The sequence below is a fragment of the Zingiber officinale genome, chromosome 8A, assembly GCF_018446385.1.
Source record: "Zingiber officinale cultivar Zhangliang chromosome 8A, Zo_v1.1, whole genome shotgun sequence".
Lineage (NCBI taxonomy): Eukaryota > Viridiplantae > Streptophyta > Magnoliopsida > Zingiberales > Zingiberaceae > Zingiber > Zingiber officinale.
Genome location: NC_056000.1, coordinates 135,974,064 through 136,046,152, shown reverse-complemented (window position 1 = coordinate 136,046,152; position 72,089 = coordinate 135,974,064). Strand labels below are relative to the sequence as shown.

At 38.7% G+C, this 72,089-nt stretch overlaps 1 protein-coding gene across 1 annotated transcript; it reads left to right on the top strand.

The window, feature by feature from the left end:
* Positions 1-18,206: 18,206 nt before the first annotated feature.
* On the top strand, positions 18,207-48,212 carry LOC122010372 (probable zinc metalloprotease EGY2, chloroplastic). Its single transcript, XM_042566880.1, has 12 exons — positions 18,207-18,556; positions 18,637-18,709; positions 23,508-23,600; positions 23,668-23,721; positions 23,805-23,912; positions 26,467-26,541; positions 26,631-26,736; positions 26,954-27,047; positions 27,286-27,439; positions 28,865-29,072; positions 29,659-29,819; positions 47,871-48,212. The coding sequence occupies exons 1-12, from the start codon at positions 18,408-18,410 to the stop codon at positions 48,120-48,122; spliced, it is 1,527 nt and encodes a 508-aa protein (XP_042422814.1). The 5' UTR covers positions 18,207-18,407; the 3' UTR covers positions 48,123-48,212.
* Positions 48,213-72,089: the final 23,877 nt, after the last annotated feature.

Genomic DNA, 72,089 nt, shown 5'->3' with positions numbered 1-72,089 from the left:
TTCAGAGGCTGCCGGACGGATCCATTACAAGTTTCAAGGAGTTCCGCACGACCTTCCTCCACCATTTTGCGAGCAGTCGACGCTACCAGAAGACTAGTGTCAGCTTATTTGCCATCAAGCAAGAGCCCAGGGAGTCGCTCAGAGCATACATCCAACGATTAAACCGAGTGGCCATGGATATTCCAACGGTCACCTCAGAAACGATGATGAATGCGTTCACGCAAGGCCTTGTGGATGGTGATTTCTTCCGGTCACTCATTCGGAAGCCGCCCCGAGACTACGATCATATGTTACACCGGGCCAACGAGTACATTAATGTGGAGGAAGCCCAGGCGACCCGGAGAAAAGAAGTTCCAACTGAGCGGTTGGCACCTGCCGAGCGGAAGCCTGTCAATCGCCAGGATCCGCCCAGAGGACCGAGGGTCGAAGCAGTCCGCCCTCACCACGCGAGGTCCCAAGCAGTCCAAGAGGTAGCTGCCGAGCGGCCCAAACCTAAGAAGAAGGTATGGACCCCTATTTTTTGCTCGTTCCACCGGACTGACACACATAACACAAGAGATTGTCGGAGCCTTCCCCTGATCGCCCACCCCGCTCCTCGGAGTAGCCGTCGTCGCTCACCATCATCCGACAGGCGACAGCAACACCATAAAGCCGATCGGCGTATATCCGACAGGCGACAGCGACAGTCTCCCGAGCGGCATCATCCTCAGAGGCACGAGGATTATTCCCGAGTGTCTAGGGACCGGCATAGGTCATCCGCTCGGGAAGAAGAAAATAGAAGCAACATGTCCCGCGGTGAAATCAACATCATCGCTGGCGGGCCGACCGGAGGTGACTCCAACAGAGCACGGAAGGCAAGTGTCAGCACCCAGATCCATGCGGCTGCTGCACCAAGAACGGTGAGCGGGCCGAATCCGCCGCCCAAGGACTTAGAGGAGTCGAAGTGCCACATGACGACGCTCCTCATTAAAGCGGTAATAGCTAACTATACTATTCACCGCTTTTCATCGATATGAAGCTTCGTCAATATTATATTCAAAAGGTTTTCACCAACCGCAAATTGATCGAGCCGAGTCACGCCCATGACAACCCCCACGGGTTTACGGCACGAGTTCGCCGTTGACAGTCCGATCGCTATTTCACGGAGAGGAGCCGCCGTATGACGCTGGATCGCCAACTTCATCGTGGTCGACTCTCCCTCTGCATACAATGTCATCTTGGGGCGACCGGCGCTCAGCGAGTTCCAAGCGGTCGTCTCCACCTTCCACCAGAAAATTAAGTTCCCGGTGGAGGATAAAGTGGGAGAAGTACGAGGAGACCAGCTGGCGGCTCGACGATGCTATGTCAAGATGATCCGAGCTGAAGCTAATTCCACTCGGAAGATGCCGCATATCGAGGTGAACGCCATTACTGAAAAGCCACCCTCTTTGGTTTATGAAGAAAAAGAGGAAGTGCAGATTCACCCGACCCAATCGGAGGCCACCACGTTTATTGCGGCCAATCTGGAGGCAAGCCAGAAAGAGGAGGTAATCAAATGTCTCCAGAAAAACTGCGATGTCTTCGTTTGGTCGACGCATGAGCTGCCAGGAATTTCGCCAAGCATAGCACAGCATGAACTTCACGTCCGACCGGATGCTCGGCCGGTGAAGCAAAGGAAGAGGGACTTCAGCGCCGAACAGAGCGCCATCATCCGAGCGGAGGTCGAGAAGCTTCTGTAGGCGGGCCACATACGTGAAGTGTAGTTTCCGAGCTGGTTGGCAAACGTGGTGCTAGTCTCCAAGCCGGGCAATAAGTGGAGGGTTTGCATTGATTTCCGGGATCTCAACAAAGCATGCCCAAAAGATTTCTACCCTCTGCCTCGGATTGATCAACTGGTGGACTCCACAGCCGGGTGCGAGTTAATATGCATGCTGGATGCTTATTAGGGCTACCATCAGGTGCCGCTCGCCAGAGAGGATCAAGAGAAGGTTAGCTTCGTCACGGCCGATGACACTTACTGCTACAATGTAATGTCGTTCGGATTGAAGAACGCAGGAGCAACTTACCGGCGCTTGATGAACAAAGTATTCAAGAAGCAGATCGGACACAATTTAGAAGTGTGCGTGGATGATATTCTCATCAAGTCCGTTCGAGCGGCCGATCTTTTTACTGATATGGAGGAAACCTTCCGAACGCTGAGGAAGTATGGAGTCAAGTTCAACCCTCAGAAATGTCTGTTCGGAGCAAAAGGCGGGTGTTTTTTGGGCTATATAGTGACCGAGCGGGGCATAGAAGCAAATCTCAGCAAGGTTAAAACACTGCACGATATGCCGCCCCCAAGAAATCTAAGGGAAGTATAGCGTCTGACCGGTTGGATAACTGCGTTGTCCAGATTCATCTCCAAGACTGTCGACCGGAGCCTCCCTTTTTTCAAGATCCTGCGCAAAGCTACTAAGTTACATTGGGATGAGGAATGCGATCGGGCGTTTGAAGAACTGAAGACATATCTGAACTCTTTGCCCGTGCTAGCCAAGCCAACTGTAGGTGAGCCGCTCTGTATTTATTTATCTTCAACCGAGCAGGCAGTAGGCTCGACATTAGTGAGGACGAGCGGAGAAGAACAACCAGTGTACTTCTTGAGCCATATTTTAAAAGACGCTGAATCTCGCTACACTGGGCTCGAGAAGCTGGCTTTTGCTTTGGTCCTCGCTGCTCGGCGACTTCGTCCTTATTTCTTGGCACATACAATCATCGTCCGGACAAATAGCCCATTGGGAAGAGTGCTGTTGAACCCAGAAGCGTCCGGACGGCTCATCAAATGGACAACGGAGTTGAGCGAATTTGACATTCAGTATCAACCTCGTTCGGCGATAAAGGCGCAGTGCTTGGCAGATTTTGTCACCGAAGTGCAAAGGCCAGAGCCCGAAGCTATGTGGAAAATATTTGTGGACGGATCGTCCACTCGGCTCGGGAGAGGGATTGGTGTGCTATTACTCTCTCCCCAAGAAGAAAGGATGCACCTATCCGTCCGGCTGGACTACAAAGCCACCAATAATGAAGCGGAGTATGAGGCGCTCATAGCCGACTTGCAAGCCGCCCGGCATGTTGGGGCCGGTCGGGTGATGCTCCATTCCGACTCTCAGCTGGCTGCCCAACAGCTCTCGGGCACTTTTGAGATTAACAACGCTCGGCTCAAACTCTACGCTGAAGCCTTTGAAAAGCTCAAGGCCAACTTCAGAGAAGTCATTATCCAGAAGATACCCCGAGCGGAAAACCAGGCGGCAGATGAGTTAGCCAAACTCGCAAGTTCAATATCACTGGTCGTCATCCAGCATTCAATCGAACAAGTATACTTGGTGGCGCACATCGACTGGATGGAGGGCCTCGCATTCCCGAGCGATTGGAGGTCAGCCATCATGGAGTTTCTGAGATCAGGGGCAACACCGTCCGATCGGGAAGAAGCCCAACTATTAAGGAGGAGAGTCGGTCAGTTCACACTCATTAGAGACCAACTCTACAAGAAGACTTTCTCCCGCCCACTGTTGAAATGTGTGAGCTCGGAAGATGCGGCGTACATCCTCCAGGAAGTGCACCAAGGATCGTGCGGGGGACATTCGGGCGGGCGATCGCTGGCTAGGAAGATCCTGCTGGTCGGGTACTTCTGGCCAACACTGCAAAAAGACGCCGCTCGGACCGTCGTGACGTGCCTCTCCTGCCAGAAGTACCACAACTTCTCCCACCGACCGGCGGAGGAGATGAAAGCGTCTACGGTATCCTGTCCATTCGATCAGTGGGGAATGGATATCGTGGGTCCATTCCCTATGGCGACCGGTCAGCGGAAGTTTCTACTGGTGGCGGTCGACTACTTTTCCAAATGGGTGGAGGTCGAGCCACTGGCCAAGATCACCGAGTAGATGGTCAAAAAGTTTATCTGGCAGCATATAATCTGTCGGTTCGGCGTTCCTCGCCGACTCATATATGATAACTGGCGACAATTCGTCGGGAAGCAGCTCGAAGAATGGTGCAAAAGTTATGGCATTGAACAGCACTTTACTTCCGTGGCGTATCCCCAAAGCAACGGCCAAGCAGAAGTAACCAACAGAGAAATACTCAGAATTCTTCGGGCTCGACTTGACCACATAGGAGGAAGTTGGGTGGACGAGCTGCCAGGCGTCTTATGGGCTATCCGCACGACTCCAAAGGAAGGAATGGGCGCCACGCCGTTCCATTTACTATACGACGGCGAAGCAGTTATCCCTGTTGAAGTTGGCGTAGAGTGCGTCCGGATCCAGAACTATGATGATGACAATGCCGAGCGGAGGAGCATGGAGCTGGACTTAATCGACGAAGAACGAGCCAAGGCGTCCGTCCGGCTGTTGGCGTACCGGCAGAGGATGAAGCAGAATTACAACCGACGCGTGATCCCTAGAGCGTTCCAGGTCGGCGACCTAGTGTGGAAGAAAGTAAAGCCGGTCGGGGACATTGGCAAGCTGAAGGCTCCTTGGGCGGGTCCCTTCAAAGTCATCGAAAAGCTCCGCTCGGGTGCTTATTATTTGGAAGATGAAGACGGACGACGGCTGGATCGGCCATGGAGCGCAAATCATATCCAGCCGTACCGAGCTGGGGGTGAGAGGTGCGCTGATGTAATTCATTTTGTGTATCTCTTGGTCGCCTGTGTTCTTTTAATGCAGGAAGCAAAATGATAAGAAACACATTTGGCAATCTTCGCCGAACGGCAGTGTAGAAATTAGCCTTAAAGGCCATCGAGCTTCGACGTTAAATATCGAGAGTCGGACCGGCGACTATAAACCCCCCGGACGGAAGATTGTCGAGCTCCGACGTTAAATATCGAGAGTTGGACCGGCGACTATAAACCCTCCGGCCAGAAGACCGTCGAGCTTCGATGTTAAATATCGAGAGTCGGACCGGCGACTATAAACCCTCCGACCGGAAGACCGTCGAGCTCCGATGTTAAATATCGAAAGTCGGACCGGCGACTATAAACCCCCCGGATGGAAGACCGTCGAGCTCCGACGTTAAATATCGAAAGTCGGACCGGCAACTATAAACCCTCCGGCCGGAAGACCGTCGAGCTCCGACGTTAAATGTCGAGAGTCGGATCGGCGACTATAAACCCCCCGGACGGAAGACCGTCGAGCTGCGACGTTAAATATCGAAAGTCGGACTGGCGACTATAAACCCTCCGGCCGGAAGACCGTCGAGCTCCGACGTTAAATATCGAAAGTCGGACCGGCGACTATAAACCCCCCCGACGGAAGACCGTCGAGCTCCGACGTTAAATATCGAGAGTCGGACCAGTGACTATAAACCCTCCGGCCGGAAGACCGTCGAGTTTCGACGTTAAATATCGAGAGTCGGACCGGCGACTATAAAACCTCCGGCCGGAAAACTGTCGAGCTCCGACGTTAAATATCGAGAGTCGGACCGGCGACTATAAACTCCCTGGATGGAAGACCGTCGAGCTCCAACGTTAAATATCGAAAGTCAGACTGACGACTATAAACTCTCCGGCCGGAAGACCGTCGAGCTCCGACGTTAAATATCGAGAGTCGGACTGGTGACTATAAACCCTCTGGACGGAAGACCGTTGAGCTCCAACGTTAAAAATCGAGAGTCGCGCCGGCGACTATAAACCCCCCAGACGGAAGACCGTCGAGCTCCGACGTTAAATATCGAGAGTCGGACCGGCGACTATAAACCCTCCGACCGGAAGACCGTTGAGCTCCGACGTTAAATATCGAGAGTCGGACCGGCGACTATAAACCCTCCGGCCGGAAGACCGTCGAGCTCCGACGTTAAATATCGAGAGTCGGACCGGCGACTATATACCCCCCGAACGGAAGACCGTTGAACTCCGACGTTAAAAATCGAGAGTTACGCCGGCGACTATAAACCCCCCGGACGGAAGACCGTCGAGCTCCGACATTAAATATCGAGAGTCGGACCGGCGACTATAAACCCCCCAGACGGAAGACCGTCGAGCTCCGACGTTAAATATCGAAAGTCAGACTGGCGACTATAAACCCTCCGGCCAGAAGACCGTCGAGCTCCGACGTTAAATATCGAAAGTCGGACCGGCGACTATAAACCCTCCGGCCGGAAGATCGTCGAGCGGTGACGTTAAACGCTAGAGTCGCGCCGACGACTATAAAAGCCGGAAGACCGTCGAGCTCCGACGTTAAAGATCGAGAGTCGTGCCAGCGACTATAAACCCTCCGGTCGGAAGAAGACAACAAAGAGGTCGACTCTTAAGTCGTTTGGCCGGTCGGCCAACTAACCAAAAGTACTTCGTGAACAGCTGGAGAAAATCCTATTTGCGAAACATGATATATTCCGCCGAGCGGACTAGCTACGCAAAATACATCGTAAAAAATCCCTTTCGAACACAAGAAAGGTGGGATGAGAGACGGGTAACGAGGAGAAGCAAAGGAACATGAACAACGGTAGTTGGCGAGCCGAGTGGACAACACTAAATTTGACTAGCAAAAGAAAAAGAAACAGCAAATAAAAGGATAGCATTAAAGAAATTAAGGCCGAGCGGCCGAATTACAAAAATGATAAGTGTTTGGCCGAGCGGCCGAGTTACATAAAAACTTCCTATTCAAGGAAATCATAAATGTCCTGGGGGATGGTGTTGAGAAGCGCCGCTTGGTCTTGGGCCGGGATGATGACGGAGTCGGCCAGATAACCCTTGGACTTCAAATAATTTGTGGTGGCAGTCATAGCAAGCTCGAAGGCAGTGTACATCCGTTCGCAGACTTTCTCCGAGAACACTTCCGAAAGGATGTAATTCAGCCTCAGGGCTGCGACTCGGCCAGACTCAACTTCTTGATACTCCTTGAAGGCCGCTTGGGAGGCTGCGAGAGACTCCTGCAGAATTTTCAGCTCCTCCTTATGCTTATTTGCCTCCGCCGAGCGGGCCACCTTCTTGCCGGCCAGCTGGTCCATCAGCTCTTTAACTTTTTGCTCCAGGCCTCGAGCCTCGATATTCTTCTTCTCCAGATCGGAGATAGCTGTCTTCTTCCGCTCGATCGTTAGGCTTATTTTGCGATCCAGTGATTTGTTCTGGCGATCAAGTTCGGCCAGAGTGTGAGCCTGGTCGGCCGTCTTCTTCCGTTCGACCTCTAACAGATTTTTGGGTCTTTTTGAGCTCCTTCTGCAGCTCGGCATATGATGGGCCTTGGGAAGGAGCGCCGCCCGAGCTCCGTAGCCTCTTGAGCTCCTCGTCCACCATCGCCAAACGGTTGGAGACGGCGATCTCCTCCACCCATCTCTGTCAATCAATAAGATCATTGACAGCCGATCGGAAGAAGCTTATAAAAGACTTGAAGAAAATAAACTTACCCCCGTGGCCTGCTGCATGTGGCTGTTGGCCAGATTGCTGAGGGGGATCATTGCGACGCGCGCCCGAGCGTCGGCCCACATCTCGGCTAAGGGCCCCTTCATTGTGATCATGTGCTCGAGCGTAGTTGGCCGATCGGCCTCGGGCATTAATTCATCGGTGGGGAGATGCAAAGAGACCCGGATGGTACAGTGTCGACCGAGGGTCGTCTGGGCAGAAGCCGGGGAAGGATCGGAGGCCGGCGCAGACATATGGGATAAAATTGCTGAACGTTGAACTCGGCGGGCAGCGGGCGGAAGGACGTTGACTGGAACGGCCTCGAGGGGGTCCGCGGACGCGTCCAATTGGGACGGGGTCCGATCGGACGAGATGGCCTCCACCGTTGGGGCTTTGCCGCGGGAATCAGTGGTGGTCCGTTCGACCAGCTGGACCGCGGAAGTAGCCGAGCGAAGAGGTGTCTCCACTCGGCGTCTCTTTTGCCTGAGCGGGCGCTCTTCCTCTTGAGCAGTGCCTTCCTCCCGGGCGGAGTGCTCTCGACTAGCAGTTGTGCCAGCCGCTGGCTCCGGGAGAGAAGCCTAAGCAGCCAACTCCCCAGCATTTGTCTCTCTCTCTCCTTCGTTAGAGTCGATCGGCTGAATGCCAAGCGTCTCCATCTCTTTGGCCGCTGCGGCCTCGAGCGCCGCTGCCTTCCTCTTCAAAATTCCAGCCATCACCGACTCCATGACAATGTTTGCTGCAAAGGAAAAAAGAGAAAATCAGTTAGCAATCAAGGCAAATGTGCAAGTAAGATTCTTACCGAAGCCGCTCGGGAGGGGGGTTCTGATCGGACTCAGGCCGAATATGTACATCACCCCTTCAGGCAGGAACTTGGTGATGTCAAACTTCAGACTGGCTAACATGTTGGCGGCATGTAGATAGTCCGGTCGGGTCTTGAACCTTTTGAGCTCAGGGGAGGTTGGTGGTCCGATCTGCCACTGCGTTCGGAAGGGGGCTGGCTCGGGCATACGAAGGTAGAAGTAGAACTCTTTCCAATGTTTATTGGAAGAGGGCAATTTATTGAAGAAAACTAAACCAGGCCGAGCTTGGAATATATATGTGCCCAGCTCGGACTGTTTAGGGTAATAAAAAAAGTAGAAAACCTCCGGTCGGAGGGGGATATTGTGGATTTTAAACAGGACGACAATGCCGCATAAAAGGCGGAAAGTGTTGGGGACTAGGCTTCCGAGAGGAATGCCGAAAAAGTTGTAAACTTCTACGATGAACGGATGGATGGGAAATCGCAGACCAGCTGTGAACTGGTCGTGGAAAACATAAAAAGCTCCGCGCGGCGATTTGTGTGGCCGAGCGGAGGGAGAAGGTAAGATAATTTCGAAGTCAGATGGAATGTCAAAAGTATCCATCAGAATATCGGCGTCGCGCCGATCGAAGTGCGACTCCATGGTAGTATACCATGGGCCGAAAGCTTGGTCTTGAGGCTGAGAGGAACTAGCCATTGTCCGAGCGGACGAAAACAACAAAGGACAAAGAAAGGTAAATGATAGAAAGAAGAGGACGACAAACGAAATAGCGACTAGAGGACGAAAGCACAACAAAAAACACAAGGCTAACACAGAAAGAAAGAAGAAGAACCTTACAGAGAAGAATGAGGATCAGGGAAGAACACTGAATCGCCGGAAAAAGAGAACCGAGGCTGCCGGAGCACTGAAACGCCGAAGGAAGCTTCTGGGCACGCGAGAGCAGAAATGCGGCGAAGGCGGAGGAGGCGGAGACTTTATAGGGTTGAGCCCGAGCGGCCTCCACTGTTGGATTCAGGTCGTGAGAACCGGAGCACGCATCGTACCGTCCATTTCAAACCGCCTCGATCCCGTCAGAACACCACGCCGCCGCCGTACAATGACGGCAGCATCGCCACGTGACATTCAGCCACTAGAACGCATTTAATGAGCGCATGCTCGACCTTAATGATGGAGATTGGCGAAAACTTCGAAAAGATACCGAGGAATGTTGGCATTGACTGGCGTTTTAGTTGCCCCCGTGGGGGCCGAGCGGAGGATAGTGGCGTATGGACGCCACTCGGCGCAACTGATGGTCCAGTCAGTCGGACTAATCGCCTCCTTCGACTAGACTTGAAAGGGAGGCAAGTGATCCGGCAGTAAAGACGGGGGACCCCCTTTGAGGGAAGTCAACGCCACGTGGAGGTCAAAAGCCTAAGGGTAAGATGAGGTTCGGCCGATCGGGTAAGGGTCGGATCAACCGACCAGATGGGTCAGAACAGAATCAAAGACAACCCGGCGGGGAGCCGGGTTTCCGACGCTCATGGTGAACAGGGTCGCTGGGCCAAGCGAGTAGCCGCGCGACCGAGGCATAAAGCAGTAATGCTGAGAACAGTTTCATCCGAGCACACGACCTGGAATCTCCCAACCGGATCAGTACCTACGTCCGGTCGGACGTGATAGGACTGCCGAGCGGCTGGACGCTCGGCGTGGGAACAGAAGGGACAAAAGAACATCGGGAAACATCTTCTGACAACAGGCATGTCCCACGACCAAGTTATACGCTGAACCTTATGACAGAAGGTTCTGCCGTCCCATCAGAGAGGTGCTAGGACTGTAGCGGTATGGTGTCAGACAAGCTCCTGTGACAAGCCCATACTTAGGTATGATAAGGGGACACGTATTCACCTCGGTATATGTGCACAAGCCTCTTCACAGCTCTATATAAGGGTCCTCACACTTCGCCGGAGGTACGCAATCATGCATTCTCGCATCTTCGGAGCCACTTCGTAATTTCCTCTTGCCTGACTTGAACATTGGAGGGTCGTCGCCGGGAACCGCTTCCCGGCCCGACTTCCTTGCAGGTTTGCCGGAGATCCCTACGACCGGCCGAAGATCCATGTCATCAGTTCGGAGAGCGCCACGTGCCCAACGTTCGTTGATTTAGCGTTCGGACAGGATCACTTAGATATATAAAAGGCACCCTCAATATAGGACTTTGGTACCCTAGAACTAACACCTTTGACTTGTTTGGCTATTCTGACTCAGACTATGCCGGGTGCAAATTAGACAGAAAAAGTACAAGTGGTAGCTGCCAAATCCTAGGTCAGTGCCTAGTAAGTTGGTCAAGCAGAAAGCAACATTGTGTTGCTCTATCCACCACTGAAGCTGAATACATAGCCCTAGGAGAGTGTGCCTCTCAACTTTTGTGGATGATGCATACTTTAAAAGACTATCAATTAGAATACAAAAATACAAAAATATTAATTGATAATATAAGCTCAATTAATCTAACAAAAAAATTCAATTCACCACTCTAGGACTAAACACATAGAGGTAAAGCACCACTTTGTAAGGGATCACGTAGCTAAAGGTGAACTTGCACTCAACTATGTTGAGTCCAAATCAAACCTAGCTGACATTTTCACAAAACCCTTACCTAAACTTGAGTTCAGTGCACTTAGAAGACAAATAGGAATATGCTGGGTAGAATAGATGTTAATTTTCAAAACTCATTCTCTCATTCTTTTCAAAATCTAGGAAAAATAATGATTTCAAAATCCCATTTTCTTAGAATTTTCAACTATTGGACTTAGCCTAGGCTTTTACCCTAGAAATCCTGTTCCCCTATATTTAAGTCAGAGCATCTCACAAACACCTAGGTATACCTTGCTTGTGTTTGAAAAACATAGAATGGTGTGAGATGCATAGGGTACAGCCTGGACTCAAGAATACTTATTTCTGTGCATCAATATGAGTCTGGGCGTTAAATACTTTATTAACAGCAATCAAGTCAAGTCTTCCAGCCTCAGTCAAATCTAACTGGACTAAATGACTTAACTTGACTAACCAAGTGAAAGTTGCTGCCCTCTAGGCAATCAGCAAGTAGTTAAAGGTTAGACAGTTGGTGAAGGAAATAGAAATATTAAGATTAAGCATGCTTGTAATTTAGGGTTCTGATACCTGATCAAGACAAGTTATTTAACTTGACTCATGCTTAGACTTAAGGACCAACCAATTTGATTAAATAAACTAAATTAAATATTTAGTTTCTCCCTCTTCGTCCTAAAAATTAACAAGTTCTTACTCCTATGTTTTCAACAATAAGTATTGTTCTATTCAAATTAAGCTAAGTGTCTTCTTAACTTAAGCTATATTTTTAAAATTCAATGTTTGCAAAAGACTAAACTAAGTGGTTCATATAGAAACCTTCAAACTTTTTCGAACTTAACCAATCTTCAAATCTAACTTTTTATAAATTCTTGCTAAGATATTTTTACTTACCTTAAAGTATTAAAAATCATAGTTTTGCAAAATTTTACTCATTGCTTTAAGATTTCCAATTTTCTTTAAGATTTTCAAAATTTAGCTAAGTATATTTCAAAAAACAACTAAGTTTCAGAAGTGGCTAAAATCGTCCTTCACAGTCTACTATATATTAGTCTTTTAAACTTAGGCGAAATTTTTTTCCGAATTCAATTTAGCATTTATCCCGTCTTTCAAAGCCTAATCTGTTTTTCAATAAGAAAACTTATAACTTACTTTCAAATAACTTATTTTTGATAAATGGCAAAGGGGGAGAGTAGGGAAATTCAAAATTAAATCTGATTCAAAAAAGAAAGCCCTGTATTAAGGGGGAGCTTCACAAAGTTTAAGTGTTAGCTTAAGTTATGCTTGTATTTGATTTTATATACTTAAGCTTGCTCACTTACACTTTTTAAGTATCTTATGCATTTGTTTTACTTAACTTTGAATTTCGATTGTCATAATCAAAAAGGAGGAGATTGTTGGTGCGGGAAGCATCCGACGATCGAACCTGAGTTTTGATAATGACAAAAGATTCAAAGTTAAGATGTGTCATGATCTAACGGTCTGAATGAGATTGCAGGAAAGTCCTAAGTGTACTTAGGAAAAAGCCCTAACTGTGGTTAGGCAAGGAAAAAACCCTAGGGGGTGGTAACCCTAGGTCATAGGGGGTGGTAACCCTATGCGAAAAGTCTTGGTGGGTCGAGTGCTTCATGCAAAAGTTCTAGGGGGGTAACCCTAGGTGGAAAGTCCTGGTGTCGCGAACCAGGTGAAAGACTGGACCAGCCGGGAAGCGGAAGTCCAGCAAAAAGTCTGAAAGCATCGAGCACCGAACAAAAGTCCAGTCGATCTGGAGGATCGCACTGGCAACAGGTAAATCTCCTGAGTGGAGTAGGTGAGGACGCGTTCCCCGTAGAGGGAACAGTAGGCGTTGGGTCGACCTAGGGTTTTCGGTTGGAAATCCGAAGTCAGACCCGGACAGTCCGATGACTGTCAAACTTCATATTTATAATATTATATGTGCTAACTTTTGTTTTGCAGGATATGTTTGTGTTTTGGATCTAACATGTCTTGCAGGTATGAAAGAACAAGGTTAAGCCTCGGATAAACAGTGTCTGAGGTGCCTCCATGGAGCTTGGAGGCGCCTCGGGTGCTAAAGTGATGTGGCTGCGCAGACCCACTGGAGGCGCCTTCGTGGTGCGCGAAGGTGCCTTGGATGCCCCATTGGAGGCGCCTTGGAGATGGATGAAGACGCCCCCAAGGCGATAAGCGATGACTGTTCAACGCTGATCTACACGAGCGATTCGGAAGGGATAGAGGCGCCTTCGGAGGACTTAGAGGCGCCTTGGATACCCTTTTTAAGGGGAGTTCGAGCAGCAGTTCCTAATAACTTATTCCAAGTGATCCTCTTGCTGCGTGCTGCTAAATCAATGACCCAGAAGTGCTGCAACTTGACACCGACGACCCGAAGCTTCGCTTTTTCATCCATTGTTGTCGGTATAAGATTTCTGGTTTAAATTAAGCTGTAAATTGTTATACTTGTAAACCTTATCGAGCTTATAGTTGTTGCCCACGGAAAGCGATCAAGGATCGCGGGCCTTTGAGTAGGAGTCGATCTAGGCTCCAAACGAAGTAAATCCTCGTGTTCTTTCTGTTTGTTTTTCTTTATTCCGTTGCGTATTTTAACTTCGATAGTTTTACGAATCGAACGAAATAGCCGCGAGCGCTATTCACCCTCCCTCTAGCGCGTCTCGATCCAACAAAACATGGTCCTCCAAACATATTTGGACTTTGTCTGCTCAGTGTCTGATCGCCTGATCCACTAAGATCTTTCCTGCAATACTATATTAGCCAATAGTAATAATAGTAATATAGAATATAATGGTAAACCTAAACCTAGATTTACCGAGATCCGTTGGTCCGACAACCTTGCTTGGAGTTCACTCCTCCAAGACTTCTTATTACCTAAGGTTATCTCCCCCTAGGGTTTCTCCACCTGGCTTCACTCACCAAGACTCAGTATTCGGCTACTCAGGGATAAGACCTTCCAAACCTATCTACTTGGCTTCCACGATATACCGAGATTTCCCCCTTGCCTCAGTATTTGGCTACACAGGGATCAAGTCCTCCAGACCTATCGACCTGACTTCCATGATATACCGAGATTTTCCTTGCCTAGCCTACAACTAGGACTTTCTAAGACTCAGTTGACTTCTCACCCTTGCCTAGCCATGACTAGGACTTCCCATGATCAAGCTCCATTAAACATACTTAAACATATTTGTCGGACATTAAAACCTTGGAGGTCGATTGCACCAACAATATGATTTCAGGTATGAATATTTATTATGATATCACTGTAGTATCTGCTATTTTTTCTATGAGACTATATACCTTTGTATCTCTAGTTTTTATTATGTTCATGCACTATATCCCAGCACTCACCACTCCATAAACTAGTTTTCCTTTGCCAGGAAGTAGGTAAAGGATTTGATCCTATTCGCCAGTCTCATGTCACATCGATTGACTTTTTTGTTATTGCTACCGTTCGCATTATTGGCTTTAGACTTGTTTGTGTATATATATCTTTTGTATGGAGTTTAGCTTTGTGGTTTCTTTTATTTGGTTTGATGTTGTGGCGTCAAGCCGAGTTGGCTCACAGTTAGTTGTATTGTGGTTTTACGTTCGTTATTTTGTGACTTCCACTATGTTTTGTTCCAGCCGTGTGTGTTGTGTATATAACTGCGTGGTTGTGTATGTTCTAGTTGTGTGGGTTGTTGTTGATAACTTGTGAGTAGCCTTGTGGCAACATATACTGGTTTCATTTGTCACTACAATAGGGAAGGTGCTATCCGATTTTTGTCGGATAACCTTACTCTCGGGGCGTGACACCATTGCTCCTTGTCCGACAGTCCCTCGAATGCACCATCCTTCACCGATCTCAAGGACTCGAGTCATAAGATGAGATTTTTCTCATGTGTTTCACCAAATCCTGCATGACTCAAACACATATTAAAATATTATGAAAACCTAACTTAAACTCTTTGACACACACATCAAAAACATGATCGTACTTGATCAAACCTAGGTCGATTGTACTCATAATCTCTCCTTTTTTGATATGTAGCAATATGTTTAAGTTGGGCATAAATAATAACTTTAAAAATTACAAACATAGTACAAACATAAAGTATAAAATCCAAGCTCCCCTTTAGCATATGCTCTATCAATTTAATTTTCAAGTTTCTTACACAAATATGGAGAAATAAAAGTTTCTAACTTAAACTTTCCCATTCCCCCCCTTTGATACCATAAAAAAGATTGCTCTCAATAATCACACATACTATGGTATCAATTTAGATCAAAATTTGACAAAAAACTAATAGCATTCCTAATATGTATCTCTAAAATTGAAAGGAGTTCAAATATACTTTCTATTGTTATTTTTGGTAATCCTAATAGCATATCAAAGACTTTGAAAAAACTAAATCTCTCTCTTTCTTTTTTTTCCTTTTCCTTTTTTTATTGCCGAGCTTGATATGAAGAGATATCAGGCCCACGTTGGGCCTGATATAAAAAGATATCAAGCCCACGTTAGGCATGATATGGGGAGATATCAGACACAACAATAGAAAAAAAAAGAAAAAAGAAAGAAAGGGAGATTTAGGTTTTTCAAAACCTTTGGTCCACCACTAGGAATGTCGAAAATAATAATAGAGAGCATATTTTAACTCCTTGCAACATCAGAAATTCACAAGAACTGAAATGAGTGCAATTGGAGCTCTCTAGATCCATTAGTGGATTTTGACCGAAATCCACTGATCGACCTAGAGACCTCAAATTGCAGGCATTTCAGGTCCTGTGGTTTTCTAAAATTACAAAGAGTTTAAATATACTCTCCATTGTTATTTTCGACATTTTTAGTGGTGTACTAGAGGTTTTGAAAACCTAAATATCTATTTCTTTCTTTTTTTCCTTTTTTTTTATTGGGCCTGATATGGGAAAATATCAGGTCTAACAATAGAAAAAAGAAAAAAAAAAAGGAAAGAGAGAGATATTTAAGTTTTTCAAAACCTCTGGTCCACCACTAGGAATGTCAAAAATAACAATGGAGAGCATATTTAGACTTCTTACAATTTTAGAAATCCATAGAACCTGAAATGGCTAGAATCTAAGGTCTCTAGGTCGATCAGTGGATTTCGGTCAAAATCTACTGATGGACCTAAAGAGCTCTGATTGTACCTATTTTAGTTTCTGTGGATTTCTGATGTTGTAAGGAGTTTAAATATGCTATTTATTATTTATTTATACTTCTAAAAGATGTTAAAATATAATAAGAAAGAATCGGCAAAACAATCCTCATACGTTTTAGGTTTTTCAAAATCTCTGGTCCACCACTAAGAATGCCGAAAATAATAATGGAGAGCATATTTGAACTTCTTGTAACATCAGAAATCCATAGGAACTGAAATGAGTACAATCAGAACTCTCTAGGTCTATCAGTGGATTTCGATCGAAACCCACTGATCGACCTAAAGACCTCAGATTATATCCATTTCAGGTCCTTTGGATTTTTAAAATTACAAAGAGTCCAAATATGTTCTCTATTGTTATTTTCGACATTTCTAGTGGTAGACTAGAAGTTTTGAAAATCCCAAATCTTTTTTTTTCTTTTTCTTTTTGTTATTGGGTCATATATGAAGAGATATCAGACCTACCAACAGAAAAAAAGAAAAAAAAAAAAGAAAGAAAGAGATATTTAAGTTTTTCAAACCCTCTGGTCCACCACTAGGAATGTAAAAAAATAACAATGGAGAGCATATTTAGACTTCTTGCAATTTTAGAAATCCACAGGACCTAAAATGACTGCAATCTGAGGTCTCTAGGTTGATGAGTGGGTTTCGGTCAAAATCCACTTATGGACCTAGAGAGCTCCGATTGCACCTATTTCAGTTCCTGTGGATTTCTTATATTGCGAGGAGTTCAAATATGCTATCTATTATTTATTTTAACTTCTAAAAGATATTAAAATATAATAAAAAAGAATCATCAAAATAAATATGAATCATATTAGGTCTATGTTGTGCCTGATATGATTCCATATCAGGCCTAACGTGGGCCTGATATGATTCATATTAGACCCACGCATGAGGATTTTTGCCAATTCATCATTATTATAATTTTACACCTTCGTAAAAGCTGAAATAAATAATGGATCAGTCTCTGTTGATTTATAGGGTTGCAAAGAATTCAAATATATTATCTATTGATTATTTCGACTCCTCTAAATGTATTCAAATGTTATAAAAAAATCAACTAATCTCTTAATATTGTGGTCCTGATATGATTTATATATCAGGCCTATGTTATGCATGCACGCATGGGAAAAAAGAGAAGAAAGAGAAGAGCGAAGAGGAAAAATTAGATTGGTTGCATGCATAGGAGAAAGTAAATAGAAGAGAGAGTGAGAAACAACAGTGAAAAGAAAAAAAAATCATATTTGTCAAAAGGATAAAATAGGAAATGCACTTTAAAAAGTGCGTTCTTTGGTAAATATCAAAGTAACATACGCCTTTTGATAAATTTAAATTTCTATATGTGCCATTTGGTAAATTATTGGAAACAATTTGATTTATATAGTCGTTACTCCAAAAATCATTTTTTATACTAAACACACTATTAAAATTAACTGGAAAACAATTAGTTATTGCATTTCTTAAACCATTTAAGTCAATCAAATTCTAAAAAAGTAAAAAAAAATATTTCTCTCTTAATCGAGTCAATATTTATCTCCTATATATCCTGCTATTGGGTCTAAGATCAAACATTGGAGGTGAGTATATCCCCTAGCTAATTTAACAATTGACTATAAATTAATTTTGTAATTGATCACTCTTCATATAATTGGAGATGGATTGTGAGAGACATCTAGAGTGAGTAGAATCATCTTTACTATAATAAGATCAAATATCAAGAACCTCTCCATTGCTTCTTTTATCCATCCCTCTTGCGACCAAGTCTTAATGTACTAGATCCCATCAAAACTCAAAAGTGAAGCATGTTTGAATAAGAATAGTACTGAAATGAATGACCTCCCGGAGAATTTTGATGTTACACCTTCCGGAGAAACTCATTGAAATGATGGATACAATGACACTATTGTTCCAACGATGAATAATATTGAGTTTTGAAATTTTATTGAAATGATATATTTCAACTATTTAGTCAGATACAATATGAATTTCAAATCATAAATCAAAATACCAGAAACATTACCGAGGGTCTTAACCCTAAGAATGGGATGGGTGAGATCCGATGCAATAATATTAAAACAGGAATTTAATAGAATGCAAATTAATTACAATTTAACTCACATTCGATTTTCAAAAACTTATCCAAAATCCAATCCATACCCGTTAATAATGTGAATGAAATGTGGATGCGGGTCGGAAAACTCGGATCCATTAACTATCCAAAATCCGATCCATACCCGACAATAATATGAATGTGAAGCTGGATGGATGCGGGTCGGACACTTCCACTTCCACTTCCACTTCTTCGTTGGAATTGGAGGCAGAGAGAACAAATAAAAAAAAAAAATAAAAAAAAAAGTAAAAAATCTGCTTCGCTCCCTCGCTCTCTCGTCCGCTCGGCAACGGATAAGATTTCGCATGCTCTCCGCCTTCTTCCTCCGGCGAACGCAATCTGCCACCGGGAACTGATAGTAGCAAATCACATCTTTCTCAGGCTGCCATTCGCAAATACACATGAGCTTCACGGCGGATCTCTCCTGCGCCTCCCAATGCTTCAATTGCAGCGCTCTCCGCTCCTGGGATTACCTCTGCACGCCTGCGTTTTCTTCCACGAATGCGCTACCCTTCCGGAGCTTGTATTCCAAACCTCCCACCCTCCTCAGGTCTGCTGGCGTCACAGCAAAATGGTGCACTTTCACCTCTTCTCCCTCTTCGTTGAATGGATTCCATTTCCTCGATTCAGGTTGAAGTCGAGAAGATATTGGATAGCGTGCCAGGGCATGACGGAGACTGAGCCAGATAACGACGAGGAAAAGGTGCGTTTTTCTAATGTCTTATTTATTTATTTATTTATTGTTGAAATGGACTATCTCTTGCTTGTTGTCACTGTTTCATTTTCATTATTTCGGTATAGTGAAGTTGTAGCTGTTGACTTCTGTGCTACCTAACTGCAATTGGCTTCATGTGTTACCCTAGTCGTTCAGTCCTTCTCCTGCCTTCATTTAAACTGCAGAATCTTTGTTTCTACTAGATATTTTATGTGGCATTCATTGTTGGTTGGCTTGAGTGGTAGTCCTCTCTTTTACAATACACTGCATTTCTACTTGCTACACAGAACTTCTGTTTTTCTTTCTCCGTGAGATCATAAACCCTCCAAATGTTTTGTGGAGAGTTCAAATTTTACTTCATTTTTGTTACGTTTCAAATTGCGTTGGCATTTGAGAACTTTTAGAAAATGTGCTTATTTTCTTTAGTTTAGATGAGCCTAAATTGACGACTTTTCCATGTACTGAGGGTTGAACCATTTCGGCAGGAGAACTTGGCACCGAGACAAGGAGCCCCACCATCATCGATTGATGGCCTTGTCCAAAATAATGGCTATGTGGATTTTATCAGCAATGATTAGCTTTGCATTTTTGTCACACTATATTACAGCACTATGTGAAAATTCAATTATATATTTGTTGCAATGCTCCATTACATGATACTTCAAAATTTTAATATTATTGATGAGTTGAAGTTTAATGTTCATATTCATTTATGCTGTGTTTTAGACTTTTCTTTTCATTTGTTTAATGTTGTTTGAAAATGGCTCTCCTTCAGCAGTGTTTACTTAAAGGCAGAGAGAATGGGAGACGAGAAGAAAGATAATAGGAAATTCATGCTTTGCTTGTTGTCAGGGGAGGACACAAGGGAGGGTGAGGTGGGGTTGGAAGCTAAGGGTATTATTGGTTAGACTCACAGCGATGTTGGAATTGTTGACTTCTATGCTTTCGATTTGCAATTGGCTTCATAAGTTACCCTAGTCCTCCAGTCCTTTCCTCATTTAAACTACATAATCTTTGTTTCTCCAATAAAATCAATATAACATTCATAACATAATTAGCTTACGTGCTAGTGCTCACTTTTAGATACCCCTATATTCCTATTTATATATGGAACTTTTGTTTTATTTTTCTTTGTGGGATCATAAACCTTCTTGATTTTGATTTAACATATAGTCAATAAGGTCAAATTGACTATTGAAGTTCCAAATATCTATTGGTCTCCAGTGTGGGTTTTATGTTCTTCATTATTGTTATGCTGCAAATTGTTTGATAGTCAGAGAAGCCTTAGAAAATGTGGTTATTTCTACTTTGAATAAAGCTAAATTGGTGTGTTTTCTGTGTATTGAGGGTTGAAAAGCAACCACACCATCCATTAATGACCTTTTCTAAGATAATGACTATGTGGATTCTATCATCAACCAAGTAACTTCATATTATTATCGCACTATATTATTGTATTAGTGTCAAAATGAATTATATATTTGCTGTGGTTGTCCATTATACAATAGTTTAAAATATTTACTCAAGATTTCAAAAAGTGCATGTAGGCAGTATATTGTATCACACATATATATAGTATGCAAGAATAAATGTGGAGGCATATTTTGTCAGTACTAAAATATTAAAAAATATTATATCAAATACTTGCAAAATAGCTATTAAGGAAATACCTAAAAGTTATAAGCTATTTAGGAAGCTTAGAATTTTAAGTCTATTTGGTTTAGTAAGTGAACTAAATAAGATTCTATTGCTACAGATATAGTATACAAATAATGTATGCAGTCATATGCGATCATTGATTGGCCCCTTAAAACAAATGTGCCTAGGTGGTCAAGTAGGGCTTTTTACAACCATACATTTAATACTTTTATGATTATGTTCATTTCGACTGTCACAAATTAGAGGCTACTTTACCCAATAAGAGTAAAGCCATGTTAATTGGGATAATTCCATGATTCAAAAGCTATAGTATATACACACAAAATAATATAATTACATCATAGAATAACATAAACATATAAATGAACAATTAACTCCATTCAGCACATCATAGAATAACATAAACAATTAACATTATACCTATAAATTTGACTTAACTTCTAGTTTGAGCCACCCTACCTATACATTCAAAAGGGCGAAGGTAGAGGGACAATATACAAAATAATGCACTCAATGCATATAAAGTTCTGCATGATATAATAAGCTCAAATGTAAAAGAGCAATAATAACTCAAGAAACTAATGCCTATAATTGAGCTCTCTTTGGTTATGTCAAGTTTTATCTATTTGATCTTTAATTTAAAATTTTATTCTCCAACTTTGGACATTTCAACTTCATATTTGTGTCATAATCTCCAACTATCTAAAGTAGCATCTAATATATTATCTTTGGCTACAACAATCACACATGTGGGCAAAGGCATCTCATGCACTACTCAATAATGTAAGGGTATATATGATATATGTTACTTGAAGTCTGCAACTCACACATAGTGACTTGCACTTGGATGGTTGGTTGAAGTTGCATTATCATATATGATTTATTCTCCTTTTACTATTATTAAGGATTAGTTTGATGTAGTGCCTTATTTTTCTCATCGGCCTCTTTTGTATCTCATCAAATTTTAGTAGATTTAATATGTAACATATTTTTTTAGGGGACAACCCTATGTGAGCCATTAATCTGTGATTTCTTCAAAAATATATTATTTGCACACATTATTAAAGTATTTCATTTCCAACATAGGGTTATCATGGTATTAGCAAAAGATAAATAAATCAAGATTTCTCTTGCAATAACTTAAAAACGACAAGAGAATTATCATAGTATCTCATGCTCAAATGAAGAGAACAAAAGTATCTACCATGACATCTCATGCAGTAACATAAAACAAAACAAAGATATCTGTCATAACTCATAACATCTCATGTAATATTGCAAAGAAACTTATTTAATAAGCCCCACATAAATATATTCTTTTTCTCATTTTATTGTTAGTAAAGCAATTAATTCTTAAATTGAATGGAAAATATTCATTATTGCTCATTTCATTTTCTCATGCCTACTTAAGCTATCATGCATAAAAGAACACTCAAGGAAGGCAGCAAAGGGTTACCCACCTCTAAGTAGATTCCTAACTCATGCCTTTAATTCCATGAACTCTTTTAATGCTCCTATATGCTAGAATATCTATTACAAGATTACACCATTACTCGTTATTTTCAGTCATAAGTCACTAATTAAAATGGGCACTAAAATACTATAAAGTCAAATTCTAATGATCGTGAACTAGTATGGAGCTTACTCTATTTTTTAATTCAAGTAATACAAACTATTTATTAGGTTGCGAAATTAGAACCTTCTTTTACCTTAGGATCAATATGTTGAAAGTTCACCTTAAAAAGATTTGACATCACATGTCCATTGTTGGTCGCGACTCTTTGAGAAAAACACAATGTGTGTCTTGCAACCTCTCACTTACCCTATTAATGAATCTTCAGTTAGATTAGGCCCAAGGCATCTCACAATAAGTTGAAGATGTTTCAAATGAAGAGAAATTATTTCTATACCTCAAGAGACACATTGCTACTTATGTGAAGGGTAGTGCGGTTTGGAGTCAATGCTCAAAGTGGGCAGTGATTTGCTGTTATCCCTTGATTAATCTCGTAGCACAATAAGTGCTTGGTGGGTGCTGATTTCAAATGAACTCCAACTCATGAGGCATTGGCCAGATGGGAAGGGCTTCAACTCATTAGAATAGGTATCCACAGTGAAGGGAAGACATTTATCTTGAAGGAATAGGTACGGTCTCTTGAAGGAGTAGGTACTGATCTTGAAGAAGACACAAAGTGGGGTCCCGAGGAAGGATCCATTGTACGCAGCCTTACCCTACTTTTTGCAAGAGGTTGTTTCCAGGTTTTGAACCCATGACCTTTAGGTCGCAAAGTAATAACTTTACCGTTGCGCCAAGACTCCCCTTCAATCTCGAAGAAAACATCCATCTTAAAAAAAGGTTGTTTTAGAAAAAAGAGGAAGAGAAAGGGAGAAATGTTTTGAACCACATCAAATGGGATTGAATCAGGTGCTTGTAATGCCCTCAATGCTTTCATTCTGAAAACCTCAACACTGTGTAGTATGAGGATGTTGGCGTACATTGCTTACACTGCAGCGCCTTCCTTTTCCCCTTGTTCTCAATCATGAAGTCGTCCAAGTTTGTGAGAAGTTGGTTTGAGTATTTCTCCTTACCAACATCCTTTTATCGACTATTGGAGCACATCACAAGCTCAATTATTGCCAATTTCTATCCTTTCAATGTACTCCGAGTGGTTGACAGATGGATGATTACATAAATCTGAACATGGTAGAATAAAAATTGAAAGATTTAGCTGAAATGATTTGTTTGGAAATTTTCAAAAAGCTAATTCCAGTTTCTTCTTTCCATTGGAACAATAAGGTTATGCATTACTAAATGTTAAAAAGGTGAAATATAACCAACAAAGATGGCCAATAACTATGAAGGACACGGGCTCTTATAGTGGTTCATGGAGATAGATGGGAAAAATATCTGATCCTCCTCCAAGGAAACACAGCATAAACAATGATTAAGACTGAAAAGTAGTATTATATATATATATATATATATATATATATATATATATATATATATATATATATATATATATATACAAGACCGCATGATAGATGCTCTGAAAATTGTTTAATGATGCAGAAGATTTGTGTCCTTACTATGAGAAGTTCCTTCATGGTTGTTGTCGTGTATCCCCAGGATAAGGATGTGGCTTCTAGCAACAAACTGTTGGATCAGGAAGTAAAAGTTGAAAATAACGAGGAAGAATTTGTGGCTCAAAATAGTGACACGGTATTTTAAGATTTGTTTCCTTGTTGCATAGGTTTGAATGGCTTTGTCAGTACTAATCCCACTGTAGGTCAAGGATGATGAGTTGGAGTTTGCTATTGGTTCACCTTTGCCCGGAATGAAGGTGATATTTTGGGACAATTATGCTTACTTGCTTTTGTTATAGTGTTTTTTGTAATTTTTTGGCTAAAATATTCTTCTTTACAGCAACAATTTGATGAAACTATGAAGATCTCGAAGGCAATTATTGACATCCTTAAAGATCAAGTTTTTGGTTTTGACACATTTTTTGTAACCAGCCAGGAAACTTATGAGGTGAAGCTTCTGTTTTTGTAACTAGAAATTGGTCTATTAAGGATTTAACTTTTAACTTATATGTGGTTTAGTCTGATGTTGCTTTGCTAACTATTCAAAAAACATCATTTGTCATACTTCCAGCTAAGGTTTGCTCAATCACCCAAATATAAATGTATTGCCTTCAAGGTTTAAAATCTTGTTCCATGTTGGGGTTTTGGTGTTTGATAGACTTTTGGTGCTGACCAGCATATCGTGGTGCCAATGGCATTGACCAAGAAGGATGGAGGAGGGAGTGGAAGAGGAAGAAGAAAAAGAGGAGGGAGAACATGGGGAAGAAGTAAAGAAAAGAGACTTGTCTAATCCATCTATTACCTTCCAAAATCTAAGGTTTCACTGTTCATTGGAGATTTGCTTTACGCCTCTTCTCACCACATTTAAGATCTTTGTCAGCTCCTATGCAAAGATCATCCCCATGTGATCACCCTCTGATGCGATTCCACCATGTCCTCAAAGGATTGTGTTGATTTTCCTCTGTTGGATGCCATTTTAGTGCTAAACCTCTCTCTAATGGAATTGAATCACCTATTTTGGGCTATATGGATAGATGTTTAATTCTGGTTGTCCCTCGTTGATGAGATATACTATTTGGTAAGTGCATTTATACTTCAGACTTTAGGATTGTTTAGGATTCGATAGCTCATTTGTATCTACAAAAGGAAGAATAGTAAAGTGAGGAGGGGAAATGAAATTTTCTTGATTTGAAGAATGGGAAATTATACGCAATGACAATGGAAAAGAAAGAAGTTCAAGGATAAGACTTTTCTGCCATAGTTATAATCAGATTGGATAGCTAAGTGAGTTAATTTGTTGTTTGGTCATCCAAGAAAATGCTTGCTTACAGAAATTTGTTCCTGCCATTTGAATCTTTCTCCTTTATAGGACTGATATGTTGTTGGCATCAATTATAAAACAGTTGTAATATGATAAACATGATTCTCATACTTCGTATTTATGCAAAATAAAGAACATTGCGACCCCACCTCTTGTAAAATAATGCCCATGTTCCTTAGTGTCAATAGGACCATGGAAGTCCAATTTACACTTTTGTCTATCAAAGCATCGAATAATTTTGCCATTTTATATTAAAGGAAATGGCTTTCCACATTCCTGGTTGACACGGTTTGTTAGCAAAGATCTTAAATTCTTGTTTTTTTTTGTCCTTGTTGGTTTAAAGTGATTCTTATAAGTTATAACACTATTATTATGATCAAAACTTATTTATATCCCTCAGCTCCTCATTGGTTCTAAGTAGGGGTGCAAATGAGGTAAGCCGCTCGCGAGCGGCTCGGTGAAAGTTCGACTCGAGCTCGGAGTTGACCAAGCTCGAGTCGGCTCGTTTAATATTCGAGCCGATCTCGAGCCCATTTAATACTGGCTCAATGGCTCATTGTGCCTGTTCGAGCCAGGCTAATTCAATATTCTAGTATTTAAAATAATTACGACTTTAAAATTAAATAATAAGTTGAGGAGGTGTTTGTGGTTAGAGTGTTTCATTGGGTTTGCTAGAGGTTGAAGGGTTGAATCCTAGCCTGCGCAACTTATTTTTTCATTTAAATTCATTGTTTCGAGTCTCGGGCCCATGATTAAATGGCCGAGCCAAGCTTGAGCTCAAATTCACAAACTCAGTTGAGCTCAAGCCGAGCCTCTTTAATTTTCTCGAGCTTGAGCTCGGCTCATTTGTACCCCTAGTTTTAAGTGATTCTTATAAGTTATAACACTGTTATTATAATCAAAACTTATTTATATCCCTCAACTTACATATTCCTTATCCCAGTTATGGTTCCTTGTCAAATGAGTTAATAATAAATTTTATATACCTAGTTTAGGATAATTGTAGTTTTTATTTAGTCAATTAATGCTTGCTAGGATTTTATTCAATAGGTAAAAGGCATGACTGCATGACGGTAAAAAATGAAAAGCAACTTCTGCTAGGAAACAATAGCATCTCAACACAAGCTAAGGACGTCTGTAGTCAGTTGATCATATTTAGAAGGGTGGTATAGTAGTCACCCTTTTATCTTTGTTCTTCATGTGCAGACCAACTTTGAAAAAGTAAGTTTAATTGTTCTTTTATTGAATATGTGTGTGAAAACTGCTATTTATTGATGTCAGTCTCACAGTAAATATTTTTGAGGGAAGTTGCAACAACCACAGATTAACCATAAGCCCCATATTGTGGAATTGGTTATATGGATCTTTTCACGAGGTTGTAGATATAATTTTGATTTTTGAGGAAAATGCCAATCTTTACATATACAAACTAGTTTCTTTTCTTTCCAAATTGCATAGTTTCAATATGGTGAACAAATGTTTTCTTGAACTGATTTTAAATTGTCTGAAAGCTCAATGTACAGGTTGTTTATGATATTTTTTTATAAAAAAAATACTAGGTTCATATGTTATTAGAAACTGAAGTTGTTGAATTGTGCAACTTTTGAATTGATAATTGTTCAATCTTCAATCTCTTAGGTTGGTTTCACTGAGTTATACCATCCATTGTCTTTCATAATAGGGAGGAGTGTTATTTAAGGGTAATCTTCGAGGAAAACCAGCAAAAAGTTATGAAAAGATAACAAATAGAATGCAGGTGGGTTCAATGTATTTTATTTCATGTGACTGTTAAGAACCTATAAAACATAGCAACCTACAGAGTTTCCAGCTGACTTATCTTGACAGGGCAAGTTTGGAGATCAGTATAAGCTTTTCCTCCTTATCAATCCAGAGGATGACAAGCCGGTTGCAGTAGTGGTGCCAAAGCAAACCTTGCAGCCAGAAACTACTGGTAATTAGAAATTTCAGGTTGCCTTATGCCGCAGGACATTTTCTATTTATGAGAAAGTGGCTGTCTTAATTTTGACATAACTATTTTCATTGCTGATATCACTTTATTGGTTCAGATGACTCTAGATGCATTAGAGTGATATATTGGAGCAGGATACGATGTATAAGAGCTTGTATATATCTGATTTTGATGTGCTTCAGATAAATTTCATTTGCAGCTGTTCCAGAATGGTTTGCTGCAGGGGCATTTGGCTTGGTTACCATCTTCACATTACTTCTTCGAAATGTCCCTTTTCTGCAGTCAAACTTGCTGTATGAGTTTTTCTCACCTGCTTTTTTCTATTCTTTATGATACACTTCAACAATTCTTTTCTCTCATGCAAGCTGTTGTGAACAATACTCAGAAACCATTCAATCAATGGAAGATTAGATTTTTTTATACCCTTTGTGTATACTGTATATTAGTCAGCTGGATTTTGTTTTTGTTATTCTCTTGAAATCTCTAATGTTCTTTTAGATATTAATTACTTACATTTAGACTTTCTTTCAGATCAACATTTGATAATCTGGAACTGTTGAAAAATGGCCTTCCTGGAGCCTTTATAACTGCACTAATTATAGGTGTTCATGAGTTTGGTCATATTTTAATTGCCAGAGATACTGGCATCAAGCTTGGAGTGCCTTTTTTTGTTCCTAGTTGGCAGGTAAGATCTGCTACCTAACTTTTGGCTTATACTTTTTTCATAACTACACTGGTTTTCCTGAATGATAAAGAGTTTTCATTGATAAAACCTTATTTTCCACATGCATTTTGATCCTAAACTAATGGTTTTCTGCAAATCAAAGACAGTAACATGTTGTATATTGATGTAGTTAACTGTTATATGATTCATGGCTTAGGCATTCTCTCACTTTGAGGTTATGATATTGACTGCATTGTAAATGTGAATTGTACACCTTATGAATGTGCACAATTTATTGGTTTACTCAAACAATTTTACATCTACTTTCCAGTTAAAAAGGATCCTGAAGTGAGTACTTTGGAGTACATAGACTGATTGTAAACTCAGACTACTCACGAACTGTCATTTTGATCAATGGTTTTATTGTAAATTGGAACTTGCCTAAAAACATTCATATTTGTCAATGGTTCAACTGCTCAACTAAAGTGGTACTAAATTATATTTAAAGAATAAAAACCCAGGTAAATTGTCTAGGTCATAGGGGTTTTTAGAGTTGTAAATGAACAAATGTTTACGAACAAGCTTTTGGTACTAGACTCAATAAGAGCTCATTATGTTAATATAAAACAAACAAACTCAAACACTAATCAGTTTGGCTCAGTAACGTCCATAAAGAGAGCCCATTAACAATTTATAAATAACTTTTCTAAATCGATTAATCTTGTTTTTATTAAATATATAAAATTTAACATTTTTAATTTTAAATTATATATACTAAGTTAAAAATGAGAAAATTATACAAATTTCATTTAGCAGATCAATATTTTAACTAAATTATAAGAATACAAATGCCTCAAGTTGAGCTTGATAAAAAGCTCTAGTGTGCTCAGTAACATTTAATAAATAATCTTGAACAAACTTGATAAGAAAATCAACAAGTTTAAACACTACCAAGCTCAATATATGGCCAAGCTCATCTCTTGTGGCTTGTTTACACCAGTATGGGGTATGAACACTTTTCATAATCTTCAACCTTTGGCATGAACTCCCAGCTGAAGCACTGGTGCAGTCAAGTTATGGAAACACTACATTTGCAGACCCACACTGCACTGTATTTCTATTTGAACAATGCAGCTCTTGCAGATTAATGAATCTAATAGCAGTGCCAGATGGAGATATCGCCATAGTCATGATAAAAAGATTATTTGCATATAATCTCTACTTATCAATTTTGTGTGATAGATGTCTTGCCTATTGCTTGCTTTATTTCTTGAGAAAATTATAGGTTAAAATCACCTAATCCCAATAAATGCAATCAAATGATCAAACCTCTTTGTTCTTATTATATTAAGCAACTAAGTGCAACTAATGTGATCAAATGATCACATTTCTGGTTTCCTGTTCTCATTGTTTTCTGAAACTGATGCATGAATTAATTACTTACAGATTGGATCTTTCGGTGCTATTACAAGGATCTTAAGTATTGTACCAAGCCGTGAGGATCTCCTCAAGTTGTCAGCTGCAGGGCCATTGGCTGGGTTTGCAGCAGGGGCACTTCTTTTGATTTTAGGATTTATCTTGCCTCCCATTGATGGCATCGGCATTGTGGTTGATCCAGCAGTCTTTCATGAATCCTTTCTTGCTGGTGGTATCGGTGAGTAATCAATTATCCCATGTTTAATGTGCTCTCATCCATAAATTCCATATCCATATGTAAAACTGCTCTTGCCTTGCTAGTGGGCATCTGCACCTTCATGCAAAGGCTATCATAATTTTCTGTATGCTTGTATGAATTACTTTCAGTGCACAAGAACAAAGACCATTAAGAATAATTAGTTTAAGATATCTTCCCTCTTCATTGAGGCCTCCTCCAAGAACAAATATATGCATGGAAAATATTCAACAAGGACTTTGCTTTTCATATCCTTCACATGTTAAAGTCCTTTTTCATCTTTTTGTTGGTTTTCAAAATGGAGTTAGCTATAGAATATGCAGTAGCACAGGATATAAGCCGTAATTTCTGTTTACTCTGCCAAAGTAACAACAATCAACTTTTTGAGATTAAGCATTAATATGCAAATAAATGGTTTGTGTTTGTTGTAAACTTAGTATTATACCCGTGCCTTTATTAGTCTAAGATATGTTTTATTCCACACTGCTCAAAAGACTATAGGTAGAAATATGTATTTTCTCTTGTATGTGGACTCATTGACAAAATATTTTCTGTCACATATGGACAGCAAAACTTCTTCTTGGTGATGTTCTGAAAGAAGGATCTCCATTGTCAATCAATCCACTTGTGTTATGGGCATGGACTGGACTTATCATTAATGCCATCAATAGTATTCCTACAGGAGAGCTTGATGGTGGTCGCATCTCATTTGCCATTTGGGGAAGAAAGGTAATCAGTTTCTGTGCATGAAATAAATTCATATGTATCTGGCTTAAGCTTTTTTGTGTTTTAGTTTTTGAGAAAATGAGTCATTAGACATGCTGCATTTCAAGAGCTTTGGACAAAAAATAGGGTTTACACAATTCCTTTTGAAATACCTACAAATTGACGTATGCATGTTACAAGATCATGTTTATTGGACTATTATTATTTCATTTCACGGCAGAGTTGTTTGTGAAATACACATGACGAGTGGTGGATCATCTTGATGTTTCAATCAGCACATTCATGGAAACTAATTGTGTGCATGGCCATGAAACTGTTAGGGTATAACTGCAGCAAGAAACTTATCCAATATATATTTCTTATCAACTTTCCGCTAATCATATGGGTGAGATCACCTATTACCTTATTTTCTAGAGGTTTCACTTGTATGAACTTGTATATTTATATGACAATTATTGCTTCTTTTCTAATCCAAAGATTTACCTCTTTTATACACGGAAGAGCACAGGTTTTTCTATATATTCTTTGTATGGTTTTTTAAAAAAATTCCATGTTTTTCTATGCATTTGCTTTCTCATTGTTGTATGAAACAGGAACAAATAACCTACTCATATGCCTAATACTTAGGTAAAATTTGTTATGCCTCTAGACTATAGACATGAGTTGTAAACCTCGATATATGTAAATTGTTATAAGCTTAGTTATTTTATTTTTCAACTTGGTATTAGTGCATCCTTATTCTCCTTATCCATGTTGCAACCTCCTTTAATATCCCATCATCTCATCTCTACAAGTCCAGTGTGCTTCTGCTACTCTCAAAATTACCCCCTCTATAAATCTTGCTCCCCCTCCCTTGCATCTATGTTGACTTCTGCATCTAGATTTGGAAATTCGTTCGATTCAAGATTTGTGCCTCCTACTTGTTCCCTCCCACTCAGTAATAGATTGTGTCATTGTGCCGCCCTGCCCTCTTCTCTCATCACTTACCACCACCCAAATTGCCCCGATACTTCATGCCACTATCCTTTACCCCTCCTGTCATTGTGCCTCCCCTACCCATCTTGCCTCCCCTCACTTTCCACTATTATCCCTCCCCTCCTCTAATTGTTCTTGTACCCTCCTACCTATTTTGTGCCATTTCTCACCACTCATCTTGCCATGCTCCTCCTTTCTCTTTATTCATCCCACATTTGTCACCTACCCCTTCACCTCACTCTCCTCCTTTCTCTTCTGACACTCTATCTTACAAGTAGGACTTTCCCTCTTAAACCATTACATCATGCATTACTTTGTGCTAGATTATCTCTCGTGGATATTATTGTATATGCGTATCTAAATCTAGTGTTCATTTTATTCTCCCTATCGCTTTTCGAGCATTAAGTTATCCTTGCTACTCATAACAATAACAACAACCAAGCCTTTATCACACTAAGTGTGGTAAACTATATGAATCCTCCTACACCATTGGGCTTAATTTACTACTATATTCTTATTTATATTTAAATTAACTATTTTATTATTACTAACCAAGTCTCCTTTGATTTCTCTTTTCCTCGATTAGCGTGTATTTTTGCTATGGTCTCATCGCCTAACTAGGATATTTATTGGCTGCCTAAGTATATGTCACTTAGCGTTTTTTCTCAATAAGTGCAATTTCAACTTTTTCTTTAATGCTCTCATTTCTTATCTTGTGCATCCTCGTATGTTCACATATCCACCTTAACGTCCTTATCTCTATGACTCATCTTCTGCTCGTGTGTTTACTTTACAACCCAATATTCAGCTCCATATAACATAACATATATAATCATTGTTTCGTAAAATTTCCTTTAAGTTTTGGAGGTACTTTATCATCACAAAGAATGCCCTCCACTTCAGCAATCCTACTTGTATCCCATGTAAAATATCTCTATCAACTCCATCCTCCATCCTTTTACAAAAAAAAAACGATCTTAGATACTTAAAAGTTTTGGTTTTAAGTAACTCGTTATCTCCTAAACTTAAGTTTCATATATTCTATCTTATTCTTCTCAGCCTAAAACATTTATTCTCCAATGTTTTCTTTTAAGATTTGAATTTAGCATTTACTCCATATATTTGATCGCTAAAAACAATATCATCTATAAACAATATGTACCATGATAATGTATGTAAGATGTGCCCAGTGATTTCATACGTAACTAATGTAAAATGATGGCTTACATTGATCTTTGATGTGATTCAATTTTTATAGGGTTTCGGTTAATTTGCTTGGAGCCTTCATTCTTGTCATTATATTCTCATATATATCTTGAATTGTTTCAATATGTACTATGCTAATACCTTTCTTTTTTAGAATTTTCCACATAATTTCTCTTAAGACTCTATCATAATTTTTTTTTTATGATTTCCTACTACCAAACCCAAGGCGTAATCCCCAATAGGGATTTTCTCCTACCTTGAAGGTACTTTGATTATAAAATCTATTAGGTGCCTTGGAGGGTTAGGGATAGGGCGTTGAGGATGACAAACTAAAGATGACACTAATAGACTAACTGATCGCCCATATTCCTTATTTTTTGTTACGCATAACCTAACTGACATTGGTACTTGCCTTATCTACCTACTCCACCACATTGATACTTGCCTTAATTTAAACGGGCCTGATCTTTGATCTCTTATGTTATATGTACTTGACACCTATTATGTAATATGTATTCCCAAAAGTTTTTATATTTTTTTGCCATTTTTTCTTTCAAATTATGACACTTTTACCCTAAATCACATTTAAAGGAAGGGGTTTCTATCCTATCTCTAAATTTGTTTCACACTACAATGGGTCGACTTTTACATATGTAACTTGAACAAGTCTGATTGCCTATCTTGACATTTGTACCTTAAGCCCATAAAATGTCATGCTATCGATCTTATTTTATGTAAAGGTTCAATCGGGGATTACAAAATCTTGGCAATCTTCCCCATCTAATGAATGAGGAGTCCGTTAAGAAATCATCTGACCCTACCCACGCCTCAAGTATATGATTCAAGAGGAATCACATAAGGATAGATTGATAAAAATCTGTGGTGAAATCATGGTTTAAAACTTTGACTTATGCCGAGGTTTCGATCTAATACTGGAATGATAAGGCTTCAATGCCGTATCATGTCGTGCTGATATGGTTTGATACTTTTTTTATTTTATTTTTAAATATTAGTATATATTAATTAAAAAATTATTGTTATTAATATTTGATTGTTATAAATGCTTACTATGGGTTTTATTTCAGGTGTTATTTATTGTTCTCACAACTTCAAATTATTCTTGAAATTTAATGTAATTTTTAATATATTTTTTGTATTTCAAAAATATTTAAAATTATCAATCTAGTTTACAAATATTGATAATATGGAATTTTATATTATCCAATAAAGAGAAGACACTTCAATGGTTTCGGCTTATTAATAAAATGTATATTATATTTATATATATAGTAATTATTAGATAAATATATTTATGTGAATAATTTAAAAATAAATTGTATATTGATTTTATATACATTCTCAATTATTGAAAATTAATATTATTAATAAAAACAAATAAATATATATTTTTTAAAGAAAATTAATATATCTATATCTTGAATTAAAATTGATATATTATAATATGTTACCTTCTTAATACCAAAAGGTATAGCGTGAATTAGAAGTATTGGTTCTTGCAACATTCTAGTTAGATCAACCCATAGTTCTCTAATACCTAAATTAAATAATTATCCTATGATATGCAATATCGATATTGATTTTTCCATATGTCCACCAACATGCCTCGATTCACCACTAAAAGTTGGACTTGAACTAACACCACTAGAATCAGAATTGGTACCAGTATAAGATGAGGATAAACATACGTTCTTGCTCTAATATGATGGATCACCATATGATGCATCAGAGTATGATGAACTTCGATCAGAATTTCAACTAAACTCTCCTGCATATCTCGATAATTATGAGTTTTCTTTTGATTGTCACCCTTATATTGACATTGACATTAACTCTTAATAATTCTATCTCCATGATCATCATCTTGGGTTGCATGTGTGTAACCTTTCTTACATGTCCAAGGTTCTAGTGTTGGAATCGGGGAAATATAAGTTTTACAACCATCACTTCCATGAGTACTTGCATTGCTATCAACATCACTATCATCATTTCGAACTTCTAGTTGGACTACAGTGTCAGAAGGTGATGATGTTTCACCACTATCATCATGTTTTTGCTTATTAATTGCATCAAGTAGATTTTCATTAATTCTCAATTAACCCGTTCCCTTAAAAGCAAGAGTTTTACCTTTTCCCTTCCCCCATGCCTTGACTACTTGCACTAATGACTAGTAGCCACCCATGATTTACTTTCTCCGTGTTGGCCTAGGGACGGGTTGGCGAGGGCGCTGGAGGCAAGCGAATCGCCTTTTGCCACAAGAGTTTTACCTTTTCCTTTCTCTTTAGTAAAAATTGTAAAAGTTTTGCCTTTATCTACGAACTTTGGTTGAGTTTAAGATTGGGATGTTTGAGAACGTCTTGGCCTAGATCTAAAAAATCAAAATTCTTGGTCAAAATCTTCATCATCATTTTCCTCACCGATAACTCCTCTAGCTTGTATTTTTTCAATATGCTGAGTAAGAAATTAAGATGGTCATGATGGATCTCCTGTTTCACCTAGTAATGGATTCTTAGTCTAAACAATGCTCTACCAATCCATCATTTGATCATCTTCAGTTTGACAAATCTAATATCAAATGGGTCTACATCACTAGACTCTCGTTCTTCCTTCTCTTCTATTATCGCTCTTAGTTAAAGACGCATATTATAATGAACGTAGACTATCTTCTCTAAGTGATCATAAGAAAGATAATTTCATACTTTTGTATGAATGAGGGAGAAAGTTGATCAATTTTTTTTTTGCAACCACTTAAAGACATCGGTGAGAGAATTCATACTTAACATTTTTCATATTTAGGGTTGATCCTCCATATTGTAACCACCACTCAGCTATAAGATAAATAAAAACAAAATTAAAATAATATTTATATTTGTTGATAATAATTAGTATTAATTTTTGCTATATTTACCTTGCATCCATTTTATGTCAATATGGCACTGCAAAGGGATCGCTAAAAAAATTATGTCTCTCAAAATAATCGACTTTCATTTAAAGTCTCAACAACTAATTACCTATTTGTTTGTAGCCTTGATATTATATTTATGAGAGTCACGAACAAATCTTCATTTGTGGTAAGATTATAACGATATTAATATGCCAAATTAGGATAATAACCTAAAATAATTAAATATATATAATTATTAATAGCAATATTATAATTTCTTTATCATTAAAAAATATGCACCTGCCAAATGAATATATTTTTCCATTTGGTTGTCCCATCTTACAGTAATTATATCAATATAATATTAATACTTGGTGATTGTAGGTGTCTTTTAATTTCCTCTTTTGCTTCATGAATTAGGTGATAAATGTTGTTCGTTTGTGGTTTCTTGTCCATATTGACTTACATAGAATGACATACAAGAGCTTTACTGTTATAAGAATATATGCAATATAGTCCCAAAATCTAGTAGATATAATAATTTTAGTCATGCTAGAATATCAAGAGACTTCCCTATCCTCAGAAGTGAACATGACCTTAAATCTGACTTTTTTCCGAAACGAGTTTGACAAGAGAAAGTGCGTCGCAAACCTAGTTGCTCTTGGTTGTAGAATCTCCCCATCAATAAATTTCCTCATTAATCTATGAACCCAATGATGATTATGGAGGAATTTTATTAACGATTGATCTCTTTTCACTACCTTCTTCACTATATCGAGTTTATCAATATCTGCCATTATCAAATCAATCCAGTATGCTGTGCATGGTGTCAAAAATAATAGTTGATACTTTTGCTTTAATAACTCTAACCCTCTTGAAGTTGACATCATTATTGTAATCACCTGCATTATATGTTCTACACTTTTCTTTTGAACTATGCTATCCATCAAACGATATATGCAAGATACATCATGAATGATTATAGTTGTATCAATAGATTTATGAAATATCACCTTATTGTAATATAACAAAAAGTTGATAATGCTCATCCGTAAAGGTCATGTCCAGTTATCACACATCAATATAGCTCTGTATAAGCCCCATTGCTTCTTGCATGATAGGATCCAAGTCTTGAACTCCTCAACTTGTTCATCTAAATATGAACCAACAAATTCATATGCAGTCGGAAGTTGAAACCAAGACTCGATTTTTAGATGTTGGACATAATGCTATGGTAATATGTGTTGTTCGCTGTATTAGGGGAAATTCGATTGAAATAAAAAAATTTAGCAATATTTTGATCGATTGATTTTTTCTTATCCCTTGTATATGCATCATCACTCCTAGTCTGTTTGGTAGCTTGGTCTAGGTGCATCAATATTAACAATATTAACTGCACACCTTCGTCCTATAGAATGAAAGAAACGATCAATATCATCTTATGTTAAAGTAACACCAACACTTGCGCTCCTCCCCAATGTTGTTGCAGTAGTTGAGTCACTTCCACTAGCATCAGCCGAGTCACTTCCACTAGTGCCAACTATATTACCACTATATCGCATATGTTGCTCATATTCATATTGAGTTCGAGAGACACCAACAGTTGTTAAAAGTTCTTCGTCATTTTATTTAGACCTTTATCACAATCTTCAAATTCATCATAAACTGATTTTATAGTGCTTTGCTTATAAAAAATTTTACGTTGTTGTTGTTATTGTTGTTTATACTTTAATTTTTTTTTACCATCAAGTTTCTCTTTCATTACACGTCGAATTTCTTAAAAGCTTTTAGACATTTAGAAACATTCAGATATCCATCGACAAGATATTATTTTAGACGTGTGACCCTACCGCTGCATTCAATTATATTGCAATACAAACATTGCCGATAGAATCAATTATCTAATTGACGTGCGTGTCTCTAAGCTGGATCTTAAAATTATTGCTTTGGTGTCATTTGCTATACATTATCAAAAATTAAGAGTAGCAAAGAGAAAAAATAATTCATAATTACAGTATTAACAAAATTAATATAAGAAAATTATCTGATAAAAAATTACAAGAAGAATATCTAATTTTAATAAAAGTAATAAATAAAATAAATATTTTCATATAAGAATATTATTTAAATTTTTTAAATAACTATTAAACAACATAATAGAATTTTTATCTTAAGATAAAAGTTTAAATATTCATAAATATGGAGATTAATAAAATTAAAAGTTCAATTAATACAAAAATAGAAAAAATATCGAAATCATATCGGCACGGTACGATATGTTACCGAAACTGTATCGTTCTAGTTTCAGACTGAAATTTTGGCACGGATAGAAATTTTAAATCATGGTATATTATATCTATTTTACATATGCTCGAATGACCCATCCTTATAGTAAGAATGTACATAAACCTATTCCGGTTTGATTTGGTATGGAAGTATGAAATGAACTTATAATTTGATAATCGAGTTGATTCTAAAGATATTTTAGGCATTTTAAAATTAGAAGGATATTAATGGTGCACAATTTGGATGAGCAGGCAAGGCAAAGTACAATGCTGTGAGTTACGGTCAAATCCATCCTAGTTAAGCTCAGAAAAGTTTGGAAAAGCATGTAAAGGTAAAGCACAATGTTAGAAGGGTAGGGAAGAGAGGTCAGGGCAAATCACAATGTAACAAGAAACTTAAGTCCATAAAATAACCCAAAAAGTGTTGAAAGGCAAGACACAATTTTAAGTGGTTGTCTGAGGGAGCAAGGACATAGGAGCCAGGGAATCCTAGATGGGGAAGAGGTAATGATATGCATAAAGCTTATATCATTGACCTTTCAAACATGGATATAAATTGATTTTTACCTTGGTTTCCTTTAATCTTTTTTCAATCACTCTTTTTCAAAGTTTCATGGTATGATTCATTAGCTTAATATTCTTATAATTTGTATAATTTTGTACATCTCCTTTGTTTATATAGGAAAACTAAAATACTACCCGAGGAATTTTCTTCGTTTTCAATATTAGGTTGAATAACTTCATAAGCCATTTCATATCCTTCTTTCTTAGGCACTTCCAATATCTCTATTAGAATATCATTCTATCCAATTGTTTTTCCATTTTATATTCCATTTAACGCCTATTTAACTTCTGAAATTTAAATTTCTCTAATAAAAACTTTTAAAACTTTTCTTCGTTCTTACAAGTTTATAGTATCTTATAAGTTGTTCTTTTTCCCATCAGTTTCTTCTATACTTCTTCATTCCATCACCAAAATTCTTTATTTGGTGGTGTCCATGCTTTTGACTTATCGAGTACGCTCTTAACCACTATTTTCAGATTTGATGCAATCTTATCCCATGTTGTATTTTGAGTTGCCATGTATTTCTCTTAATCCTTGCGCTTCATCTCTTAAATACACTTTGCTTCCCATCTTTTAACTTCCACCACTTAATCCTAAGCGTCATGTAAATTTTTCTTCTATTGATTCTATGCTTGAGGCACATATCTAATATCACTAACCTATGTTAGGTGGTTAAGTTTTTTCTAGGGATGACCTTGCAATTTTTATAAATTTTTTTACCGCTCTTTCTGACCATAAGAAAGTCAATTTGCGACTTATTATTCTACTTTTAAACGTAACCATGTGTTCTTCTTCCTTTTTGAAAAATGTACTAGCTATTATAAGTTCATATGCTATCGCAAAATATAGTATAACTTTTTCTTCTTCATTTCTTGTTCTAAAACTATAGCCCCCACACACCCTATCATTCTTGATTTCTTACTTCTACATGCTAATTTAAATCTCCTCATATTAAATCATCTCGTTTGTAATAATATTTTGTACTATCCCATTTAGGTCTTCCCAAAATCTGTATTTGGTATCTTCATTTTACTTGAAGTATATTTATGTGAATTGCACTAATAGTTTCTATTGCTATCACTATCTTGAGAGTTATGATTCTATCTCTCTTTCTAACTGCACTACTTTGTGTTGGAGTAATCTAGGCGCCTTACGTTTTGATGTTTGGGCAAAGGTTTAAGTTAGGTTTATTATTGTATTTGATATGCATTGTTGCAGGATACATGTACAACAAGGAAAGTTCAAATGTGATCTTGGCAAAGGAGAAAAGTTCAAGAGGAGTCTTGGCGGTGTAAATCCAAGTATATAGTCTTGGCAACGTAAGTCCAAGTGTGACTTGGCAATGGTTGAAGTCTCGGAGGTGAAGAGCCTTTTGGCAAAGGAAGATCCGACAACAAGGACAAGGCCGAAGGAAGCTCCAGAAGGCAAGGCGTGAAGAATGGGGAGATATCCGAGGGATGCGAGGCTGATGGAGGAGGCTAGAAGCCTAGGTCTAGGTTGGTCGGGCGAGGACGAGTGCTGAGTGAATGTACTCTGGGGTCAAATCCTAGGATTAGGGTTTGACCAATTGACTGGGTCAGGGCACAGAATATTTCTGTGCCCGATGGCTACGAAAGCAGTAAACTGCACTGTAGTAGTACTGTTGCAGTCGATTGGTGTTTTTATTAATCGACTGGTATCGAGTCGTTGGCATGTAACGGTCGAATTTCACATGGGACCAGTCGACTGGTGATTGTGCCAGTCAAGGTTTAAAATCTCGACCCGTGACGATGTTTCGGTCCCGGACCGGAACGATGCAGTTTCGATATCGTATCGTGCCGTGCCGATACTGTTTCGGTATTTTTTATTTATATATAGTAATTATTAGATAAATATGTTTATTGTGTATAATTTAAAAATAAGTTGTATATTAATTTTATATAAATTCTCAATTATTGAACAACTTAATATGGTTAGAAAAAATAATTAAATATAGTTTTCTTTAAAAAAAGTTGATCTATGAATAACTTGAATTAAAATTGATACATCATAATATATTACCTTATTAATACCAAAAGGAGTGGCGTGAATCAGATGGAAGCATTGGTTCTTGCGACATTCTGCTTAGGTCAACTCCATAGTTCTCCAATGACCAGATTAAATAAGCATCCCATGACATGCAATATTGATATTGATTTCTCCACATGTTCATCAGCGCGTCTCGATTCATCACTGGATGTTGGATTTGAACTGGCACCACTGAAATCGGAACGGGTACAGGTACAGGCACAGGATAAGGATAAGGATAAGCATACGTCCCCGAGCTCTGGTATGACGGATCACCATATGATGCATCAGAGTTATAATAAGAAGGTTGCGAGTATGATGAACTTCGACTAGAATCAATCTCAGCTAAACTCTCCCGCATATCTTGATAATTATGAGCTTTCTTTTGTTTGTCAACCTTATATCGACGTTGATATTGAATAGCACTACCTCTAGCTCCATGATCATAATCTTGAGTTGCATGTGTGTAATCTATCTCACATGTCCATGGCTCTGGTGCTAGAGTAGGGGGGACATAATTTTTACCATTAGATGCATCACTACTGTCATCACTTCCATGAGTACTTGCACTGCTATCAACATCACTATCCTCATTTCGAACTTCTCGTCGGACTACAGTGTCAGAAGGTGATGATGTTTCATCACTGTCTTCATGTTCTTGCTCATCAATTGCATCGAGTGGATTTTCTCTAATTCTAAATTGACCTCTTCCCATAAAAGCAGGAGGTTTGCCTTTTTCTTTCTTTTTAGTAAAAATTACAGGAGCTTTGCCTTTGCCTTTATCTATGGACTTTGGTTGGGTTTGTGATGTTTGAGAACGCCTAGACCGAGATCCAGAAAATCGAAATTCTTGATCAAAAGCTTGATCATCTTCTTCCTCGCAGATATCTCCTCTAGGTTGTATTTTTTCAATCTGTTGAGTAAGAAATTGAGATGGTCGTGGTGGGTCTCCTCTTCATCAAGTAATAAATTCTCAGCCTCAACAACGCTCCACCAATCCATCATTAGATCATTTTCAGTTTGGACAAATCCAATATCAAATGGGTCTACATCACCAGACTCCTGTTTTTCATTCTCTTCTGTTATTGCTCTTAGTTGAAGACACATATTATAATGAACGTAGACTATCTTCACCAAGCGACGATAAGAAAGACGATTTCGTACTTTTGTATGAATGAGGGAGAAAGTTGACCAATTTCTTTCACAACCGCTTGAAGATGTTGTCTGTGAGAGAATTCGTACTGCAATCTTTTTCAAATTTGGAGCTGATCCTCCATATTGTAACCACCACTCAACTGTAAGATAAATAAGAACAAAATTAAAATAATTATTTATATTTGTTGACAATAATTAGTAATAATTTTTACTATATTTACCTGCATCTATTTTATATCTGCATGAAATTGCAATAGGATCGCTAAAAGAACCATATGCCTCTCGAAATAATCGAGTTTCATTAATAGTCTCAACAATTGATTCTGTGTTTGTATGCAGTCTTGATATTACATGTCTGAGGGCCACTAATAAATCATCATTTGTGCCAAGATTATAACGATATTGATATGCCGGATTAAGATAATAGCCTATAATAATTAAACATATATAATTATTAATAACAATATTAAAAATTCTTTATCATTAAAAAATATGTACCAGCCAAATGAATAGGTTTTCCCATTTGATCATCCCATCTTGTAGAGATTATATCAATGTAATGTTGATACTTGGTCGGTGATTGTAGACGCCTCTTAATTTTCTCTTTTGCTTCATGAATTAGGCGGTAAACGTTGCCCATTTGTGGCTTCTTGTCCATATCAACTTTACGTAGAACAACGTACAATGGTTCTACTGCTATAAGAATATCTGCGATATAGTCCCAAAATCTGACAGACATAATAATTTTTTGCACCTCCTTACCTTCAGTCGTGTTAGAATATCGAGAGGCTTCCCAATCCTCAGAAGAGAACATGGCCTTTAATCCGACTTTTTTCTGATTCAACGATTTTAACAGTAGAAAGTGAGTGGCAAATCTAGTCGCTCCTGGTCGCAGAATCTCCCCATCAATAAATTTCCTCATTAATCCATGAACCCAATGATGATTATAGATGAATTTTGTTAAAGATTGACCTTTTTTCACTACCTTCTTCACTATATCGAGCTTACCGATATCTGCCATCATCAAATCGATACAGTGTGCTGCGCATGGTATCCAAAATAATGTTTGATACCTTTGCTCCAATATCTCTCCAGCCCTTTAAAAGTTGGCACCATTATCTGTAATCACCTGTACTATATGTTCTGCACCTATCTCGTGAACTACATTATCCATCAAACGAAATATGTAGGATGCATCATGATAGTCTGTAGTTGCATCAATAGATTTATGAAATATCACCTTTCTATTGCAGTATAGTAGAAAGTTGACGATGCTCATCCGTGTAGGTCCTGTCCAGCCATCACACATCAACGTAACCCCATATGAGCTCCATTGTTTCTTGCATGATAGGATCCAAGTCTTGATCTCCTCCACTTGTTCATCTAAATATAGACCGACAATTTCATATGCAGTTGGAGGTTGAATACCAGGACCAGATTTTTGGATGTTGGACACCATGCTACGGTAGTATGTGTTGTTTGCTGCATTAGGGGAAATATGATTAAAATGGAAAAATTTAGCAATACTTTTACCGATTGATTTCTTCTTCTCTTTTGAATATGCATCATCAGTCCTAGTCTGTTTGCTAGCTTGGTCTGGAAATGCTAGTGGATCAATATCAGCAATATCAACTGCACGTCTTCGTCCCATAGAAGAAAAAAAACAACCAATACTACCTTGTGTTGAAGTAATACGAACACTTGCACTCCTTCCTAATGTTGATGCAGTAGTTGAGCCACTTCCACTAGCACTAGAGCTACTTCTATGTTGCATATTTTGCTCATAGTCATATTGAGTTCGAGAGGCATTGAGAGCTGCTAAAAAGTCTTCGTCATTTGGAACTTCACCACGACCTTCCATTTCATCATAGATTGGTTCTTTAGAGCTTCGACTATCAACAAGTTCACGTTCTCGTTGTTGTGTATACTTTAATGCTTTTTTGCCATCAAGTTCCTCTTTCATTGCACGACGAACTTCTTGAGAAACTTTTGGACAATTAGAAACATCCGGATATCCACCAGCAAGATGTTGTTTTAGGCGTGTGACCCCGCCGTCGCGTCCAATCATATCGCAATGCAAACATTGCCAATGGAATTGATTTTCTAATCGACGTGCGTGTCTCCAAGCTGGATCATGAGATTGTTGTTTTGGTGCCATTACCTATGCATTATACAAAAAGTAAGGATAATATACATTTATAGGTAATGATCATCATTTTATAATATCAAAAATGCATTTATCATTGTAAATTTACAAATTAAGTATATAAACTATAAACAACAACTTCTGAAATTTGAAACAATCTGATAAAAATATTAATTCATCTTTCTCAATTTAAATTGATCAGAATTGCACAAGATTAATAGTGTTTTATTAGGAATCATAAACATGACAACATACCTTTATCAAGATTTTTAAAATAAAAGACTTGTAATATTTCTAAACATATTACAAAAGTTAATATTCATGGATCCAAATTTTAAATTAATTCTAAGATAAAAAATATTATCTATAATAAATATATAAATTAGCATAAAGATGTTATTTTATATATAATAATTATACAAATTAATTAATTAATTAATTAATTATTATTTTAAAAATATAAAATATAAAAATATCAAAATATAAATTTAATTTATTAGTGTTTTTAGAATTTTTATTTTTTTTAGAATATTAGAATATAAATCTAAATTTTTATTATTTTTTAAAAAAATTAAATTAAATTTTAAATAAAAAATATTATAATATATATCTGAATTTTTATAATTTTTTTAAAATTTTAAACAGATTTCTTATAACTTTTTTTAAATTTTTAAATACAATTTAAAACATTAAGAATTAATTTTTCAGAATATTAATTAAATTTTGATTTTTAAATATAATTTTTATATATTTTAATTTTTATTGAGAAAATTTAATTAGGATTTATAAATGTCTGTTTGGAATATCACGCCTACCTTAGGAATTGTTATAAATCTAAATTATAATTTATTTTCCTAAACTCACGCACATGCACGGCGCACTCGCAGGGTCTAGCGGCGCCGAAGGCGTCGCCGGATGCCTCCGGTGGCCTGCGATGCATGCGAGACGGGACAAATAGGGAATCGTACCTCTGCCGCTGCTCGCCTCGCCTCGCCTCGCCGCTGCTCGCCTCGCCTCGCCTCGCCTCGCCGCTGCTCGCCTCGCCTCGCCTCGCCTCCTCGCTGCTGCTGCTAATCGATCTCTCGCTGGTACGTTTTATAGGGGTTTTTCGTGCGACAGAAGGAATCGAATCGATTCCTTCTGTCGTGCGATCGATTACAGGAGGAATCGATTCCTTCTGTAATCAATCGCACGACAGAAGGAATCGATTTGATTCCTTCTGTCGTGAGTGTCGCTTGTGCTGGCGCGCATCAACGCGCGTATCACGCGCCGAAAGCACAGCCCACGCCCGCGCGTATCACGCGCCGAAATCGCTGCGTGTCGGGTGCCGGTTTTGGCCGGGCGACGGAATGGTAAAAATCGTCCGTGCCGCCCGACACGAAATGGCATTCTTTTCCATGGTGCCAGTCGACTGGTGATTGACTGGTGGCTGGAAAATAACTTGGTATTTTCCTTCCGAGCTCTATTTAATAGAGCTCGGGTTGCTTGGGCATGGTCGACGAAATTAGTAGTAGTTAACCTTGATTAGAGTCTATAAATGCTCAAGTGATCTAGTGTGGTCTTGTGTGAGTTGTGGTGAGGTTTCTTCACCCACAAGGAGGTACACGAGCTAGCCGGAAGTTCTTCGGGGAATCATCCACCGATGGATCAGGATCGTCCACCTTACAGACAGCCGTGGAGTAGGAGCTTTATCTCCGAACCACGTAAACGAGCGTGTCTTTGTGGTTTGCTTGTCTTCATTTTTCTTATTTTAGTTTAGTTTTCTATTTGTTAGTTTGTTTTGTATTCTGCTGTGCACTAACATTATAGAGAGCGAATGATTTGGGTATGACGCTATTCACCCCTTCTAGCGGCTTCCAACACTTTGTTTTTTAACGAACTATATATAATGATACCTATTTCATTTCTCATTTTATTCTTTACCATAACTTAAAATCTAAGTTTTCTATCCTCTTTATCTTTTCCCCTATTTATTGTCTCTTGTAAACATATATTAATCTTTCTCCTAATCATCATATCTACTACCTTGATTGCTTTACCAGTGAGTGTTCCTACATTCCATGTTTCAAATATAAGACAATCAATATTTTTTTTTATCCGACATAGGGCATGAGAACTCTTGCATATTTGACATTACAGTCAAGTTCTCGTGTAGATGTAGCGGTCTTTGTCAAGACGTTGCAGTTGGGCCCTATAACGCATTCCTTTCGAGGAACAACTTAATGTTAGTGCAATAGTTTGATGGATCTATATAAACATTTGCTTATGTTTTAACGCTGGCTAACAATTTAATACAGCCCTCCTTTATCAAATGTTGGGACTAGCCATGCAGAATTTTATTTACTATGGGCGGAGTTTTGCTAGTCATAAGCAATATTAAATTTAACATTCCATTCTCTCCTTTGGCATGGGTATTTACACTTGTTGATCTTTATGAGAAAGGATAACCATCTCAAATCTTTCCTTCTAGATGAAAAGGGCGAATTTGCTTAGTATCGTGAAGTACAGATCTTAGTATCTTTATATGACTTCTCAAAGGCATAGCAATAACAGTAATTGCACTAGTGATTCCTCTCCATCTCTAATTAAATACTATGCCCTTTGGTAGATTTTTTTTATGAGTAAAATGCATCCCTCATGCATTAGGTGTAAGAAGAGTAGGTGTATTTTTCTCACAAATACAAAACTTAAATGACTTCCACTTAATTAAGGCTCAAATGACCAAGTCATCTTGATTCTCTTGGCTCATGCATCTAACTTCATATTTATAGAACACGTGGCTCCAATTGTATTCTGGCTCTATGTTTAAAACAGAATAGGACTTCCACCATATTTTGCCTTAGTTCTATTTCCTCGTAATGTCAGCCCACTAGTGAAGATATGGATTTCCCCCTTAGTACATGGGATTTCTTCATCACTTGTAACTCTTTGAGTTGCTAGTTTTGAATTTGTTCTTTATGTCACCTTTTCAAGTGCATGCATTTATTGGTGTCATAACTATAGTCATTACGGTATTGACAGTACTTAGATCATCCCTCTCGTGGAATAGGAATGCAACTCTAGCAAAGATAAGTTCTTTTTCTCAAACACTAGAAGTGGCTTGAATGGTGGCCCATTAAGGGTTATACCCTCCATCTGCCTCAACATAGGCGTTTGTCTATCGAACTGACTATATTGTTTGTCTTTTGGCTCGTCTTTTCAATTCTTTGACTCTATAAGGCTTTATTTCGCTTGGATTACGTGATTGACTATGACACATTGTTTTACTCTCTCTAGCATCTTAGTGAAGTTCCTTGGAGGGTTCTCATATAGTGAGTTTGAGAAACTTAAGATCTTTAAAGGAAACTTAAAATCAGTAAAAAAATACAACAAATTCTGAGTCTACCTATGTATTGTCTTTAATGAAATTGTTTAGGAATTTAGAAAGAGTCTCGGTAGCTTCTTACCTCAAAGATCATCAAGCTACCATGTTTTCGGTGACGCCTACAAAGTAGGCCTCAAAGTTACAACCAAGCTTTTCTAAAGAGGCAACTCTGGGAGCCACTAGTGCACCACCCATCAGAATGTTGTTGAGAAAATTCAGCACATCATCCATTAGATATTCAATATAAGAACATTGTGGAATTCAATGCCTGTGCATACTCCTCGCCGTCTATGCTTCAGCCAGAGGTGCCCATACACAGGACTCGAAATGCTTTGGTATTGGTTCATCTTACAATTTGAATATGAAAAGAATTTGAACCATAAACATTGGATGCACCTCTATTTTAGAACTCTCTTTCTTTTAGGGGACTCCCTTTCTCACTTTGAAATTTCAACCCGTGGCATGCTCTTTCTCCTTCACAGTGGTTTTGGCTCTTCATTGACTTCTACTGGCTCATAGCTTCCTTTCAACTCTTCATTATACTACCTTTGAGTTATCAACTTCATCTAGGCAATTATGTTTTCCTTGTCAATAACCAAAATGCTTATGGCCCCTGAGTTGAACAACTTTCTCCTGCGCAGGAGGAGGCTGGTGGGTCCTCGTCTTCTTGCCTCTCACCATTGGACATTCTTCTTCTCGGGTGTTGGGCGAACTAAGCATTGATATGTTTTCTTCCCTTATTGACTTCCTGTCTAGTCCAATTTACCATAAACGACAGAAAACTTATTATGATATTTTTATGGGGGCTAGTGGAGTTCACCCAATTCGAATTCAATTTGTTCTAATGGTAGTTTGGGGGCTAGTTCACTTCACCTAAGGTCCCAAATTGGTCGGGTCCTGATTGGATTCGCCCAAGTGACCAGAAGCTAAGGTCCTTCCATTCTATTAGAAATTGCTAAAATTGTTTCCTTTTGAAAAGTCAAAAAAAATCTTAAAGAGATTCTATAAAAAAAGTGTACTCTTTCAATGATAGGAAGGTTCTCCATGTATATGTCCCAGGAGTGAGTGGGCCGTGAGCCTCTCTAAAACTCTTCCCGTCTAGTGCCACAATAGTTGGCTCTTCTTTGTTCTTGTGGATAACACCTGTGCTCCACTGTAGCTATGTGAGCCTCACACATAATTCCATTTAATAGTGTTGAGATTTATAAAACAAAATGTGACAAATCAAACAAAAAGAAAGAGTGTCCTTAGTCCTAAGATTGAGTTCTACCTCTGCACGCCTATTCTTATTCTTCGGAGTCTTCCACTACAAGAGGAAACATAAGTATAGAATATATCTCAAGAATAGTCTTCAAAACTTTTTTTCCTGTAATTTTTATAGCTAACTGGTGAACTTGTTTGTTGAATCAGACATCCACTCGCATATCCGGCGTCACTATTGCTCTGCTTGGAGTATCATCGCTCTTTAACGATGTGGCTTTCTACTGGACGGTCTTAGTATTCTTCTTGCAGAGAGGGCCTATTGCCCCTCTCGCCGACGAAATCACTGAGCCAGAGACTAAGTACATTGGCCTTGGTGTTGCAGTGCTGCTGCTGGGATTGCTCGTGTATCTGCCTTACCCTTTTCCATTCTACAACGAAGGGGTTAATTTTGATTTCTAGGGCTGTTTGCGCTTGAGTTTTATGTTTTAAGTAAACAAAAATTGTAGTTAGTTGATTTCAAGCAATAAAAGCTGTGTTGTTGTTTGTTAAGCTCTTCACCTAACTCTTGCTGCTTTGTTCCCCAAGTAGTTTGCCATTTTTATCTTCAGAAGTTGTATATTGCAAGCCTTATTTATTTAATTGGAATAAGGCTCTCAAAAGTCAAATTTCTTTTTAATTCCTAAAGAATGTTTATGTTATAAGCAACTGAAAACTATTTATATTTATGAATATTGAATTTTGTAAAAAAAAAATTAGTGAAATGAATTGTAATTTAGAATTTCAAAATTATTTTAAATATTATTTTTTTTTAAAAAAATGTGTCTTAGTTATACGTTTGATTATATTTTCTAGTTGCATAAAAAGTCTAAAGTATTTAAACTAAAGAAACATTGTTTATTCATATTATCCGATAAAAGGTGCCCAAGCATTTCATGGGAAATGCTAGTTTCCTTTGCATTTGGTAATAATAGTTATTGTATTGTTTTATAATTAATGAAATTTAGCAGGGATATCGATGATATATTTAGTGGATAATCATAAAAATTAACTTCTACTTTATTATTATTATTAAGTTGGCACTGGGTATTCAGTTTATGTTGACTATAATGTAATCGACTTAGTGTTACGAAAATTTTTCACGGACTATTTTGATAAATTAAGAAGTGTAATCTACCTCCATGGATTGTCATCCTTGTTGCTTCTCATCCTATAATCTCTTATTCTGCCCCATGGAATTAAGTATAATTGTTGATAGTTCCAAAATTACTTTAACACAACCTTAGTGCTCCTTGTTTTATGGTCTTTCAAATATCCCAAACCAATTTTCTAATCTTACCGGACCTTCAAGCCACTAAGCATGTCACCTTAGCTATACCAAGGCACCATCCATGTATCACTCAACATCCTCAAGCCATAAGCTCCCAAGCTCCACCTTCCTTTTCCAATCTTACCGGACCTTCAAGCCGCTAAGCATGTCACCTTAGCCATGTCAAGCCACCATCATGTATCACTCAACCTCCTCAAGCCATAAGCTCCCAAGCTCCATGATATTTTTGTAAATCTTTACATATTCAAATACACATATTAAATATAGGCAAGATCTAATTTAAATCATTTTGACCCAATATCAAAATCTAAGATCATACTAGACTATTTAAGGGTCAATTACATTAAATGATGTTTAACCATCTATTTAAATTAGAAAAACCAAAACAACATTAAATTGCTCATACACATGCAATGAATGCAATACTATGCACCAAGACATAATCCTAGTCTAGCTCCCCTTCACCTAAGCTTTCCCTAGGGTTAGAAATTTTCAAAAATCATCATTATTTTCTCTCATCTCCCTCTAATTTCAAATTAGGTTCCTTCTAATCCCAATATAGGAGAATTCCCAAGAGGAGAATAAAGTTTCTTACTTGAACTTTTTTTTAATCTTCTTCCCTTTTCTATACATAAAAAAAATGCACCAATTATCTCCAAATATTGGTTTTAATTACACATCACCCTCCTTTTATTTAAAATCTCCCATTGTATTTTATACATGGATACCAAGTCCCATGGTCATTTCCACAAGTTGAAATCTCATTTTAGCTTGTGGCAGTTGACTAAAACTCATTCTTAATCGATTCTATAGATGATCAATTCAATTTGATCTCTTAGTGATAATATCAATTGACTCCTATTATTACTGGGAAGGAAGTCATTACTTGAGTGACGACAAATATGGTCACAAATAATACATTCTTCTAAGTGTTAAGAGAATGAGAGGTTGTTGGTTAGTGGTCGGTATGTGAAGGTGAGGTGTGTTTCCCTCCCATCTCCCTCGCATTCCCTCTCCTCGGTGTTTCTTCCTCTCCCACATATGTTTTGTGTTGCGTTGTTTCCTAGTTTTCTAGGTTGGGTTGCTGTTCATGGAAGGATTTGTTCTGGGATTTCATTGTACAAGCAAACTGTTAGGTTTCTGGGTTTTCGATGGGAGCAAGCTGCTATGGTTCTGCTAGGTTTCTAGTTTCCTGCTATAAACAAGCTGTTGTGGTTCCATTTTAAAGTTTTTCTAGAGATCGTTGGAGCTCTTCTTGGCCTAGGGAGGAGGTGGTTGGTCCACAACAGGACAAGGGGGTTGTGGCTGGTCTGAATGTGCAAGGGCAACTACAGGAGGGTGCAAGATACCAAATAGTCTGTTATTATTATTTTGGGTGGTGGTAGGTTCTTATCAGGCTTGTGTAGGAACCTCCCATTTGGCTCTTGCACTAAAATGGCAAGGAGGAGACAAGGGGCTACTGTAAGCAAGGTCCAAACCCAATTACCAATCTGTCTTGGTCCCCAAGGTCCAAGGAGATGGAAATGTGCAGGGAAGTGTAAAAGCTGCTATTGCGATCCCAAAAAATATTACTGAGTTGGAACCACTTGGTGACAAGGCAAAGTTGGTGGCTGCTGAGAATACTCTTATGGAGGACCTGGTTGGCTTCGAGAACGCTAATGTAGCTGATGAACAAGCTCAAAATGTCATAGAGGATGTTGTACAACTGCCACCTACTGCTAAGGTAGACTGGTAAGGACAGAATGAGGTTGATGGCTAGAATCTAGAAGAACCTATTCAGAATAAAAACATTGACCAGCTGAAGGTATGGCCAGAGCTACTGGACTTCCGGTGGAGGATAGACCCCTTGGTGGTGGGAAGCTCTGGGACATAGAAGGTCTTGGGTGGGGCTTTTCAAGGAAAATCAAAAGGTAAAAATGACGACATACCTACAATAGCATAAGGCCATGGGGAAAAGAATATAGGTTGAATATGATGACATTGAATTTGTGGAGGAATCAATGAGCTACTGCTTGGTAGGTTGCTTCATGGGACGACATCTGAGAAAGGATGGTGTGGAGACTATGACTTGTAGATAGAGGCTGCCTCATAAGTTTTTCATGCACAAGAGTGGCTGAATAATTTATAGGTTTTATACGATTGAAGACCGAGAGAAAGTTTTGCTTGGATGCCCTTATTTTGCTTTTGGAATTCCTCTATTCCTAAAGCACATACCTAATTGTTTTCTTTTCAATGAGGATGGGAGATTCATTCTAGCATGGGTTCAAATCCATGATCTTCCTTTGGACGGTTGGATGTTAAAGGTGCTTAGCTTGATAAGCTCAAACATTGGGAAACCATTATACACCGACAAACTGACACAAACTCGAGAAAGACTAACCTTTTCTTGTCTTTTGGTACAGGTTTCTGTAATTGGTAAGAAAGTTAAGAGGGTTCTAATCACATTGCCAAGGGAGTTCATCTTGATTTGGAGATAATATATGAAGTCATGTTGGATTTTTGCGACAAATGTTGGAGAAATTGGCCATCGAAAGGAGAGCTACTGGAAGGATCCACAACACCACACAGGGTCAGCTAGAAATGCAGCGGACATTCACTACAATCTATGAGAGGAAGATGCCATTCAATGTATAGATGGTGACCTCAAGCACCTCCAGTGGCAGATGATAAAGCAACAAATGGTGAAGATGTTGTAAATGAACTTGCAATAGTGGAAGTGGTGGACCAAGTTGTTGTGGAGTATCCATTGGCAATGGATGATCATCCCTAACCATTGCGAACAAAACCTGGGCAACATGAGGCATAACCAGATCATTTGCAATTACAACTAGGCCAAGAGTAGCAAGAGTGGTCACAACATCATCAACTAATTCACAACAACATGAGATGGAAAAGGAATTAGGAAACGATAGTGAGACTGTGGGCTCGTAGAAACAAAGTTCTTGGTCGGTACTTGAAGAACAGAACCTTGCTACACAGAATGTGTCGAGCACTGATAATCTAGCGAACAGCAGTCGAGAGCCCACTAAGGGTTTGACCAGCTACTCTACATTTGGAAATGCTTAACCCTCAACATCAGGCACAAGCAGTGGTGCCATGGAAGGTGTTGGGAACATCTTGTTGGAACCCCAAGGTGTTTTGATGTGATCAAACAAGCTAAGTTAGGTCCTGCGTTTGTTTAACCCTTGTGTCTAAGTGTGCAGGAGCTTAGGAACACAGGAAGTCGAGCGGAAGACGCGGCTAGCGAGAAGGACGATACGGGGAGAGAGCCGACGGGCTCGGTGCGTCCGAGGGACGAGAAACCGGGAAGGAAGGCTGCTCGAGGAGAAGGTCGGAACTTGGGTTCGGGTGAGCCCTATTCCGGATGGCCGAGATCACCCAAGCTAGTGGAGCCGGAACAAACAAGACCCGGACCGAGACGAGCTGAACCGGAGGCGAAAAAGTCAACGTTATTGACTTTGGGCTCCGGGGCGCCCGGAGCCCTCCGGGGCGCCCGGAGCCCTCCGGGGCGCCCGGAGCCCTCCGGGGCGCCCGGAACCCATCCGGGCGCCCGGAGCTGGATTTTGACCAGGATCGGGTCAAACACGATCTGATCGTTGGGGATATAATCTTATCCCTGTTGGTGCAACCTTAGGTCAAGGTTGACCTGGGTGACTCGACTCGAGTTGACCTGACTCGAGGTATATTTTGATGTTTGACAAGAATAGAGAAGTTATATTTTGATGTTTGACAAGAATAGGAACTTGGAGGATTGTGGATGCAACCTTTGGTTAAGGTTGACCTGGTTGACCTGACTTGTGTTGACCTGATTCGGGAAAAGTCCAAGTATGGAGACTTGGCACGGAAAAGTCCAAGCAGGGAGCTTGGCACGGGAAAAGTCCAAGTATGGAGACTTGGCACGGAAAAGTCCAAGTATGGAGACTTGGCACGGAAAAGTCCAAGCAGGGAGCTTGGCACGGGAAAAGTCCAAGTATGGAGACTTGGCACGGAAAAGTCCAAGCAGGGAGCTTGGAACGGGAAAAGTTCAAGTATGGAAGCTTGGCATGGGAGGTCAGAGAGGGCTCGGTAGCTCGTTCTCTGGACCGGACGAAGTCGGAGAGGGCTCGGCAGCTCGTTCTCCGGACTAGGTCAGAGAGGGCTCGGTAGCTCGGTCTCTAGACCGGACGTGAAAGTCGGAGAGGGCTCGGTAGCTCGTTCTCTGGACCGGACAAAGTCGGAAAGGGCTCGGTAGCTCGTTCTCCGGACTAGGTCAGAGAGGGCTCGGTAGCTCGTTCTCTGGACCAGACGAAGTCGGAGAGGGCTCGGCAGCTCGTTCTCCGGACTAGGTCAGAGAGGGCTCGGTAGCTCGGTCTCTGGACCGGACGTGAAATTCGGAGAGGGCTCGGTAGCTCGTTCTCTGGACCGGATGAAGTCGGAGAGGGCTCGGTAGCTCGTTCTCCGGACTAGGTCAGAGAGGGCTCGGTAGCTCGTTATCTGGACCGGACTAGGTCAGAGAGGGCTCGGTAGCTCGTTCTCTGGACCAGACGAAGTCGGAGAGGGCTCGGTAGCTCGTTCTCCGGACTAGGTCAGAGAGGGCTCGGTAGCTCGTTCTCTGGACCGGACGGAGTCGGAGAGGGCTCGGTAGCTCGTTCTCCGGACTAGGTCAGAGAGGGCTTGGTAGCTCGTTCTCTAGACCAGGAAGACGTTAGGGTTTAGGGCTGGGAGGCTCTAAAACTAACACAGGGGCATTGGATCGGTCTGTTGATCGATCCAGTGATACTTTGGTTGACTAGATCGGTCGACAGACCGATCCAGTGATACCTTAGGTATCTGATCAGTCTGTGGACCGATCAGAAACCACACAGAAGCTTTCTGTGGGTTATCTGATCGGTCTGTGGACCGATCAGTTACCACACAGAAGACTTCTGTGGGCTATCTGATCGGTCTGGTGACCGATCAGTAACAAGCGATAGGATTCAGGGTTTAGGGAGGGGGATCGGTCTGTGGACCGATCCACCCATAGGTTGATCGGTCCACAGACCGATCAGGGCTCAACAACCCTCTCTGTGAGAGTTGGGATCGGTCTGGGGACCGATCAGACTAGGGCCTGATCGGTCCAGGTCTAGCCGTTGAGACACAACGGCTAGATTTCTTCTTCTTCTTCACAGGTTCATATAAATCTGTAGAGGGCCTCTACAGTAGTTACCACTGCTTGATCTTCTTCTTGCTGCTTCTTGTTCCTTGCGATCAGAGCTTTGCTGAGCTCTCCATTACTGAAGCTTCGTGTGAGCTTCCCTCGGCTGGTCTCCAACTGATAGTTGCTGCTGTTGTTGGCGTGAAGTTGCTGCTTCATCAACAGTCGACAAGAAGGCAAGCAAACTAGTGTTTTTACATTCATATTGTTCTTGGCTTCTTGTTGTATTTCTTGTACACTGATCTTGCTGTTGCAAGAGAGATTGTGGCGAGGTTTCTCCACCCAGAAGGAGTTTTTATTTGCCGGTTCTCCGGGGTCTCATCCACCGACGGATTGATAGGATTCGTCCACCTTACGGACACGCCGAGGAGTAGGAGTATCATCTCCGAACCTCCTTATATCGTCGCGTTTGAGGTTTGATCTTCTCCATTTTCGTTTCCATCTTTTATTTCCGCCGCGCTAACTAAAATTGTAGGAAGAAACGAGAATTTGGGGTCGGCTATTCACACCCCCCCTCTCTAGTCGCATCCGAAGGTCCTAACAATCCCCTCCAGGGCGCCCGGAACTCCTTCCAGGCACCTGGACCAGTACTATAAATATAGTACTAGTCTGCACATTCAGAACAACTCACTTGTAATAAATTCTTTCTGTGCTTTCAGTTGTTTTCTTTTCATTTGTGTTGTCAACGTTGTAAAGAGGCTTCTCCGCCCAGAGGAGATCATAGTGTGCTTACTTTCCTTGGATTAGCAATCCTCTGATTGCAAACCAAGTAAATCTCTGGTGTATGATTTCTTTACTTAGTCTCTACTTTTTATTACAAGTGTTTATGATATAGTTGAAATCCGAGAAAGGTTCGAGTTTTATTTTGTAGGGCAATTCTGTTGGTTGCTACTCGGAAAGCCTAGAGGTTTCACTGTACAAAAATTTTGTACAAAGGTCTGAACCTTTTCCTAGCTACCATGTGTTCTTTTAAATTAAATTTTAGATCGCCTGCGGAACTTAACACGTTTGATCCAAAACTTAATCTATTTGTTCCTTTTGGTTTTGACTTGGATCTCCTGCGGAACTTAACACGTTCGACCCAAGTCACCTTAAGTTATTAATTCCATTAAATATTAATTTCCATAATCGGTTCCCAGTACTGACGTGGCGAGGCACATGACCTTCTTGGATATGGGAGCAACCACCACCGACTAGACAAAACCTTTTATAGAAAGCTAATATTTAATTTCCTAAAATAACTTTAGGTTAACCAAAGAGAACAATCAAATCACAAGGAAAAGAAAAAACAAAAGAACACAATATCGAAAAACATATTCGAAATTCTAGAACGTAAGCCTCTTGTATTTGGTATTATTTCCATAAATAACTAGCATGATGCGGAAAGAAAAATTACTAGTTATACCTTGTAGAAAAACCTCTTGATCTTCTATCGTATTCCTCTTCTAACCTCGGACGTTGTGTGGGCAACGATCTTCCGAGATGAGAAACCACCAACCACCTTCTTCTCCTCCTAGCTAGGTTCGGCCACAAAAGAAAAAGCTTCACCAAGGAGGAAAATCAAAACACTAACCAAGCTCCAAGAGATGCTAGCTTTCTCTCCTTCTTATTCTTCTTCTCCAAGTAGTATCCGGCCACCACAAGAGCTCTAAGGAAGGGAGAGAGGTTCGGCCACCACAAGAGGAAGAGAGGGAGAGGATGGCCGGCCACACCAAGGAATAAAAGAGGGAGAGAAAATAATAGAGGTTGTGTCTCATGAAGGCACCCCTACCCCTTCTTTTATATTCCTTGGCCCAGGCAAATTAGGAAATTTAATTACAATAAAATTTCCTCAATTTTCTTGACATGATTTTATTGAGAAAAATAAAATAAAATTTTCCAAACTAAAATCAATGGCCGGCCACATCAATGAAGGAAAAAATTAGACAAGTTTTAATCAACAATTAAAACTTCCTAATTTGTTTCCGGAAATTTTAAAAAATAAAATTTCTCTTTAAAAATCTCTTCATGGTTAACAAAAGGAAATTTCTATAATTTTAATTTTATTAATATGTGAATAATTTCAAAGAGAAAATAAAACATCTCTCCAATCTACAAATAAGGAAAGAGATCTAATCTCTTTCTTTAATCTTTTGTAGATCTTTTACAAGAGAGATATTTTAATTTTAATTCTCTTTAAATTATATCTTTCACATAATAATAAAAATTAAAATTAAATTTCTTTTTTAATTTAATTTGGCTGGCCCTACTAGCTTGGGTTCAAGCTAGGGCCGGCCACCCAATAATATACCTAGGCCGGCCCTAGCTTGGTTCCCAAGCTAGCTTGGCCGGCCCCTTATTGGTGGGTATAGAAGGTGGGTATAGGTGGGTATAGAACTCTATAAATAAGAGGCTACGATAGGGACCGAGAGGAGGAATTGGTTTTGGTCTCCGATAAAATTAAGAACTGTCATTGAACACACAACTTAATTTTATCAATGATAATTCATTCCACTAGAGAACTATCATTGAACTACCGCACCAATCCCAAATTACATTTTTGGGCTCCTTCTTATTATGAGTGTGTTAGTCTCCCTGTGTTTAAGATATCGAATGTCCACTAATTAAGTGAGTTACTGACAACTCATTTAATTAATATCTAAGTCCAAGAGTAGTACCACTCAACCTTATTATCATGTCGGACTAAGTCCACCTGCAGGGTTTAACATGACAATCCTTATGAGCTCCTCTTGAGGACATTATCAACCTAGTATCTCTAGGACACAGTTTCCTTCTATAATCAACAACACACACTATAAGTGATATCATTTCCCAACTTATCGGGCTTATTGATTTATCGAACTAAATCTCACCCATTGATAAATTAAAGAAATAAATATCAAATATATGTGCTTGTTATTATATTAGGATTAAGAGCACACACTTCCATAATAACTGAGGTCTTTGTTTCTTTATAAAGTCAGTATAAAAGAAACGACCTCTAATGGTCCTACTCAATACACTCTAAGTGTACTAGTGTAATTACATAGTTAAGATAAACTAATACCTAATTACACTACGACCTTCCAATGGTTTGTTCCTTTCCATTATGGTCGTGAGCTACTGTTTATAATTTATAAGGTACTGATAACATGATCCTCTGTGTGTGACACCACACACCATGTTATCTACAATATAAATTAATTGAACAACTACATTTATCATAAATGTAGACATTTGACCAATGTGATTCTTATTTCTAGATAAATGTTTATACCAAAAGCTAGGCTTTTAGTATACACTCTAACAATCTCCCACTTATACTAAAAGACTAAGCTGCCATATCTGCTATCATACATCTGATTCCCATCCCTTCAACATGTCCATCAAAAGCTCTTGCCTTAAGGACCTTAGTGAAAGGATCTATAGGTCATCACCTGATGCAATCTAGGCGGCAACAACTTCTCCTTGTTTATACGATTCCTCGTATTGGGTGGTACTTGCGCTCTATTGTGTTTACTTGCCTTATAGACTTATGGTTTCTTCGAGTTTGCTACTGCACCAATAAATTGTAATAATTTTTGGACAAACCAGAAATCATATCTAAGTCTATCTTGAGGTTATTGAGTCATTCAGCTTTTATGGCTACCTCAGAGGCTTGCCATATACTAAGCTTCTATGGTGGAGTCCAGAAAAACACCTATGCTTATCACTCTTCCATAGTTATGACTTTACCTCCTAAAGTAAACACAAAACCCCGAGGTTGACTTATTATTGTCCCTATCTGATTGGTAGTCAAAATCCATACAACCCACAAGGACTAAATTAACTGCCTTGTAAGCTAGCATATAATCTCTAGTGCCTCTAAGGTACTACAATATATGCTTTACTGCAGTCCACTGTCCTTATCTAGGGTTACTTTGATATCTGCTAACTATGCCCTTGGCAAAACAGATTTCTGATCTCGTGCATAGCATACATTAGGCTTCCAACAGCCGTAGCATAAAGAACTGCCTTTATTTCCTTTATCTCCTTTGATGTCTATAGAGACATATCTTTAGATAAAGTTACTCCATCCTAAAAGGTAAGAAACCTTTCTTGGAGTTTTGTATGCTTAAAACGAGCAAGGATTTTCCGATGTATGAAGCTTGGGATAAGTAAAATATTCTTTTCTTGCGATCCCTTATTACTTTGATCTCAAGAATATATACATTCTCCCAAGTCCTTTATATCGAATTGTTTGGACAACCATACCCCTACTACTGACAACATTTTGATATTGTTTCCAACTACCAAAAATGTTATCTAAGTATAGTACAAGAAATACCACCACGTTTCCATCACATCTTTTGTATACACAAGACTTATCCGGTTACTAAATCCATAGATCTGGATTACTTTGATAAACCGGATGTTCCAAGACCTTGAAGCTTTGCCTCAGTCCATAGACTGATTGAGCTTACACACAAGATGCTCTTAGCCCTTTGCAATGAACCCTTCTGGTTACTTTATATGGATGTTTTCTTCAAGACTTCCATTAAGGAATGCTGTCTTGACATCCACTTGCCAAATAGATAAAAGAGTCCGGATAGACTTAAGCATGGCTACCAGTGAAAAAGTTTCCTTTTTCATCTAGCCTTGCTTTGAAAGTATCTACCTTCCTGTCTATCCCTCTTTTCCTAATATAGACCTTTTTACACCCAAAGGCTTTTATACCATTTGGTGGTTCTATAAGCTTCCAGATTTTATTAGAATACATATATTCTAATTCTGTTATTCATTACTCTTTGCCAAGATATTACATCTTTATCTTGGAGTGCTTCGTCATATGTCCGGAGATCAGGTTCATGTCCTCCAGGGATCGAGTCCAAAAACTCTCCCAAAACATAAATCTTTTTAGGTTGCCTAACAACCCTCCCACTACGATGAGGCACTATCTGTAATTGTGTATCATTTATGATACGTGTTGCAGTTTCTTGTGATATTTCATCTTGTACAGTTGGTACTAGATTAGACATGTCCTTTATTATTTCCTTAAGAACAAATTTACTTATGGACATGAGGTTTATTACATAGTCCTTTTCTAAAAATCGGTCATTGATGCTAACAATAACCTTCTGATTTTTAAGACTATAAACCTACTTTCATTTCTCTAGGATAACCCACAAACAAGTGAATTCCTGTCCAACTTATCATTGTCTCTCTTCAGCATATGTGCTGGACTACCCGAATCCGAATATGCTTCAAAATAGGCTTACACCTATTCAGCAATTCTATATGAGTAGAGAGTTCTGACTTTGGAAGGTACTATGTTCACTTCCGTTTCCAGAGTATATCCTTAAAATGAATTTGGTAATTTTCTAAATAATTCATCATCAATCTACTTATTTCCATAAGAGTCCTATACCTTCCTTTTTCTACACCATTCTGTTGGGATATACCTGGGTGTAGTTAGTTGGGATTGAATCCCTACTTCTGATAAGTGACTCCTAAATTCTCCCAAGAGGTACTTGCCACTACGAACTCACCGTAGTGTCTCGATACTTTTACCTTGACATTTCTCCACATCAGCCTCATACTCTTTGAACTAATCAAAGCACTTAGACTTGTGGCACATCAAGTAAATGTATCCGTATATCAAATAGTTGTCTATAAAATAGACGAAATATTTGAAACAACCTCTTGCTTGGATAGTCATAGGATCACACAAATCAGAATGAACCAATTTCAACATATCTTTGACTCCATACCCCTTAGACTTGAAAGCTTCTTGGTTATTTTTCCTTCCAAGTAAGAATCGCAGGTTGGAAAGATTTCCACTACTAATGAACCCAAAAGTTCATCAGCTACCAATGAATCATACTCAAGTTAATATAACCTAGCTTTAAATGCCAAAGATATAATTGGTTCATTTCTGAAGGTTACTTTCTCTTAAAGTTTAGAAGATGTGTTACTAATTTCCATTTGTTGCATCGTGAGAGTTATTGGATTTATAAATTGCCAACCAACGTACCAGAACAGATAACTTCCCTCTTTTTCTTAATAACAACTTTGTTATTAAAAGAGGCAGAATATCAAGTTCTTTAAATAGTTTAGAAACTGAAAACTAGTTCTTTCTAAACTTGGTGTGTAAAGACAATTACTCAAAAATCCATGTTTTATTCTTATCAAAAGATAAACATCTCCCACTGCAACAGCTACCATTTTTACAGTAGTGCCCATATGGACGGTGTTTTGATTTTCATTTAGTTGCTGGGTTTCCTGGAACCCTGCAATGAATTGCGAACATGATTAATGACATCTGTATCTACACTCCAGGTTCTGGTAGATAACACCACTAAACATGTTTCAACTAATGAATTAAATACACCTATATTGTTCTTAATTCTAAGAACGCAGTCTACCTTAATGTCCAAGTCCTATTTCCAATCATTATAATTGGGACCACTAAGTCTATCCTAAAGTATATCAGCTAGGGATTGACCATCATCCTAAGAATCACAAAAATATTTGGTTAAAACCAACTCCTTAAAAATCCCATGAATTTTGTATGCCACGTTAGTGTGGACGTATACAAATTCAAAGAGGAAATTTTATCATTTAATTTTATTATCTCGTCAACCTTACTTTATGACGAATAAAATTAATAGTTGGTCTATCTTTAATCAAATATTTGGTCAAGACTTCTAAATTTAAAATAATATTGATTCCTCTAACAATACTATTTAAATTTACCAACACCTCAAAACACCGTGAATTTTGCATGCCACGTTAGTGTGGACGTATACAAAATCAACATTTGTAAGAGGAGGGTTTTACCCATTAACTATCTTGTCAACGTAACTTTATGACAAATCAAATTATCTCAAACACCGTTAATTTTGTATGCCACGTTAGTGTGGACGTATACAAAATCAATCATTTGTAAGAGGGGTTTTAACCCTTTAATTTTATTATCTTGTCAACCTAGTTTTTTGACAAATTAATAGTTGGTTTCATTTGGTCACACAAATAATAACAGTGACTCCGATGGGGAGGATACTATTAGATGTGTCTAAGTGTATACCATTACTTGACACTAAGTCCATTAATAAGATTATGCCCCTTCCGTTGGGGAAGATCACACACTCTTAATTAACTTCCTATAGTCATCCAAAAATGGAAGTCTGTTCTAGTGATCCACAAACAAGCTCATCCGTTATGGAGGAAGGCACTCAGAGCCAACGCGCAAGCTTGTTTGCATCACTTACAAACCAGTAATGGAGACCATGGGATTTACTTAGAAATCCCTCTCCCACATAGTTATTTATAAATGAGGAATTTTAACTATGCTAGCCTACTAAACTTGTAAACTAACATGCACACACAGCACAATATAAAAGCAATAAATAGAAAATCTAATTTTCAACTATTATGACTTTTATCTCTAGTTGTCCTCCGTGTGTTGTCATCCCAAGCTGCTGCCATATTTGGCGTCCATCTTGCTCCTTGTACCGCTGCGCCTCTGGTCCTTAGAAGGTTCCACGCTTTGCAAGATTCGATCCGCGACATAAATAGAATTTTACAATTTTGATCCTATATTCCATAAAAGAAATGTACATGTATCTAGATCAAAAATAAAATCCTAATAAAACTAAATACAGCTCCTGCTGTATTTTATAATACAATCATGCCCTTGACATGTCCAAGGGTCCAATCACACACATAAAACTATAAGCTATAATAGTTGGATCCTGCATCCACAAAGTTAGCACATCCTGCTATTATCCTGCCTAAATTATGTATGACATGTGCATAATTAAACTAATACCAAATACACAGAGGCAAAACCTGTAACGACCCAAATTTCCTCATTTTGAGCCCCAAAAATAATTCAAAAATATTTAGAAATGCTATAGAAAAATTCTAGAGATTTTTAGAAATTTTTAGAGTATTTTTATGCAATTTTTGGAGTTCGTTTGGTATTTTTACCAAGGAGAATAAGTTTTAAAAATAAACTAAAATAAAAAAAAAAGGATTGTAGAAGCTGGGTTTCGAACCCAGCACCCCGGACCCAAGCAAAACCGGCCCAACCAACCGAGCTACGCTCGATTTGTTAATTATATATGGAGCGATATATATTTAAGTAGTAGTTAGGAACAGTAAAATAAATTGGAAATAAAAGTGCGCGGCTGAGGAATCGAAGCCGAAATCTCAGACTTGGTTAAAGCCGGGCTGACCAAGTGTGCTAGTGATCGTTTGTTATTAAAGGAGAAGAAAAATTCTATTTAAGCAGTAGTTAGGAAACAGAGAATAAAAAGGAAATAAAATGGTTGCAGCCGAGACTCGAACCCACGAACCCCATTTTAAGCGGAACTCAGCCAACCAACCGGTCTGCAAGAGTTTTGTTAATAAATTATGGAATAAATTGTATATAAGCTATAGTTGGAAACGAAAATAACCTTAAGTATAAGATTTAAATCTTTTTCCTAAAACCTAAAAATTTCTCTCAAAACTCCTCTCGCAACGGCGCGCGACGTTTCTGTTCGGGCGAAAACGAAGACGACGAAGCCGCAACTAGGGCTCATCTCCGGCGGCCGGCCAAGGACCTAATCCGAGAGGGTTCTCTGCCATCGTGATCATCTTGTCGAGGAGAACAAGTGGAGGTGAAGGAGTTGCCGAGAGCTTGAGTCCTCTGCAAGCCCTAGAAGTATTGGAAGCCACCTTTTCCGGCTGTGAGTTCAAGGATACAAGGAGTGAGTTGTTTCTCACCTGTAGTAGGAGTAGTTCCGCGAGCTTTGAAGTTCCCTTCGATTGGTTTTCGATTGGTTTGGTTTCTTGCCACGATTATGGGTTTTCCGTGTAGCCTTGCCATGTTCCCTTTTTGGTTAGGGTTCTATTTTGTTGAAGTTTTAGAAGCATGCGTTTTTGTTTTCCTTGCTTTTAAATTCTGTAGTAGCAAGAATTAGTGTCCTGTTGTAGCATACTTAAGGAGGAATTCGATTGTTTCTGTGTAGTCCCATTGTAGCAAGCTTAAGGAAGATCTGATTACTCCTTTGTAGTTCTGTTAAAGTGTGTCACCATGAAATCTATTTCAGAACAGTTTTGTTTTGTAAAGCTTTGATTGTTAGGGATTTTTAGAATAGCCCCAAGATTTGTTGTTTCCTTTGCAACTCTATTGAAGCATGGTTAAAAGATTTCAGTTTTGATTTGGATTTGAGGTTTTAGTGGTGATGGGTGTTTGATTTCTGAGTTGGTTTCAGTTTGCTGGATAATTGGAATTGATGTGTGAGTTATAAGATGGTTAATGAAGAAACTAGAATTTACTAATACCTGGGATTGCTTTATGCATCTAGATCAGTATACACCCTAAGAAAGCATAAAATTCTAGTTTATCATCAACTGTTTCAAAGGCATTCCAACCAGTAATGTATTTTAAGTTTCAATTCAGCAAGTTGACTTCTTGAGGATTCTATTGCTTTATAAAGTATGAGATTTCAGTTTCAGATTTAGTTTCTTATGCTTCCTTAATTAGTTAGAACAACCCATTCCTCTTGTGCTATATGATGAACAAGAACAACTCATTAATCCTATACTAGTTTTAGAGCTTGCATGCAGATTTGATGCAGTTTAAGGATATGCTGCTTTGTGTTCCTTGCATTGTTTAAATAACAGAGATTTAGAACTGAAAAAGAAAAAGGTTGTAAGTATAACAAGTTTTTTAAGCATATAGTGATTTCTATAATAAGCTTGAAACCATGAATTGAGATAGATATCATATTGATTGATTTATGGGAAGAAAATGCATAGATTTAAGGGATTGTTGGATTTTGAAAAGATGATGATCAAATGTTGATGATGTAAATTAAGGATGGAAACTTTACCTTCGGATTTAGCCATAAAGAATTTCGAAAGTGCTAGAGTTTCAAGTTCTAACAAGTTTAGACCTTTTTAGTGTTATTTAATGGGCAAGGACAACTCTTTGTTAAAGTATAAGTAATAGCTCTAGCTATGAAATGGGCACAAACAACCCCACTTTGGAGTTTCTGTTTAGATAATCTGCTTATGTTAAATCTGAGCATGAGGTTTAGATAATTTGCTTACATTAAATCTGAGCATGAGGTTTAGATAAATTGTTTATGTTGAATCTGAGTTTGAGGTTTAGTTATGCTACTTCCATTCAAGTATATGGATAACATCTGTGCTTGGCTGATTCTGGAATTTTAAGTGGAATACGAGTTATAATATCTTTATTGAGTGAATTCCAGATAAGCTGTGTATTAGTCATATTATGGAGAGGAAGTTTGAGAGACGATGGAAATCTGTACTAGCCAGAATATGTTTCTTTTGTTAAGTTGCTTTGCAGAATTTCTATTAAGCAAGTGCAGATTTTGTTAAGCTAGTATGCAGATTTCTGTTAAGCTATTATGCATATTTTTATCAAGCTAGTATGCAGATTTTTGTTAAGCATTAGTGCAGATTTTTGATAAGTATTGTATGTGCAGATTTCTTTTGTATTCTATGCATGATTATGTGTTACATAGTTAGTTTCATTCATAGATGCCTAAGAAAGATAAAGAAAAGTATAAGAAAGATAAAGAAAAGAAAGAAAAGGCCGAGGCCTTAAGTAGATCCCAAAGTCAAGACTTTAGGGATTTTTGGCACACAAGGTGTCTATTAAAATGCCAAGGCATTTAAAGAAGTAGTAAATAAGATAATAAGTATTTTACTTTTAAAGGACATGTACCGGACACAAGGTCCAAGGGATGGGCTCCAAGTTGCCCCTAGGCACAAGGCCTAGAAGTATCTTAGTAGTTTCGGGATTAGCTACCTCGATTCTTATTAAGAATGCGCGCAAAGTGGTACAATGCCGGGCCCAAGAGAAGTTGATTATTATTTTCAAGTATTAAAGTATAAATTTTAAACAAGTGAAATAAAAGAATAAATTTAGAGTAAATGAAGTAAGTTTCACTTTGTTTTAAAAGATCAGCAAGTTTAGCTTTCTTTTATGCTAGCAGCTTTTCCATGTTTAGTTTCTTACATGTTATTTATTTGTTATTTATGAGCATGAGTAGCTATACATGTTAGCTTTTCTGTTAGTTGATTTCTTTACTATTTATGAGCATGAGTAGCTTTACATGTTAGCATTCAGTTTTAGCATGTTTTTATTTGTATACATGCATATCGAGTTTTTGTGAGTAGATAGCGCTCACTAAGCTTTATGCTTATAGACTGCATTTCCTCCTACTGCAGATAAAGGAAAAGCTAAGGTATGAAAGGAAGGCGACAAGGTGGTGGTGATGAAGGTGTGTGATGGCTGGACTATGGAGAGATCAAGAGTCTGCTATGGAGTTGTTAAAACTTACCTGATTAGAGTTTCCTTTTCTTTTCTCCTTAATGCTATGATGAAGTTGAGATTGTAATTGAGTCTATTCCGCACTTTGTTATGTTTTATTGTTGGAGTGTTATCTGTTTACTATTGCTAGAGTAGTTTCATTCTTCTTATTGAGTTATTATACTGCGTGGTTGAGTGATTATATGTTCCAGCCGCCTGTGGCTGAGTATATTATGCTTGTATTATGGGAAATGGTCACCGGTACAGGGGAAATTCTGTCGAAATTTTTCGGTAGGGTTTTCCTAGAGATTTTTTAATAAACCGGTTAAGTAGAGTAGTAGATAAGTAACGGTCACTCTTAGAGAGTAGTAGTAGTAGTAAGAAGGGTGGTCGTTACAAAACCCTAGCTCTGATATCAATTGTTGGTTGCTACTCGGAAAGCCTAGAGGTTCCACTGTACAAAAATTTTGTACAAAGGTCTGAACCTTTTCCTAGCTACCATGTGTTCTTTTAAATTAAATTTTAGATCGCCTGCGGAACTTAACACGTTTGATCCAAAACTTAATCTATTTGTTCCTTTTGGTTTTGACTTGGATCTCCTGCGGAACTTAACACGTTCGACCCAAGTCACCTTAAGTTATTAATTCCATTAAATATTAATTTCCATAATCGGTTCCCAGTACTGACGTGGCGAGGCACATGGCCTTCTTGGATATGGGAGCAACCACCACCGACTAGACAAAACCTTTTATAGAAAGCTAATATTTAATTTCCTAAAATAACTTTAGGTTAACCAAAGAGAACAATCAAATCACAAGGAAAAGAAAAAACAAAAGAACACAATATCGAAAAACATATTCGAAATTCTAGAACGTAAGCATCTTGTATTTGGTATTATTTCCATAAATAACTAGCATGATGCGGAAAGAAAAATTACTAGTTATACCTTGTAGAAAAACCTCTTGATCTTCTATCGTATTCCTCTTCTAACCTCGGACGTTGTGTGGGCAATGATCTTCCGAGATGAGAAACCACCAACCACCTTCTTCTCCTCCTAGCTAGGTTCGGCCACAAAAGAAAAAGCTTCACCAAGGAGGAAAATCAAAACACTAACCAAGCTCCAAGAGATGCTAGCTTTCTCTCCTTCTTATTCTTCTTCTCCAAGTAGTATCCGGTCACCACAAGAGCTCCAAGGAAGGGAGAGAGGTTCGGCCACCACAAGAGGAAGAGAGGGAGAGGATGGCCGGCCACACCAAGGAATAAAAGAGGGAGAGAAAATAATAGAGGTTGTGTCTCATGAAGGCACCCCTACCCCTTCTTTTATATTCCTTGGCCTAGGCAAATTAGGAAATTTAATTACAATAAAATTTCCTCAATTTCCTTGACATGATTTTATTGAGAAAAATAAAATAAAATTTCCCAAACTAAAATCAATGGTCGGCCACATCAATGAAGGAAAAAATTAGACAAGTTTTAATCAACAATTAAAACTTCCTAATTTGTTTCCGGAAATTTTAAAAAATAAAATTTCTCTTTAAAAATCTCTTCATGGTTAACAAAAGGAAATTTCTATAATTTTAATTTTATTAATATGTGAATAATTTTAAATAGAAAATAAAACATCTCTCCAATCTACAAATAAGGAAAGAGATCTAATATCTTTCTTTAATCTTTTGTAGATCTTTTACAAGAGAGATATTTTAATTTTAATTCTCTTTAAATTATATCTTTCACATAATAATAAAAATTAAAATTAAATTTCTTTTTTAATTTAATTTGGCCGGCCCTACTAGCTTGGGTTCAAGCGGCCACCCAATAATATACTTAGGCCAGCCCTAGCTTGGTTCCCAAGCTAGCTTGGCCGGCCCCTTATTGGGTGGGTATAGAAGGTGGGTATAGGTGGGTATAGAACTCTATAAATAAGAGGCTACGATAGGGACCGAGAGGAGGAATTGGTTTTGGTCTCCCGATAAAATTAAGCATCCCGTGTTCGCCCCGAACACACAACTTAATTTTATCAATGATAATTCATTCCACTAGAGAACTATCATTGAACTACCGCACCAATCCCAAATTACATTTTTGGGCTCCTTCTTATTATGAGTGTGTTAGTCTCCCTGTGTTTAAGATATCGAATGTCCACTAATTAAGTGAGTTACTGACAACTCATTTAATTAATATCTAAGTCCAAGAGTAGTACCACTCAACCTTATTATCATGTCAGACTAAGTCCACCTGCAGGGTTTAACATGACAATCCTTATGAGCTCCTCTTGAGGACATTATCAACCTAGTATCTCTAGGACACAGTTTCCTTCTATAATCAACAACACACACTATAAGTGATATCATTTCCCAACTTATCGGGCTTATTGATTTATCGAACTAAATCTCACCCATTGATAAATTAAAGAAATAAATATCAAATATATGTGCTTGTTATTATATTAGGATTAAGAGCACACACTTCCATAATAACTGAGGTCTTTGTTTCTTTATAAAGTCAGTATAAAAGAAACGACCTCTAATGGTCCTACTCAATACACTCTAAGTGTACTAGTGTAATTACATAGTTAAGATAAACTAATACCTAATTACACTACGACCTTCCAATGGTTTGTTCCTTTCCATTATGGTCGTGAGCTACTGTTTATAATTTATAAGGTACTGATAACATGATCCTCTGTGTGTGACACCACACACCATGTTATCTACAATATAAATTAATTGAACAACTACATTTATCATAAATGTAGACATTTGACCAATGTGATTCTTATTTCTAGATAAATGTTTATACCAAAAGCTAGGCTTTTAGTATACACTCTAACAAATTCACCCCTCCTCTCTTGCCGGCCTCCAAAGGGACCAACAAGTGGTATCAGAGCAAGGCGCTTCAGGAGGACTAACCGCCGATCGAAGCAACAAGATGGCCGGACCAAGCATCGCCCCACCAAAATTCGAGGGGAACTTCGCAAACTGGAAGCGTCGTATGGAGGTATTCCTAAGAATTGATTTCGAAATTCGGTTTATAATGAAGTATGGTTTTTTAGCTCCGACGAATCAAGATGGAAAAGAAAAAGAAGAGAGCAATTGGACAAAGAAGGAGCAGAGTGAATCTGTAGCAAATAGCCGTGCAGAATATCACCTGCTGAGTGTGTTACCACCTCAAGAGGTCAACCGCATCGGAAGCTATTCATCTGTTAAAGAACTCTGGGAGAAGTTCCTGGAACTCCATGAAGGCACGTCTGAAGCGAAGCTCGCAAGAGGAGACATCCTCCGGAACAAGTTGATGAACATTCGTCTGGAAAAAGGTGAGAAGGTAGCCAATCTACACGCAAAGGTAAAAGAACTGATTACTGATCTCGAAAACCTCGGAGAAACGGTAACAGATCGGGACAGCATACGCTACGCACTCAACGCGTTTCCCAGAACTCTAGAGTGGACGTCAATCATCGACGCCTACTACATCTCAAAGGACCTGGAGGTAAGTACATTAGAGGAATGCTTTTCTACCCTTGAATTACACGAAACTAGATGTGTAGAGACATTAAAGGACACACCCCAGACTATGGCGCTGAACGCAACCAACAAGGATGAACCCGAGTCAGACTCCGAAGACGATCAAGAAGCGTACATGGTAAGAAACTTTAAAAAGTTTTTTAGATCTAATAAATTTAAAATGCAGAATAAAAAGAATCAAAAAGGTAGAAGAAAGGTGCGATGCTACCAGTGTCAGAAGGAGGGACACCTAAGGGAAGACTGCCCAGAACTCAAGAAGGTCAAAATGAAGACACCCAAGAAACACAACCTAAAAGCAACTTGGGACGACACTTCTTCATCCGAATCAGAAGCTCAAGAATATGCCGGGATAGCACTGATGGCAAGCTACGAAGGACAAAGTACATCAGAACCCAGCATCGATGAAGGGGGAGCGACCTCAGATGGAAGTAGCGAAGCAGGGGGAGAGTCGGGCTTTAAGTCTGATATGGTAAGTGAGGTATGCCTCTTACCCCCTGATGAACTTTACTTTGGTATCAAAGCTATGACTAAATCCATGTATAAATTAGAAAATAAAAATGCCAAATTAGAAAATGAAATTTTAGAAACAAAGAGAATTTTGGCAAAATCATGTCTTATAGAGGATTTAGAAAAATTGAAAATGAAAAACTAAAAGAAGAAATAGAAAGATTGAAAAATCTAATGGTTCAAATATTTCTACTTTTAGGAATTATAGAGGTTTAAATTGGTATTATAGATTTCATCAAAGTCAAATTAGAAATATATCAAAAATCTATGTACCTAGGAAATACTTGGTTAATCCTGTAGGTAGGAACCTCTACTAGGTTCCAAAAACCTGTTTAATTTAAAATTAAAATCAGACTTAGCATTTTCAACAAGGAAATTAAACAACTAATTTCTTTATGAGGCTTTGTCTAATGAAGTGGTTGTTGCTCCAATAACCAAGAAGGCCTAGTGCCTCGCCACGACCTGGAAGCCAAGTATCGAAATGAAAAGTTTAATTGACTAACTGAAAAGTATTAATTTAAATTACTTAATGCTTTAAAAGAGTTATTCAATTTGTGTTAGAAAATATTTTTTTTAAAAAATTTTAACTTAGAAATTTTTTATTATCTTAGAATTTTTTTTTCTTAGAATTTTTTTTTATGATAATATTGCCTTATAATTTTTCTTAAAATTGACTTAGAATTGTTTCTTATGAATATTAACTTAGAATTTTTTTTACTTAAAAAAAAATTGGGGAATGTTGAGATAAGTTTCAAACTTAAATTTTTTTCTTTTCAACACTTATGACTGTTTTTTTTCTGAAAAATATTTTACTTAAATTTTTCTCGAACGAAAAATTCTGAAGAGTGTCTTTACTTAGACATTATTAAATATTTTACAGTTAAAGTTTTTTTGAATTTACCTTAGACTTGTTTATAACCCCAATTTTTATGTGATCAAAGGGGGAGAAGTATGTTAAGTCTAGGGGGAGGTACTATAATTTTTCAATTGAAAAATATTTGGACTTATTTGAATATAAATTGTTTTTATTGCATATGGTTACCCTAACTTAACTTGGGTTGCTCACATCAAAAAGGTGGAGATTATTGGAATCCCAAGGTGTTTTGATGTGATCAAACAAGCTAAGTTAGGTCCTGCGTTTGTTTAACCCTTGTGTCTAAGTGTGCAGGAGCTTAGGAACATAGGAAGTCGAGCGGAAGACGCGACTAGCAAGAAGGACGGCACGGGGAGAGAGCCGACGGGCTCGGTGCGTCCGAGGGACGAGGTGACCGCGGAAGAGTACACCGGTGGACGAGAAGAACGTGTGCGGCGTTCGAGGGACGAAAAACCGGGAAGGAAGACTGCTCGAGGAGAAAGCCGGAACTTGGGTTCGGGTGAGCCCTATTCCGAATGGCCGAGATCACCCAAGCTAGCGGAGCCGGAACGAACAAGACCCGAACCGAGATGAGCTGAACCGGAGGCGAAAAAGTCAACGTTATTGACTTTGGGCTCTGAACCCTTCCGGGCGCCCGGAGCTGGATTTTGACCAGGATCGCGTCAAACGCGATCTGATCGTTGGGGATAGAATCTTATCCCCTCCAGGGCGCCCGGAACTCCTTCCAGGCACCTGGACCAGTACTATAAATATAGTACTAGTCTACACATTCAGAACAACTCACTTGTAATCAATTCTTTCTGTGCTTTCAGTTGTGTTCTTTTCATTTGTGCTGTCAACGTTGTAAAGAGGCTTCTCCGCCCAGAGGAGATCATAGTGTGCTTACTTTCCTTGGATTAGCAATCCTCTAATTGCAAACCAAGTAAATCTCTGGTGTATGATTTCTTTACTTAGTCTCTACTTTTTATTACAAGTGTTTATGATATAGTTGAAATCCGAGAAAGGTTCGAGTTTTATTTTGTAGGGCAATTCACCCCTCCCCTCTTGCCGGCCTCCAAAGGGACCAACACATCTATTACAGTCAGCGGGTACAAGTGCGAGTAGTCTGAACAACCACTCGATAAAGATTAATGCTTGGAACATAAGGGGTATTTATAAGTCCCTCAAACATTGTTGGGGGTGGGGGGGGGGGGGCATCTCCTCAAGAACAAAAGTATATAAGTAATGGTGTTACTAGAAACTAAATTCGATGAAACTACCCTTGATCCAATATTACAGCACAAATGTGCAGGTATGAGTCCTGCAAATAATTTCAACTTTTCTAATCATGGACATATATTGGTTCTTTGGGATATGTAGAGGGTTGTCATGGAAGTTATTATATCAACTGATCAGTTCATACATTGCCAAATCAAGTATCGAGTTTCTTAGTGACAACTATCTATAGTTTTCATACAATTGTCACTTGAAGACTATTGTGAAGGCTCTTACTCAGCTTGGGGAGAGTATCCCAAGAACTTAGTTGATTATGGAAGATTAAAACTCATTGTTGTTCATCCATGAAAAGAAAGGGGGACTACCAGTTACAAATTATGAATTGCAAGACCTCCAACTATTTGTCCAAGCTTGCGGACTCATGGATCTTCTCTCAATTAGACGTTGATTAACATGGAAAAATGATACAATTTCATAAAAATTGGAGAGAGCCTTAATGAATTCACAATGGTTATT

Coding starts and splice junctions, on each gene's coding strand:
- LOC122010372 (XM_042566880.1), top strand. CDS start 18,408: ATGAGCTTCACGGCGGATCTCTCCTGCGCCTCCCAATGCTTCAATTGC. Junction 18,710..23,507: donor CAGATAACGACGAGGAAAAG/GTGCGTTTTTCT, acceptor GTGTATCCCCAG/GATAAGGATGTGGCTTCTAG. Junction 26,737..26,953: donor CTTGCAGCCAGAAACTACTG/GTAATTAGAAAT, acceptor TTTCATTTGCAG/CTGTTCCAGAATGGTTTGCT.